The sequence below is a fragment of the Lonchura striata genome, chromosome 36 (genome assembly GCF_050655825.1).
Source record: "Lonchura striata isolate lonStrDom1 chromosome 36, ASM5065582v1, whole genome shotgun sequence".
NCBI lineage: Eukaryota > Metazoa > Chordata > Aves > Passeriformes > Estrildidae > Lonchura > Lonchura striata.
Window position 1 is genome coordinate 9,220,975 of NC_140738.1, and position 70,569 is coordinate 9,291,543.

Below are 70,569 nucleotides of genomic sequence, written 5' to 3' on the forward strand. Positions count from 1 at the left end.
AGCTGTCCTCAGAATAAGAACCAACCAGACAGCTCCAGCTCCTGACCTTCCTGCCGACCAAGCCACTGAAACGAGGAACACAACATTTCACCAGAGAATGGGATCAGATTATCTCTTAGCAGAAAAAGCAGGAGTTTGTGGAAAACTAAATGGCTCAAACTGCTGTTGGCAAAGAGATGACGAGAAAACTGCTAAAAAAGATAAGAAAGGAAATAGGAGAGCAGTTTATGTATTGGTCCAAACATGGAAAGGATGGGAATGGGACACGCTTTCCTGGCTCCCCAGCACACCAGGGGTTAAACGAATGCTGCTTCTCCTCTTCTGTGCTGCAGCAACTCTCATCTTTTTACCATGCTCCCCACCTTGGCAGTGCAGCTCATCCAGCAGCTGCGCCAGGGCATGCAGGTGGCAGCCAGGCCTCCTGATCCACAAACGGCTACAAAAGGACAGGGAATGAGGGCACCGAGAATAATCCCAAAACCAAAGAGGACCCGGGAAGGACAAAACAGAGTCAATGAGTGAATCTGCCTGGAGATAGGGCCAGGCACGTGTAGATAAGGGGAGAAACCATCACTTCCAATAAATGTTACAAGTTGACCCAGAGAGCTGCTCAAAGTCCCGCCACATTCCTGGACTTCTAGGAGAAGAACAAAGACTTAACAGAGCCATGAATATCGGCTGTTATACAAAAGGAGGGTGCACATTAACGAGGACAGGCTCCAGGCGCATCGGGAAGTCGGAACCTTCCAAGGAACTCAGCCGGTGGGCAAAGGCAGAGGGAGATGCGGCCGGGAAAATGAGGATAAAAAGGAGGCTGCGGACTACAAGCACGGCAGAGAGCGCACGGCAAATGCCCCACGGCCTCTGCCCCTGCTCGGCAATAAAGTCACTTTGACAGGACTCCTCGCTCTCCGCCGGGCACACGAACCTCCGGCGACGGGAATTTCCCCGCCCGCTCCCGGCCGCGGGGCAGCCCCTCTGTCCTACCCACAGCAGCCGGGCCGAGCCAGCGCTGCTCCGGCAGCGGCTCCTGCCCGGCCCCGGCGGGAAGGAGACCGCGGGCAGCCGCTCCCGCAGCGCCCTCAGCCCGGGGCCGGCACGGGCCGGACACGGCACCGGCGAGCCGCCGGAGCCCCCTGCCGCCCCCTCCGCCCGCAGCCGGCCCCGAGCCCCCGCAGAGCCCAGCGCGGCTCCCACCTGCGCCGGGGCCGCCTCCGAGCTCCGCCGCCGCCGCCTCACCGCGCTCCGGCCGCTGCCGCCGCTGCCGGGCCCGCACAGCCGCTCGGCCAATGGCGGCGCTGCGCGGCCACGGCCGCCCTCAGCCCGCCGCCGGGGCCGCGCCGCGCCCCGCTCCCACCAATCAGCGCGCCGCAACCGCGACTGACGGCACCGGCGGCCAATGGCAGCGAGCTCGGGGCGGGCTCTGCGCACGGCCCCGCCTCGCCCCGCGCTCTCGGCGCCCCCGGGCTGCGTGAGGGGAAAGCCGGAGATGAGGAACAGCCCCGGCACGGGCCCGGGCCGAGCCGGGATTGAGCTGCCCACACAAACAAACTTCTCCGCGCCTCCCGCCACGGCTTTCCCGGCCCTGCGCCTCCCGTGCCTCCGCCTCTGCGGGAAGCCCAGGAGCCTCACTTCTCCTGCCCCTCGTTAGCGCATCAGTGCTTCGCTTTGATTTCCCCCGAAAAGGGAAACCTGCCCGAAGCCCTGTGGGTGGGTGGGGCAGGGGAGAGATTTCTGGCAGAAAACTCCAAAGACGCGGAGCAGGAGCAGGAGAAGTCAGTGCAGAGCCTTAAATGCAGCTTTCCCCACGCCTCCCTGCTCCCAGCTGCACCTCCTCCCCCGGCAGGGCAGGAGACAGGGAATGGGGCCATGCTCAGCTCATCCCCCGGGGCTTCTCCCTCTGCTCAGGGACAGGAGTCGTTCCCTGCTGCACCCTGCGCTCTCTCCCGGCCGAGACTTCTCCAGGAACTTCTCGGAGCGGAGTCCATCCCCTGGGCACAGCCCCCTCCGAGTGCTGCAGCGTGGGTCACTGTGCCACGGGCTCAGTCCTGCCAGGACAGGCTGCTCCAGCGGGGCCCCTCTGCCCGCGGGCTCACAGCCTCCTTTCAGGCATCGCCGAGCTCCAGCCCGGCTCCTCCAGGGGCTGCAGGGGATCTCTGCATCCCCATGGACCTGCGGGGGATCTCTGCATCCCCATGGACCTGCAGCGGATCTCTGCATCCCCATGGACCTGCGGGGGATCTCTGCATCCCCATGGATCTGCGGGGGATCTCTGCATCCCCATGGACCTGCAGGGGATCCCTGCATCCCCATGGACCTGCGGGGGATCTCTGCATCCCCATGGACCTGCAGCGGATCTCTGCATCCCCATGGACCTGCGGGGGATCTCTGCCTCCCCATGGACCTGCAGGGGGATCTCTGCATCCCCATGGACCTGCAGGGGGATCTCTGCATCCCCATGGATCTGCAGGGGGATCTCCGCAGCCCCATTGTAATATACGTTATGGAACAATTTGTACTTATGAAAAATATACATCAAGTCAGTTGTGCTTGTAGAAAAAGATTCTTAAAGTTTTATATGACCAGTGGCTGCAGCCGGGGCTGGAGAAACCACAGTTGGCAGAGAAAGAAAGACCTAATTTACAAATGAAAAAAGGTAGATCGATGCAGAGATGGGCTCTTTCCGGGGACAATCCAGGAGACACCCAACGTTTAACCCCTGGTCTGCCGGGGAGCCAGGAAACCAGGCGCACGGGCACCCCGCCCTTGCAGCTGCTGAGGAGGCTGCTGGGCTGTGCTTCAGCAGAGGAGATGGAATGTGGCTTACCACTCTGCCCTTCTCTAAAAACGGAGAATGGGTCAGGAGGTTTGGGCTCTGAGCACACAGCAGCCTGGCCCAGGCACAGGCCGTGGTGGGACAGGGGCACAGGAGCCTTCTGTGACTGACCGTGGCTCTCTGGTTTCTCTCTGCAGGCTGCCAGCTCCTCATGCCATGGAAACGGCCCCACTCGGCCTGCCAGTCTGGGAGGGCTGGAGGGCTGTGGGTATTCATTTGCTGTCAAAAATAAATTGTGGTTTTTTGTCATTGTCATCATCAGAACATTTCTTTCATCCTTTTCCAAGTTTTTGGTCCCTCCAGGGTAATATTTTTGTGTCCTTCCTCAGACAGTTGATGGCATTTGGCAGGGGCGTTAAGCAATGTGAAAAGTTCAACAACAGCTCCAGTTGCCAACTGCAGCAGCCCCTTCAGGAGCCCTGAGCTACCAGCGAGGTCCACGTGTGCCTTGCAAAAGGGAGTGGTTTGCAGCGATGGGGTTGTTGCCCTGCTGCAAAAGCTGGGAGAAGATCAGAAGTGTCAAAATGCCATTTTGGCTCAACCCCCACCCAGGTTCTTTATCTTTTCCCTCTGCTCGGTGATAGGCAGACAGGGCTGGATCCAGCCAGGTTGAAGTTCTGGATGCTCCCTGGCATCAAAGGGATCAACTAAACTCTTGTATGCAGTGACTGCAATAGGGCTACTGAAGGAAAAAAGGGAATGTCATGAGATGGGGAACCCTTCTTGTCTCCTTTGTCTCCCCAGGAGCCCCTTGGAAAGGGAAATACCCACTGGGTTTATCTGACTCCCCAGCCAGCCCTTCCCTCGCTCCCGGGTCTCATTTGCTTCGCAGGATTCACCAGCTCGCTCAGCTCAGAGGAGCTCTCAGAGGAGAAAACGCTGCCTGGCGTGGGGCTGCCTGATCCTGTCTCACCTTGATTCCATTTGCCCCCTCCCTGCCCCATCCAAGAGACCGAAGGATCCCCCACAGCCCCACGGTCCTGCAGCAGATCCCGGCACGTTCCCTGCTCCGCTCCTTGGTGCCCTGGGAGGCTCCAGAGCCCTCCCTGTGTGCGGGACAGCGGCTGCAGCACCGCTGCGCCCGCGGGCGAGCAGCGCCCAGGAGCAGCTGCGCCAGCTCCGAGCCTGAAGGGAATCCTCAGCGCACACAAATGACAGCTGGCAGTTCAGGGGCTGGCAGGAGAAGCTCAACCCATCTGCTCGCTGCCCTTCCCAGCCATGGCCACGCTGGTGCAATTGGAAGAGTCGCCCCTGCCCAGGAAGCTCTCAGGTCGAAGAGAGGAGCAAAAGCCACGGGTTTCTGAGGTGTTAGCTGCCACTGCCTCTGGTTTTCCTTCCAATTCCTAAGGGGTTTTGACTGGTTTTACCATTTCAACACTTTCTGTGTAGAATGCTTATTTTATGATTGGCTTTTCTCAAATGTTACAATGAATATTATATGTGTAATGTTAGAAAGTTATGCTGTATTCATTCTCTTAAGTAGTGTGTTAAATAGAGTTTTAGGTAACAACATAATATTAAAATAGAAACTCTGCGATGTAGGATTTTTTTACTTGCCCAAGCAAGAGATGAGATAATCAATAAACTCTTCACACAGGGATGGCGGTGACTTGGGGCACATAAAGAGTTACAACCTCTTTATCAGAAAAGACAAACATTCTTCCATCTTGTCTCCATCTTTATGGAAGCACCAGGATTAAGGGAAAGAAGTTGACAAAATCCAGAAAAGTTCCTAATTTGCAAGGAATTTATGCATCATGTATGAGATACATGAATATGCAATAGGCTATTGCTTTTAAGGTTATTCCTTTGTTCACAAGGCATGCTTGTCCTGGCTTAAGAGTCCGAGAGCATCTGGACGTCTATAATTTTTTGCTTTTTATTGTCTTGTAATTGTCCTAACTCTAAATTGGATTAGTCTAATTGTGTTACTATTTTTATAACCATTTTATTATTATTAAACGTTTAAAATTTTAAAAACCAAGTGATTGGCGTTTTTCACAACGTTCCAGGCTCCCGGGGACCCCCTTATCGGTCTGTCCGACCCCGCAGGCTGCAGAGGGTCCCCCAGCTCCGGTGCCGCCCTTCTCCGCTCCCCAGCCCCGCCCCGCCGGTACCGGGCGATCCCCGGTGGCTCCGGGCTGACGATGCAGCGCCTGCCCCGGGCAGCCCAACCCCACTGCGGGAGGGTCCCACGCATCCCCGGCCCAGCGCCGGGGCTCTGCCGGCAGCCAGCACCGGGACCCCAAAATTCTGCTGTCCCGGGGCCACCGAGCGGGCACCCGGCCCTTGGCCCTGTTATAGATACATATTATAATATTGGCTTTTTGCAAATATTCCATTGGATTTTATATGTGTGGTGTTACAATAACTTTGTTATATAGTTTTTATTTCTGTTGTTCATTGATTACGCTCAGACATAGTAGTGCCATAGGTGATAGAAGCATGCTTGTGTTAAAATTCCTGCTTGGATGGGATAACATCCGGTGAGCACAGGATGAGGACACCTGTACAGATCTGCCAACCATCAGCACTCACCGTCTGAAGGCAGTGTGGGCCGGGGCCAAAACTGAAGATGATGATAAAAAAGGACCAAAACCACAACCAAGGAATACACATGCCCTAAAAAGGTGGAACCGAGGAGGAGCCATGCTGAACAGTTCTTGGAATATGTAAACTAGCTTGGGAAAAAGTTTACTATGCATAAGGGACTATGAATATGCAACCGGCTGGTGTAAGGGAAAAGGTATTCAAGGGGTATCTCCGGAGATAACCGTGTGCTCTTGGCTCAGTGCCGAGATGCACCCGGCCCTAACAACCTTTGCTCTATGGCCCTTGTCTCCTCTTGTCCTGTATTAAACTTTTTAAATGTTCCCAGGGCAGTGAAGGTGTTTTTCCCAGCCCCGAGCAGAGAGCTCTGCCCGGCGGCTCCCGGGAAAGGCGGCGGCGCTCGGCAGCGGCCCCGGCCCGCCCGGCCCGCGGGAATTCCCCGCAGCGGGACAAAATCCTGCCCCGAAGGAGCGCTCGGAACGCCGCCTGCGGCTCCTCCGTGCCCCGCAGGTGCCGCAGCTGCCCCGCTGCGGCAGGCGCGGCTCTGGAGCAGGGAGGCTCTGCGGGACCCCCGGGCTGTGCCCCCTCCCGGGCCGTGCCCCGGGGCTGATGCTCGGCCCGGGCTCTCTCGCTGTCCCGGCTCCCGCAGGCTCCCGGCGGGAGCGGCACCGCCCGCCCGGCGCCGCAGGGCCGAGCCCTGCCCAGCAAAGGCTCCGTGTCCACGGCCGGGCCCTGCCGGGGCTGCGGCCGCTGCCCGGCCCGGCACAACCCGCAGCGCCCGGCGCGGCTCCCTCCAGCCGGGCACTGCGGCTCCAACCAGGCGGAATATTCAGCGCACGGAATCTCTGTCAGCGCTGCTCGCATTGCAAAAACAGCTGCTGCCGAGGCAATCCCAGCTCCCACTGAAGCCTCCCACCCAAAATGCTGCCTTCAGCTTGGACACACCGGTAAGAAACCCAAGAGCAAACTGAAAGCTGATTAGAGAATCTTGCACAATCACACCCAAGAACATTTTGTTATAAAATCACAAATATTAACAGAAGCTGAGAAAGTCGACAATGTTAGAAAACAAGCTTCCAACAATGGGACTCAAAGAGCTAAGGGCATGCGTTTGAATGGAATGAGCTTTCTCTTTCTGACATGTGAGCAATGCCATGGAATTTCTCAAACCAGAGAAATAGGGAGGCCTGGCAGCAGCAGCTTCACACACAGACACAGCAATGACAGAGAACAGGGCAGGGCAAGAGGCTGACAAAACTCTAACTGCTACTTGCAATGAAGTACCTTTGTTTCCAGTTCTAATCTAGCCACTATTAATATAGAGTCCAAAAGACTAAAAATACTAGTAATAATAATAACAACTGTACCATTAATAGCAAAAAATTGAGAGAATAGAAATAATAAGAATTAATAGTGGTAATAAAAACCCTACCATACTTATACCAGGTTTGCATGGCCAGGTTTTGGTAAGGCAGGGGATCTAGGAGCAGCTTCTGTGAGAGCAGCTGTTCCTCCATGTCCCACAGAGTCAATTCCAGCTGGCTCCAGGACAGACTGGCTGCTGGACAAGGCTGGCCCAGTTAGAAATGGTGGTAACACCTTTGGAATAAGAGATTTAAGGAAATGGGTGATCCTGGAATTATGGCTGTGAGCAGGGAGGAACAGGGTGAGGACCTGTGAGGGGAACAGCTCTGCACACCCCCAGGGCAGGGCAGGGCAGGAGGGGCAGGAGCTGCTCCAGCTGCTGGAGCTGGTTGCCCTGAGATTCCCTGGTCAGTCCCTGGGGAGGCAGCTTGGCCCTGCAGCCTATGGAGGGCACGGAGGGCAGAGATGCACCTGCAGCGCCTGGAGGAGCCCGTGCTGGAGCAGGAGGATGCCTGAGAGGAGGCTGCGACCCCATGAGAAACCTGTGCTGGAGCAGGGACCTGGCAGGGACCTGCAAACCCCTGGAGAGGAGCCCACGCTGGAGCAGGGCCCTGCCAGGACTTGTGAGCCCATGGAGGAGCGAGCCACGCTGCAGCAGCTTGTGGAGAACTGCTGTCCGTGGGATGAACTCACCGTGGAGAAGTTCATGGAGAAGTGTCTCCAGGAGGGACCCCTGGCACAGCAGGGGAATGACTCCTCTCCCCAAGCAGCAGGAGAAACAACAGGGGATGAACTGACCAGAGCCCCCATTCCCTGTCTCCCTGCACCCACTGCGGGGGGAGGTAGAGATGGGAAGGAGGGAGGAAAGGGCAGAAGGTGTTTTTAAAGCTTTGTTTTACTTCTCACTATCCTGCCCTGATCCAGATAGCAATAAATTCCATTATTATCTCCAATTTTGAAAATGGTTTGCCCATGATGGCATTTGCTGAGTGATCTGTCGCAGTCCTTAGCTCAACCCATGAAGCCTTCATTCTGTTTTCTCCCTCCTGTCCATCTCTGGAGGGGAGTGAGAGAGCAGCTTTGGTGGGTGCCTGACATCCAGCCAGGGTGAACAGACAACACTTCCTTTCCTTCATTCATTCTTTCTTTCCAGAGGTCACTGTGAAGGGGTTGAGTGGGGCTTTGACAGAGGGAGTGAAGGTGGTGGGGAGTGGTGGGGACAGAAGCCACAGGGACGAGGGACAGGCATCAGAGGGGCCTGGGCAGCTGGCAGGGGGCACGGCCTGTTCCCTGGCCCAGCAGCAGGGGACAGGGGGCACGGCCTGTCCCCCTGGCCCAGCAGCAGGGGACAGGGGGCACGGCCTGTCCCCCTGGCCCAGCAGCAGCCCCATGCCCTGCCCAAGGCGCTCCCAGCAGGGGCTGGGCCCCAGAGGCAGGGAGAGACCCCAGTCCCGGGGCAGCGTTTCTGCCCCGTCCCCTGTCCAGCCCAGCCTGCCCCGTGTGCGCAGTGACCGCTGGCACGGGCTGCCCTGGACACTGTGACCTGCTGGGGACACTGAGAGCTGCCCCGCTGTGACACTGCCCTTGGGATTGCACAGGCACCAAACAAACCCCAGCCAGCACCGCCCCTTGTCATGTCCCAGGCACCAGGGCACATCCCAGCCCCGCTCCTGGTGATGTCCCAGGCACCAGGGCACATCTCAGCCCCGCTCCTGGTGATGTCCCAGGCACCAGGGCACATCCCAGCCCTGCTCCTGGTGATGTCCAGGCACCAGAGCATATCCCAGCCCTGCTCCTGGTGATGTCCCAGGCACCAGGGCACATCCCAGCCCCGTTCCTGGTGATAGATTTCAGGGGCACAAAAACAGTTGCAGACTTCCCATACTTTAGGGATCCATTAAGCACAGGAAAACGGCAAAGATTCATTTGTCACGTATGCATGGGAAAGGCAGAAAGGTCAGAATGAGGAAGACTTATTTTGCTTCTTCATTTTGGAGACCCCTCCCCAAAATGGACCCCCAACTCATTTCAGGGAACAGAACTACACATGCTTAATTGCCTTTTTGCCAATTAGCACATGAAGCGGAGCAGAGGAAGTGACAGGGATATGAATATGCATTCATATTTGTGTATTCAAGACTTCTGCAAATAAAAAAGCTTTGTAATACCTGTGATTTTTGAAGTGTGCATTAGGGAATTATCCCATGTACTGCCCGGCTGTCTCAATAAACATACACTTTCTAACTTTAAACCCTTAGAGAGTTTTTGTCCATCTCAGTTGGATATTGATATTAAATTGATACTCATATTTCAGTAAATCATTGTCTTAAAGATGTCCTAGTATGTGTATTTACATGTCTTTTCTTAATATTCTAGTAATTATTCTTGCATTGTTTCAAGATAAACTGGTATGATTCAAAGAATATCCACTGAGGTACACATAGAACATCGATTTATCATAAGCAAATTGCAGTTGCAAAGTTTTTTCACAGAAATTCTGCCACTTGTCATCATTTTAAAAGTCAGCTATTAAAGTCAACAACAAGATTTCTAACTTTGAACAAAGGGAAAAAAGTATATGGTTTGCACTAGAAAAAATAGAAATACAGAAAATGTCTCCTAACCAAGTTCCTTGCCCTGATCAAAACATCTCCCAATCAAGTTCTTCACCCTGAACCTGGCTGGTAAAGAAAAATATTATCAGTAAACGTGGATGAAATTTTGCATAAGTTAATAGTATTCAAAATCCATGTTCTAATCCTATTATTATTTCTTAGACAACGAAAAAAGGGGAAAGGGGTTGGATTGAGGGTACACCCTCCTCCCCTCTGAGTCTGTTCTCATGTTTTACAATAAATCCTACAACAGTACAATACAGCTGCCTAAAATATGGACACTGGAAACCACAGACAGCATTACAAATGATCACCTGCCTCATGGACAGTTCATATAAGGACTTGATTTGTTTACAAATTATTTCTCATGTTTACAAACAGTTTTTCTGTTTACAGATTGTTTTCTGGGAGTTCAGTTTTTCCCCAAGGGATCAAGTGCTTAAAGGTTGTTTTTTAAAATTGGGTTTTTCTCTAAGGGTTAAATGGGCTCAGGGTTAAATAGCTTTCTGCTTTTAGAGATAAGTTCAATTTGTAACCAAGAAGCATTATGCCTGTGGCCTGAGTTCTCCCCTAACAGTTCCTGGAGGGGAATGCTGCAGCTCCAGTGCAAATTAGATGCACGCTGTCCTCTGTCCCCATGTTTGCAAAGGGCCCTTGCAGATGGGTGACAGAGAACAATACACAGAATTTTATAAAGAAAAGAAGGGTGAGGTGTTACCATGATTGACAGGGGTCTTGACCAATCAAATATCTCCCAAAACTGCAGGCACCTCACGGGCCAGAACCTGAAGGGGCATGGAGCTCAAACCAATGAGAGCTTCCAGGCCTGGTCTTTCAAATGCCCTGTCTAAGGGGGGGCTTGGGAAATAAAATCTCTCTGTTGCCCCATGAACTCGGGAGGAGCAGTCTTTGTCTCCTGTGCCCTCGCTGCCCCATGAGACCAAAGAGATGTTCATCAGGGCCCTCCCTGTTTGTGGCCGTCCATTGCCCAGCTGAGCAGGCAGCCAGTTGTGTTTGCAGTGAGCTGCCACAGGAAGACACACAGCAGCTGGAGATTTGAATAGCAGGGCTTGGGCCAATTCTTTTTCTTTCAGAGTGCAAGAAAGACACAAAAGCACAAGGAAACATGGCAGTGTTTCGGTGGAGTCTCTTTGTCCTGTGAAGTTCAGTAGCTGTTGGTGTTTCTGTGCTGCTGCTAATCCCCTCCATGAAAAAATCATCCCAGGAAGGAGCAACAGCATCTGACACGCACCAAGTGTTGCCCCCAGTTGCTCCAGGTGCTGCTCCCAACAGCCCCTGCAGGACGGAGCACAGCCCCCAGTGCATACCAGCTTTGGCTGCCCTCTGGCAGAGAAGCCCTTTTGGGGCACAGGTTTCTGGGGCAGGAGACGGGCACCGGTGCTGCCAGGGCTCGGGGGAACTCTGCTTGGGCGGGGACTGTGCCTCACCTGCTGCTGTCAGCGCTGCCCGGGCCCCAGGGCTCAGAGCAGCATTCCTGCCCTGGCCCACACGTTCCCGGTCTGTGTCCCACGGCCGTGCTTATGATGGCCACCATGTGGGACGTGTCCCAAGGAGGCCGTGCCAGCTTCTGTGGACGCCCCGTGCCCTTCCCAGCGCGGCTGCGTCGGCAGCTGCGGGGGCTCCTGCTGCTCTGAGCCCGCAGAGCAGGGCAGCGTTTGCTGATGGGCTGAGCCCTTCCTAAAGATCCTGTTGGGCTGTCTGACACACCTGGGGCAAGGCATTCCTTCCAACCTGGGCCACTCTGGGGGGCTGGGGGTGGCCCCAGGGCAGGTGGCAGTGAGTGCAAGGGCCCTTGGTGACAGGGTGCAGCATGGTCACCATGGAATGGAACGGGACAGGGGATCCAAGGGCCCTTGGTGACACGGTGCAGCATGGTCACCGTGGAATGGAACGGGACAGGGATTCCAAGGGCCCTTGGTGACACGCTCTGGCAGAGGTGTTGGCAGTTACAAGTTACAGTTACACTCCACAGTGCTCGGTGCACACGACGAGAGAGGACGCGAGAGAGCAGTGCTGTGAGGAGCCCTCGCACAGACACTCGTTCCTTGCTGACCCAGAGCTTTCCAGAGGTATTACTCCTGCAGGTGACCTCGTGGGCAGACCAGAGCACTTGGTGACCCCTGGCCTTCCCGAGGCATCTCTTCTGCAGCTGCCCTCGAGGGCAGACCGTGGCATTTGCACCATCCTTGACAGGAGTCTCCTGTCCTTGTGGCTGGAGCCCCAAGAACAGAGTGCAGGACTTGCTGTCCTGTAGCCTTGCCAAGACTTCACTCTTGCAGGTGCCCTCAAGGCACGACTGCAGCACTTGCTGACTTGGACCTTTTCCTTTTCACCTTCTGCAAGCAGCCATGAATCCAGGCAGTGTCGTAGAGCTCAGACCTGCGAGCGTGCCCAAGCTGGCCTGGGGGAAGGAGGAGAAAGAAGTTCCTGGAGCTGCCCGAGCACAGCAGCCTGAAGAGGTGGAGCAGTTCCAGCCACGGCAGAAGGGTGAGTGGAAGAGCTGGGCCACAGGGATGGTGCCTGCAGCCAGCTTGGCCCCATGCCATGCCATGCCATGCCATGCCATGCCATGCCATGCCATGCCATGCCATGCCATCCCCTGGGGCCATGCCCATGGACAGGATGGAATAGGGGCCGGGCAGACACCCCACAGCCGTGCTCCATGCCCTGGGCCGTCACGGGGCTGTCCCTGCCTGGGCAGCGCAGGGCTGGGCTGTGTTCTCCGGCCTCTCCCGCAGCCCCTCAGCTCGGGCTGCGCTCGCTCTTTGCCAGGTGCAGCCGTGCAGCGCACACGAGAGCAGGAACGCACCCGTGGCCGCTTCCGCAGAACAGCGCAGGTACCTGCAGCCATCCCCACCTGGGCTGGGCCTGCTGGCACTGCTCAGCCCAGCAGCACGCCTGCAGCACTCCATGGCTTCTTGCCCTTCTCCTACAGCTCGTTTGCAAATTCATCAAGAGAATTCGGCAGGAAGAGACCGGCGCCATGGGCCCTGGGCTCAGAGCCTACTCAGAGCTCCTTGGACATGAGACCAGTGCCGCCCTGCTGGATTTGCTTGTGCAGAGGGGTGTTTCCAGAGCAGAGCAAGTAGGCAGCTGTGGCCAGGCTTGAATTCCCCCATGAGTCACACGGCTTCCCAAGCCACAGTGCTGGGCCCTGTGAGCCTTTGAGGCCATCACATTGTGGTGGGAAGGGAAGCACTTCTCTGGGGACACTGGGAACACTGCTCCCTCTGGCAGCTTCCCAAGTCTCCCTGTGCCTTCTCCAGGTGCCTGCCATGGTGAGGTACATCCACCAGTGGCTCATGGCCAATGATTCTGCAGAGCACAGGCTGGACAACGCCCTGCTGTATCTCACAGAAGCGCAGCCAAATGACGCAGTAATGACACTCCTGCGTGTGGCCCCATCCTGTGACAGGTATGGGGCCCACCTGCCCAGAGGGCTCAGGGCTCACCCCAACCCATCGCCCTGTACAGCATGTCCCAGGTGTCTGACCCACAGAGAGTCCCAGGGCCCTCTGCCTGCTCCCTTTCCCAGCCCTGGCATGTCAGCCCCCGAGCCTGCTGCCATTCTCCCTCGCTGCCCCACAGGGGCCTGTCCCCACAGGGCTGGGCTGCCTGGCTGCTGCTGGAGAGGGGCAGTGAGCAAAGGCAGAGCTGTCGGTCAACCCAGGCCCCTAGAGATGCCCAGGTCACGGTGCTGTGTCTGAGATCCCCTGAGACAGATCTCTAACCCCACAGAGCTGCCATGGCCATGTGGAAGACCATCATGTGCACGCCCTGGACTGCAGAGCTGGCACAGCAGATACTCCTGGATGTGCTGGGGAGCTGGCCAGAGCACAGCACGTGCACCTCCGATGGGGACAAAACGGGTGTCTTTGTCCTGGCTGTGAGTTTCTGCCAGTGGCCTTTGCTGGCCCCAAGGCCACCTGTCCAGCAGCTCTCCATCCTCCTTCCCCCACTGCATCTCCCTGCCTCAGGGCCTGAAAGCTGGCCTAGGGACAGCTGCAGGGCCACCAGGCCCGCTGCTCCCCCTGTGTCTCTCTGGGCCTCTCCCTGCCATGCTCGGGCCCTGTCACACGAACACCTCGGCACTGAGCGCTGTCTTGGGGGGCTTTGTCCTTTGCAGGCAACTGTGGTAATATGGAAGATCCTCCAGGAGCGCTGTGTCCCAGATATAGTGGATGAGCATTTCCCGCAGTTATTTGTGCATCTGCTCTTCCAAGTGTTCTTCAGCACCAAAGAGATGCCAGAGGAGGTCGATACCTTCTGGAAGGGATGCCAGGAAGAACACGGCCTTGCCACCAGCCCCAGCAGGTGCTCTATCCCAGTCCTTCTGTACCTGCCACATGGCCAGGGCAGGAGCCAGTGCTCCCAGTGTGACCTGGGCTTTGCTCTGCACTCAGGTTTGCAGTGAGGACCCTGAAGTCCCTGCTGTGCCGACTGCACTATGAGGATGTGGTGTTGTCAATGGAGCGCAAGCGTGGCTGGGACACGCTGCTCTGTGCTGACACCCACATTTATGCCGTGGGTCTGCTGGCCAGGTGAGACCCCCTTCTCCCCATTGCTCCCGGCATTTGTGCTCTGTGTCTGGGGTATTCCACTCAGACCCTGTGGCTGTGGGCCAGAGGCACGAGGGACGGCCAAGCAGACTGGGAAAGGCTGGGAGAGGAGGGTGCCCAGTAGCAGCCACATCTCAAAGGGCCCAGGTCCCCCTGCAGGGTGGGGGGTAAAGACAAGAACTGCATCAGTCTGTCCTGGGAGGGGCTTCCCCCCCCAGCTCAGGGTCTTAGTGTCATAGGAGCAGGCCCCCAGCTGGGTGATCATTATCACTGACTCCATATATTTCAGAGGTCCGATCAATAATAATTATTATTAAGAAACCCAGTGTTCTTATAGATAGTTATGATATAGATTGATTTAATGGGTTTTCAAGTCTAAACATTATCACCATTAGTTAATTAAAAAATCACGCTTAGGTAGACAAATCTCCGTAACATATTCAGATGTTCACAATACCAGGTGCAGCATGTTAAGATAAGAATGTTTTTTCATTCTTTCCTCTGATCTTCTCAGACTTTCTCAGGCGATGCCTGGGAAGGTTGTCTGTTTCTCTCTGAGGCCAGAGAGCTGCTGCCACATCTTAGTGCCATTTTCCGCCTTCCAGGGAGATGCACAATGAATCCATCGATTTGTGTAAAAGCATCTCAGGCTGTCTCCTTGAATTGCTCAGCACAGAGATGCCATACTGGAACTTCCCTGCCCTGGCATTCCTTGTGGGGGTGAGTCTGAAGGCCGGCACTGCCTCCCAGCTCTCTGCCCTCTCGTAGCCGCAGCTGCCTGGGACGGTGCCCACGCCCTGTGCTGCTGCCTGGTCCCCACCCTGTGCGGTTCTGGGCTCCTGCCAGCCGGGTCCCCTGTCACTGCCCTGTGCCTTTCAGGTCCTGCATTGCCTGGACTTGGGTGCATGTGGTGACAGCATCATGGATCTCTTGTCGAGGCACTTGCTGAGTGAGTGCACAGAGATGCCCCGCCAGGTTCTGAGGGCCCTCCTCTTGCTCAGGGATAATCCCTCGCTGGTAAGGAGGGGCAGCAGCTGAAGCCGTGCAGGCAGCGTGGGGCTGGGGAACGCAGTCGCTGGAACTTGGCTGGGCTTCAGGCACTGGGGCAGCCGCTCCCAGCTCTCCTGCCTCCCACTTCTGCTGCCCGAGGGCTGCGGGACAGGCCTTTGGCCTCTGGGCACTGTGGCAGCAGGGTGGCCTTTCACACACCTTTGCTCCGCACAGGCCAAAAGAATGTGGAGCCTGACCGAAAGCCTCGGGGAGCTCCTGCAGGAAAATGACAGTGATGTGGTCAGGATGGCCATTGTTCTAGTTAGTGATTTGTTCCTGGATAATGACGCCCCAATACCCAGCCCCATCGCCCTGCAGCTGGCTAAGGTGCTCCTGCCACTCTTTGAACACGTAAGGCTCTGTGCCCTCAGCCACGGCCACTGGCTGCTGCCCAGACACTTGGTGCCCTGTGGAGATGCAGGCCTGCACCAACGTGGGCCAGAATCAGCTGATGCCAAGGTCTTGTTTCCTTCCTGTTCCACAGGATGACAGGCATGTGCAGTGGATCTCCATGTTTGTATTTCGAACCTTGCTGTCTACTGCAGAAGAGGAAGGAAAAAAGCTCCTGATGACACAAGTGTGTCACAGCCTGCTCCCACTCTTCTTCCACTGCCATGATGAGAATCAGAGTGTGGCAGAGGTGAGGACTCGCGGGCTGCTGCTGTTCCCCTGGGAGAGGGCTTGGCTGCCTCCTACCCTGGCACCTAGTAGGCTGGATCCTCCTCCTGGCCCTGGCACAGGGATGCTGATCCTGGGCTGTAGGGCGATTTCCGTGTCTCTACTGCTCTCCAGGCTTCTCAGGAAACCCTCCTTTGTGTGGCCAAATTCCTGAACAGGAGACATCTTGAAAAATCTGTAAAGAAGGAGAAACTGTGGAAGTTCATTGAGATCCTGGTAAGGAGGGCCAGGAAGCCACAGCCCCAGCCTGGAGCAGCCCCTGAGCGCGGTGCTCGGTGTGCGGGCTGGCAGCTGTGCCCCTGCCCGCTGCTGCAGCCCGAGGCCACGCGGGCTCTGCTCCAGGCTCCTGCGGCCCCAGCCGGGTGCCCATGGAACCCCAGCCCGGGGGGCTGCGGGGCCAACCCTTCCCTCCTGCCGCTCTCTCCAGCTGGCAGAGGACAGCAGCAGCGTGGCCGAGCACCTGCGCCGGGCCCTGCCCTACCTGCAGAGCCCACAGGAGCCCCTGCGAGAGGCGGCCGTCAGGTTCATGGGTGAGCCACGAGCTGGGCCAGGAGGGCGTGTGGGCACAGGGCTGGCGGCGCCGCTGGCAGGGAGCTGTGCCCTGGGCCTGACAGGCTCTGTGTTCCCAGGGACGGCCGGGCGGCACCTGAGGGGGAGGAAGGAAGAGCTCCAGCTCCTCTCTGAGGGTGAGTGAGGGCAGCGGGCTGCCAGCGGGGGCTGCCGGGGGAGCTGCGAGCCCTGCCCCGGCTGCGGAGGGCTCTGCTCCCTGTGCGGACCAGGGCCGGCGTGGGCAGAGCACACAGAGCTTTCAGGGCACCTGGGGGATTAGTGGCCAGCAGCTTCGGGCTGATCCAGCTGGTCCCTGCTCCCTGCTGGCCATGGCCAGAGCCGGCTGGGATGGCCCTGGCACAGAGTCCCCTCGGGTCCCCTCAGATGTGGGAACTGACCATGGCTCTGTTCCTCTCTCTTTCAGCCCTTGAAGGCCTGACCAATGACATCAGTGACGCCGTCGGAAGCCTGGCAGTTCAGACACTGTACATCCTCCAGGAAGCAGAGAGAGCTCCATATTCCATCTTCAATAACCTGTGTGATCGGCTCTGCAGGGCATGGAGGAGACGGTCTCGTCTGTCGGGGCTCGGCTGGCTGCGCTGCTGGAGCTCTGCAGAGAGCTGATTCCAGAGGCTCTGTCTGCTGGGGCCACCTGAGCCAGCAGGAATGTTTTATTTCTTTAACATTGTTCTTTTCTTCTTTTGTTTCTCTTTAGCATGTTAATATAGGATGTGTTGTAATAGACAGACTCCCAGCATCTTTCTTTTGCTGCCCAGGCTCTGCAGGGCCTAGGGGAAGAGGGAGAAAAGGGTTCCTGGGCTCAGCAAGCTGCCCAGGCTTGCAGGGTTGCAGGGAAAATGGCCAGAAGCCCCTTGGCCTTTGGTGGTTCTGCTGAAGCCTCTGTGCTGCCCACAGAGCAGATGGGCAGGGGCTGGAGCTGTGGGGATCTCTGTGAGAGCAGTGCCTGGAGATGGCCACAAGCCCTGTCCCAGGCAGGAAGCGCCATCCGTGTCCTCCTGCCCGTGTGTTCCTGGCTGGATTGCTGAGGGCTCCTAGGTGCCTCTTGGTGGGGCTCCTCTGGAGCTCCTGTGGGGCTGCGGCGCTGCTGCCGGGCAGGCTGGCCGGGCTGGGGAGAACCTGAGGAGACGGGGCCACAAAGGGATGAGGGGCTGCGGAAGCCCTGACAGGACAAGGCAGTGGGAAGGCACGGGGGGGACGTGTGAGGGAGTGGGTAACGTTGGCTCGGGGAGGAAAGTGGGTTGGAGCCAAAGAGACCACTCACCTCGATGTTCGTGTGGCAAACAGAGCACATTTATTCTCAAGCCCTTCCTTCTGAAAACCCAGTCTGGATGATTTCACTGGTCTGATCTCTGTGCCCCTTCAGATTCTGGCCTGGGCAATGCCTGCAGCCTTGGGACAGCTGCAAACAGGGAGCATTCCCTGCCACAAAGAGCCAAGGTGGGGCTGCAGGGCAGCTGCTCCAGCCCCGACTGCACTGCTGAATGCTGTGCTCTGGGGCTGGGGCTGCCTGCACAGGGGACTGCACTGGTGTGCCAGAGGAGACAGAGAAGCTGCAGCTTCAGCCTTACCGAGGTGGGTTTGTGGGCTGGGATGAGTGAGGAGGCTCCAGGAGATTCACAGAGCTCATCCTGCTGCAAGGACGAGGAAAAGGGAGCGGGAACTCAGCAGTGAGGAGAGCTGGGGGCTGGAGAGCAGCTCTGAATGACACTAAAATCCCACCAGACCTCTGAGACATTGCTGCTCCTCAGCAGTGAGAGGATGAGTCCCTAAGCCTGGGGGCTCGGCCTTCCTCATGGTGAGGGGCACCAGGGAAGGCAACAGTGTTATGGAGACTGGAATGGGCTGGGAACTCACTGGGGGAAAAGAGGGAACAGTTGGGAAGTAAAAGGCAGGTGGGGGAGAGAACTGGTCAGAGAAGTGCTGAGCTACTGCTTGAGCAAGCTGCAAAAAGTCATTTGGGGTCATCCCAGATTGATTCAATTTCAGAAGTTATTGAACAAGCTTATTTTTTGGGTGGTGGCATGTTTTCTCTTGGAGGTGTACACTCTGCAAACTTGAGCTGTGTTGCTGAAATGCTCAAGCCAGTCTGTGCTGCAGGGCACCCCATTTCTCCTTTGGCTGATTGCAGCCCGGTGCTGAGCTCCAGCAGGGCCCTGGCAGAGCCCAGAGCAGCCTCAGCACCCGCACAGCCCGGCTGCAAGGAGAGAAACCAGAAAGCCCCATCAGCTGAAGGCTCCTGTCCCCTTGTCCCAGCCGCCCGCGGTGCCCAGGCCATGCTGGCCGTGCCAGAGCTGTGCCCAGAGCTGCCCATCACTGCTGCCTTTGGGAGCAGAGCAGGAGGGCAGGACATGTGCCCAGCCTGCAGCCAGCCATGGCACCTCCAGCCCTCAGCAGCTGCCCAGAGCAGGATGCTCCTGTGCTCGCTGCCATCTCCCCAGAGCTCTGATCCCACCATCCCCAGCAGACAGGACCCACCTCACGCCATCCCCCGCTGGAAGAAAAGATGCTCCCAAATGATGCCCTCAGCCTTCTCCAAGGGCACAGCCCATCCACACCACAGCTGCTCCCAAGCACTTCCTGATCCAGACTGGACTCCACCTGAAACACTTCCTCTAGAAAGACAAACATCAAATTATGGAAAATAGGTTACAGAGAAAAAGGGGAACAAGAAAAAAGGTCAAAAATCTTATCTCTGTCAGGGCCCTAAGGAAGGCCCAACCCCTGCATGCCAGGGAAAAACCCACCATGGGTGAGGGAATCCCAGGCTTTCTCCCTTCCCCTGCACTGCCCCCATGGTGATCCCAAAGCAAACAAGGGCAGTGGAGCAGCCCAAGTCCTTCCTTGCCTGCAAAGCAAAGCAGCCCCTGCACAGGGTCTGGAGTCCCACCTCTTCTCCCACCATGGGGGTTTGTTTGTGTCAGGCTGGCTGCCCCAGCCCAGCCCCAGCCTGGGGCACGGTGGGTGCTGGGGGCTGTTGGCAGGGCCAGGAGCCCACTCCCATTTCGTACCCACCCCAGCCCATGCCCCCAGCCCTGCCAAAAGCAGCCTGGCAGCCGACTGAAGGATCAGCTGCATCCGCCCCAGCAAAGGGGGAACCTTTGGTTCCCAGCCAGGCTGAGCAATGCCGAAATCTGGGAGCATCCCCCTGCGTGTGGACTCATCTGCAAATTCCCTGTGGAACCTGGCTTTCAAGGAGATGTCAGAATCAAAGTCCACCATCTTCAGCCTGCCAGAGACCAGGTGGAGCAAGAGGTTGTCATCCTTGACGTCATCCTCGCTGTCCCCAGCAGCAGCAGCCCCACCTGGGACAGCTTCTCCAGGGGCTCCTTCTTCCCTGGGCCAGACCAGGCTGTCAGGGCTCTGCCCAGGGCCCCAGCATCCATGAACCATGGCAAGCAAAATCAGGGGGATGGTGGCCCCCTGTGCTTGCCACACCAGGTCTCCAGCTCAGCTCCAGCCCATGAGCTGTGTTCCCTTCTGCTGACCCCTGCTCAGAGCTACAGGCAGGACAAAACCTGTCTGGTTGGCTTTGCCACTGAGTGCCAAGCGATGTGTGCAGCTGTTACCTGCCAGGCCCCTGGATCCAACTGTGCACGTGGATCTCTCCCATCTTCTAGGGCAGAGGAACTCCCTTCACCCAAGGATCACGGAAAAGCTCTTCTAAGGATGGCCTGTTCAAGGGCTGCATGGACAAACACCTCTTAATGACATCCAGGCACTCTGGGGAGAGAAACCAGCAATCACCAGTCAGCTGGAGAAGTTGCCCCCTGTTCCCATGCCCAGGCCATGCTGAGTGTGCCCAGAGATGGGCCTAAACTTCCCCATGGATTCTCTGTTTGGAGGAGAGCAGGAGAACAGGACATGTGCCACCTCCTCAGCAGCTGCCAGAGCAGAATGCCCATGAGCTGCTGCTGTCTCCCAGCACTGGTATTCCCCCTGTGCCCACAGATGAGGATCCACCTTGAGAGAGCCATGGTGGGAACAAGATCTTTCCCCAGATATCTCCTGGCCCCTCCTGAATGGGAGCTTCCCCATGACCAGGTGGTGCAGCAGGAGGCCCAGGGACCAGATCGTCTCTGCCTCACCATGGTAGCGTTGCTGGTGGATCCCCTCTGGTGGGCTGTAGGACAGGGTTCCTGTGGAACACAGACACAGTTCATCAGGGGGATGCTGCAGCCTCCAGCACCTGGAGGAGCAGCCCCCGCGCCTCCTCCTCCGGCAGGAACCCCCGCTCCGCCAGGAAACCCGACAGGTCCTGGCACCGCTCAGGATGCTCCAGCACCAGCACAAAGCTGTCGGGGAGCTGAAGCCACTCCAGGAGCTGAATGACACCAGCACAGCCAGAGGAGACCTTGTCCAGCAGCGCGATCTCCAGGGCTGCGCTGGTGCCGTGGGGCTGCGGGAGGAGCACGATGCCGTCAGTGGGGCTGATGCCGTGCCGGGGGTCGGGAACCCCTCAGCCAGCCCGGGATGCTCTGCGCCCTGCGCTGGCCCCACGCCCGCTCTCCCTCCAGGCGTCCTGGCAGCTCCCACCCTGCCGGGCCCCGGCTCAGCCCCGCCCGGCACGGCCCGGCTTCTGCCGCTCACTCACCAGCTCACCCTAGTGCTGCTTGCTTTCGCTGCTTTCGCTGCTTTTGCTGCCACTGCAGCCGCTGCAGCTGAAATTCCATGTCCGTGTGTCCCCGTTTCCATGTGTCCCCGTGTCTGTGTGTCCCTGTATCCATCTGTCCTGTGTCCGTGTGTCCCCGTGTCCATGTGTCCCCGTGTCCGTGTGTCGAGTGTCCGTGTGTCCCCGTGTCCGTGTGTCCATATCCATGTGTCCCTGTGTCCGTGTGTCCCGTGTCCATGTGTCCGCTGCCCGCTCGCCCCCGTGCCCAGCCCCGCGCTCCCCGGGGCAGCCCCTGAGCCTGTCCAAACACGGGAACTTTGCCGTGTCCAGCCCAGACCCAGAGCCTGGACTCCTGCCCAGGGGCACAGGAATCCCCTCGGTCGCTGCTGTTCATTGTCCCTGCTGAGGGTCAAACACTCTTGGAGCACATTCCCTCAGTGCTGAATTTGTACCTGACCCAAGAACTGCACTTAGTCCCCAGCACTGATCTCCAAAAAGAAAACACCAAAAAACAAAACAAAACAGGGGAAGGCAAACTGTGTGTAGCTCATGATATTTTACACTGTCTAAAACTTGCCACGTCGTGGATCATAAAAGTGAGATCCACTTGCAATTAGTGAGAAGGAGAAGTAGTGAAAGATAGAAAAGGGTAGCATAAAAATAAACAGAGAAATACATCTTGGATTGTTTCTTTCCATTTTCATTTCATTTCTTAAAAGCTGTTTCAGTTTTCCAAGAACCTTTGCTGGAAGACGAGGAAGCTTTGAGCAGCTTTTGTCACAAGATGTGCCACCAGCTGCAGCTTTTCTTGCCTTTCCACACCATGTGTGCAGCTTGACTCTTGCAGAAAAGTGGGACAAATAGTTGAAGAACTTTACAATTTGTTCTTTCTTTATCTTGTGGGCTGGGCAGTTGGGCCATTGGTGAGATTTTCACTGTTATTGTTCTACCCTAAGAAACCATGATGGGCTACCAGGAATTGTCAGGGAATGCAAGCCTGACTGAATGCAGAGAAAGAATCTCCAGAGCCTGCAGCCAGAAATGGAGAGCTGTGTGATAATAATTCCAACATCCCCATGGACAGCTGAAAGTGATGTAGAAGATGGAAATGGGCTGACAGAGGGAGTTTGTTTCTGTGTTCATTTTAGAAGCTTCCACATCTCATGCACTGATATCTATCAAGAGTTCAATCAGTTCATGAAAAGCACCAGAACAATCTGGACCTTTCAGGAGATGACTGTAAGAACCTGAAAAGGAGAAATGCAGGCAATGACTTGGTGAACTTTGTTTGGAAGAAGGGTCACTTTTTCCAAATAATTTCTAATCCATCTCCTCTGCATTTGTCTTTCTGAAAAAGGCCATTTTCATCCCAGATTCCCCATGAAATGGGAACCCTGAGCTTGTGGAAGTGCCTGAAAAATGCCCTGTTCCTCTGCAGGGACACTCGGGCTGAGACAGGTGCCGGAGCCCTCTCTGGGGAAGCCTCCTCCGAGCTGGAATTTGTGCTCTGCTTGGAGAGGAGGAGGGCCGCAGGACATTCCATCTGCGCCGCTGCCCCGCAATGGGCGGGAACGCTGTGGGGAAGGCTGGGGGACACTGGAGCGGGATATGGATGGCACTGGGGGGACTGAGAGGGCCTGGGAATGAACTCAGGTGTATCGGGAGGGACTGGGCTGTACTGGGAGGGACTGGAGGGGCACTGGGGCTGTACTGGGCTGTACTGGGGATGAACTGGGCTGTACTGGGAGGGACTGGAGGGGCTGAATGGGCTGTTCCCGCCCTCCACTGCCTCCCATTGGCCGAGGCTCCTGCCTATCACGGCTCCAACCAATCAGCGTCAGGAATCATGGCTTTGGGAGCGGTGCCTGGAGTCTGCGCCATCTTTTCTTTTGCCTACAACTCCCGTCATGCTCTGCGGCCCCATAGAGCCCCAGTAAAGCCGGGACTACAACGCCCGTCATGCCCCGCGCTCCACAGAATCCCGGTACCGCCCCCATCTGTCCCATCAGTGTCCCCCAGACCCTCCGGGACCCCCAAGTGCCCCTCAGCGCCCATTCGGGACCACCAAAATATTACTGGCAAAGTACAAAAGAACAAGAAACTTTGGAAAAGCGTTTAATACAAATCCAATCCAACTTAAATCACTTGTCACAGCTGTAACTTCATTCCGTCAGCCCATTTAGCCTGGAAAGCCCTAAACACTGAAGTTGTTCAGGTACCCACAAATGTTCCATATAAAGAGCATTAGAAGGGGAGGAAAGAGAGAGAGAGACAGGAAGACAGAAGCTCCACAGAAAGACACACATGTGGCTCCCAGCTCCTGGGGCTCCAGTGCTGGCGAGACACAAACCCCAGGAGAAGGCAGAGTCCATAAGAGAGGCTGACATTGTGCTCCTTGGTTTTAAGCCCCTGGGCCTTCGTGGGCCTCCCCCCAGTTGGGACTTCTGATATCTCAGGTGTTCAGAGCTGGGTGAGCGCTGTCCCATCTGTGTGACTGATTGACAGCTCAGCCCAAGGTGTCTGGGGACATTGATCTCATCCAGCCTCTGACAGAGACCACGGTGACACTGGGGAACCTCATGGAGCCTCATGGAGCCATGGGTCAGTTGTGACAAGGCAGGTCCAAGGACACCCTGGTGACACTGGGGAACCTCATGGAGCCATGGGTCAGTTGTGACACTTTGGGGACCTCGTGGAATCAGAGGGGACCATTGGGAAGCTCCCATGGATCCAAGGGCCCAGGGTGACACTGTGGAGCCCAGAGTGTCACAGAGGAGCCATTGTGACACTGTGGGTCCCCATGGAACCAAGGGAACATGGGACAGGCTGATGCCTTAAGTTTTAGCTTCCATATTTTCCCAATTCTGTCCTGTATCTGTAACTCTAAACTTCATGCAGAGTGTCAGCAAGTTTTCTTACAGTGTAGTCAGACAAAACAATCCTTTTCCTGCCCGAGAACCAAAGACACCGCTGCAGCTTTGGGCCCAAAAAGTGAAAACAACAGCAAATTGAGGAGAGCAGACTGGGAGGGTGGGGCTGCATAATCTGAAGGTGTAATTGGACAATTAACCTCAATATGGAAATGAACCAAATCTTACAAAAGTGTGAAAATGCGTGACCTGGCATCCATCCTGGATGTACCCTCAGCCAGGCCCTTGTGCTGCCCAGGTGAATCCTTTGAAGGCCTTTTTAATAAATCCCCACTTTACTCCTGTAACACTGTCCAGCCTCTGCTCTAGGTGGCCTCTCAAGGCATCAAGGCCTGGCTGGCTGGGCCACCTGGGGGCCACCTGACAGGTCCAGCTGACCTTGGCATGTCCAGGGCTGCTGCTCATCTGCCCCTGGAGCACTGGGGCTCGGTGCTCTCCTTCCTGTGGAAAGAACTGTCCTTCTCCTCCAGGTGCCCATGGCCAGCATTTGGATTCCTCTTCTTAGTTTGCTTCTATGCAAAGATTGTTCCCAGATGAAATCTGCCAGGACAGACAGGTCTGGCTGGCTTGGCCACCCAGGGGCCACCTCTCATCTTCCTGTGAAACACTGGGACCCTGTGCTTTTCTTTCTTATGGGAAAAAAGCACCTTTCACATCCAGGCACCCATGGCCAAAGTTGGGAATCCACCTCCAGGATTCCCTATATCCAAGGATTTCTCCCAGGTGAAAGCTTCCAGGAGAGACAAGTCTGGCTGGCCTTGGTTTCCAAGGAGCTGATTCTTATCTGCCTTTGAAACACTGGGGCTTTGTGCTTTCCTTTATGATGAAAAGAACTCTTCTTCCTGCCCAGGTGCCCATGGCCAGAACTGAGATTCCACCTTCAAAATTCTGAATATCCAAGGATTTCCCCCAGATGAAAGGTGCCAGGAGAGACAGGTCTGGCTCTCTTGGCCTATGGTGACCACCTCTCATCTTCTTCCAAAACACCTGGGCTCCACGCTTCTCTTTCCTGTGGGAAAAACCATCCATCTTGACCAGATGCCTGTGGCCAAAGTTTGGAATCCTCCTCCAGAATTCCCTAGGTCCAAGGATTTCTCAGTGACAAAAGCTGCCAGGACAAACAGGTCTGGATGGCTTGGCCTCCCAGGAGCCTTCTCTCTCTGCTTCTGCCCCTGCAACAGTGGGGCTCTGGGCTTTCCTTCCTATGGAAAAGAACCATCCTTCCTAACAATGCAGAAATGGCCAAAACCGGGGTTCCACCTCCCAGATTCCCTAAATCCAAGGGTTGCTTTCAGACAAAAAAATACCAGAACAGAGAGGTCTGGCTGCCCTTGGCCTCTGATGGTCACCTTTCATCTGCCCCTGAAACACCGGTGTTCTGTGCTTGCCTTCCTATGGAAAAGAACTGTCCTTCTCCTCCAGGCAGCCAGGTCTGAAACTGGCATTCCACCTCTAAAATTCCCTATATCCAAGGACAAAATCTGCCAGCACCATCTGATCTGGCTGCCCTTGGCCTCTGGTGGCTGTGGCTCATCTGCCCCTGCAGCACTGGGGCTGGGTTGTTCCCTTCCTGTGGAGACCATGGTGGCACGGTGAGGACCTGGTGGAACCATGGAGTCCATTGTGACACTTTGGGGCCACGGTGACACCACGGAGCTCCATGGAACCCAGAGACCACCATGACTCTGTGGGGCCTTGTGGAACCGTGGAGACCATCCCAACCCTTCAGGGCCTCGTGTCACCAAGGGGGCATTGTGACACCTCAGGGCCTCCTGGAAGCAAGAGACCATTGGGACACTGTGGGGATCCATGGAATGAGGGGAACAGGCAACAGGTCTGGCAGGCTTGGCCTCCCAGGGACCACCTGACAGGTCTGGCTGATCTTGGAATGTCAAGGACTGCTTCTCATCTGCCCATGAACCACTGGGGCTCCGTGCTTTCCTTGCTATGGAAAATAACTGTCCCTCTTTTCAGACATCCATGGACAAAATTGGTACTTCCCCTCAAAAATTTCCTGTATGCAAGGGTATCTGCCAGAAAAAGACCTGCCAGCTCTGGCTGGCCTTGGCCTCTGATGGTCGCATCTCAGTTGCCTCAGAAGCACTGGGGCTCTGTGCCTTCCTTCCTGCAGAAAAGAACTGACCCTCTTGTCCAGGGGCCATGGCAGGAGCTGGAATGTGGCCGCCAAAATTCCATCTATCCTAGGATTGCTCCCAGACAAAAGCTGCCAGGACAGACAGTTCTGCCTGGCCTTGGCCTCTGGTGATATGAGCAGAATGTTTTCCTTTGCAAACACCTTGGACAGGGCCCAGAGATCTCCCGAGCTGGGTTTTGCAGGCCTCAAGAACATAACCCACGTATGGAGGCTGATGTGCCTGGGCTCAGCTGTGAAGAGACTGAGGACAGATCAGGAGTGGCCTGGCAGGGCTTGAAAGGTGGATTCTGAAATGGTGGAGCTTTTCTCCATAGTGGGAATCAGGCAGGGAGAGAAATTATGCCCCAAATGCAGCTGGGGAAGTCCAGACTGGACACAGGAGGAGAAAGGAATTTCCCTCCCAGGGCAGGGCTGTGGTGCAGCACATCCCCAGCAGGAGCCTGGAGCAGCCCAAGGCTTTGTGTGGCCAGGCAGGGGCAGCAGGAGGCAGAGCTGCCAGCAAAGGAAGGGCCAGCGAGGTGGGGCAGCCGGGGGTGACGACAGCCTGCAGGGACAGAGGCGCAGGGCAGGGACACCGTGGGACAGCCTGGGCTGCAGAGGGCTCAGGGATGTGCAGCAGCTGCAAGGCCCTGACAGAGCCAACCTGTGCAGCCCTTTGGCCATGGCTGCTGGCCCTGGGCCTGAGGCCACCAGGGGACAAGTGACCCTTGCAGCCCTGGGGCCTCAGTGCCTCCTTGTCCCTGCTCAGCAGCCTGGCAGGGGCCGCCCCATGGTCCTGCCCTTGGCACTGCACATCCCCACATGCCAGTGCCCATCCCGGGAAGAGCCCTGAGCAATGAGGGAGGGACAGGATCTGCCTTGCCAGGGGCTGGGGCTCAGGCCTGTGCCCTTTGCATTCCTGAAACACATCCAGGTTTGCTCAGCACCAGAGACACCTTTCCCTTGCTTGTGCCCAGCTGTCATCACTGACTCCAGTGTTCTGCTCTGACGGGAACCTGGGGAAACTTTCTCAGTCCTGTTCCTCAGTGGGACCCATTAAAACTTCAAGAAACTTTGGAGTTTTAATTTAACTTTGAGTTCTTTAGAAGTTTTTTGAAGACACTCTCAGGGACTGAGTCTGATGTAAACAACACCAAAGCCCTGAGAGGGTCATTAAAGTTTTCCTATTCCAGTTGTGAAGAAAGATTTCAATCTGCTTGTAAGAAATACACATTCCTGTTTTAAAGCGTGTAATTTATTACATTTCTCTTTAGATCAGAGGCTATTCAGCATTCTATGATTGATATTGACCCAGGGTCTCCCCTCAGGAGCTCTGGCCTGCTCAGAGAAGCTGTGCCCTGAGCTCTGGCCCAGCGTGGACAACCTTGCTCCACATTGCCCCAGCCCATCCTGTCTGTCCTCACTCACCTGGGACCTGCTGTGCCTGCAGAGCTGGCTGCACCCAGCCTAAGAGGGGCTTTCCCTTTTTCTATGTTTGGAACAATCTAAAACCCCTGAGTTTCCCCATGAAAACAGACACCCTCCTCAGGTGTGTGCCAGCCCAAGGTGCCACCAAAACTCCTCCAGACCGGCCCAGGGCCAGCTGTGAGGGTGGATCATCAGCCCCAGCTGCACTGGGCACTGCAAGGGGCTGTGGCCATGGGCACTGCACTGACCCCACTGCTGGGTTTGGCTGCCACGGCAGCCCTGAGAAATTAAACTGTCCTTGGAAACACTGGGGAGGACTGGGACATACTGGGGAACACTGGGAATGCTGTGGGAGACACTGGGACATACTGGGAGTGATCCTGTGGGGCACTGGGACAGCCTGGGAACATGAGGAATGCTGAGGGGGAATCTGGGTGGGCTGGGACACACTGGGACATACTGGGAGTGAAACTGTGAGTGAAACTGGGGGATACTGGGACAAACTAGGGACATTGTGGGGAAGACTGGGCAATACTGGGGCATACTGTGGATGACATTGGGATGAACTGGGAGGGCCTGGGAATGAACTCAGGTGTATTGGGAGGGACTGGGCTGTACTGGGAAAGATTGGAGGGGAACTCGGTTTCTACTGGGCTGTACTGGGGATGAACTGGGCTGTGCTGGGACGCCCTGGAGGGGCACTGGAGCTGTACTGGAATGGGCTGTTCCCGTCCCCGCCACCTCCCATTGGCGGAGGGTCCCGCCCATCACTGCTTCCAACCAATAAGCGTCAGGGATCATGGCTTTGGGGGCGGTGCCTGGGGGTCTGCGCCATCTTTTCTTTTGCCTACAACTCCCGTCATGCCCCGCAGCCCCATAGAGCCCCGTTAAAGCCGGGACTACAACGCCCGTCATGCCCCGCGCTCCACAGAACCCCGGTACCGCCCCCATCTCTCCCGTCAGTGTCCCCCAGACCCTCCGGGATCCCCAAGTCCCCTCAGCGCCCATTCGGGACCCCCCAAAAGCGTCCCCGGATCCCCTGAGTGCTCCCAGCCCCACAGGTGCCCGGTACAGCCACTTCTGGGAATTCCTCTCCTCTCATCCCCCGCGGCCCCAGAGCCCCTCAGAACACAGTTCCGCGCCTAAAATTCCTGCCGCGCCCTGCGCCCTGAGGAACCCGGTTAAATCTCCCCAAGCTCCCCCGAGTGCTCCCCGGACCCCGAAGGGCCCCAAATTCCCCTCGCTGACCTCCAGGGCCCCGGACCCCCGAGTGCTCCCCCGGACCCCGAACTGCCCCTCAGGATCCCTGAGTGCCCCTCCAAGCGCCCGCCCGGCTCCCCCAGGGGTCCCCAGACCCTCAAGTTCTCTCTGAATTCCCTCCCCAGACACAAAACTGCCCCAAATGTGCCCAGAAATGTCTCCGTGGGCCCCAAAGTGGCCGCTTTCACCCTGTCTGTGAAAATGATAAAAATGATGATAAAAATAATACAAATAAAGGAAAATACAATAAAGGGGGTAAAATCAATAGCCAATAGTGGTCAATGAATTAATGAAGGGAATTGTGTTACTTAGAACCAATGACCAATCCGTTTTTGGTTGCAAAAAACATACAGAGATTTTTTTATAGAAGCATTAAGATGAAATGTTAAAATATAGAATAATATTTTTATGCATAAGCAAAATAAAATTTTAATTATTATTATCAAAAATCAATCAGTTTAATTAATTTAATTAAAAATTCACTTAATTTTAATTATGAAGAAAAATGCACAATTTTTAAAAAATGTTTTGGGATGTCAGTCCCAGGTGGGCAATATCAGGGGGTAAGGGGATGTGGTAAATGGATGTGATTCATGCTGAATAAGTTGTGTCCTAGATTGCAAGGCAAGATGTATTCAATTGCCATCTGTTAGAGGTTGGTTCACTGCATTGTTTATTTTATCTTTTTATTTTCTTCCCTAATAAAGAACTGTTATTCCTGCTCCCATATTTTTGCCTGAGAGTCGCCCTTAACTTCAAATTTATAGCAATTTACAGGGAGGGGTCTGCATTTATTTTTTTCCCCATTTCAGGGAGGGTCCTGCCTTCCTTAGCAGACTCCTGTCTTTGCAAACCAAGACAGATTTTGGCACCCAACGTGCAGCTCGAGGGCACAGAAACAAAAAAGAGAATAACAGTTCTTGAGTAATCCAATTTCTGTGTGCTGCTACAGAAACCTCGTTCAGCGGCACCCTGTGCTCCAGCCTGCCCTGGTTTGGGTGACACGGAACCGTGGCTGCATTTCTCCATTTGCAGGCCCTGATCTAAACACGGCTCCTACAGCCAAGGCTGCTGTGGCTGTTCTCCGGTTTGTTTTATGGGTGAATAAGGGGAAGAATTCATGGATCTTTAACTTCCTCTGGGAAGCAGGCACATGGATTCACAGCTGTCACACACTGACTGTGTGCTTTTGGGGTTACTTTAATAGTGGCACCTACTGTGAGGAAATGACACCAGGGGAAATTTTCTCCCAACCCTTTAACCATCTCTTTGGGTTTGCCCCACCAGTTTGTGAAGGGCTCAGATCCACTCCAAATACCAATGATCTCATACAGGGGCTGTGTTGCTGTTAGCCCTGTTCTATTTGGCACTGAGAGACAAGGGAAGATTAACCTGGATAACCACCCTGACACCCAGCCCAGAACCTGACACGGCCCCAGAGACCAGGGATGCTGCTGCCCCAGAGCCTGACCCTGCCCCACAGCCACCCCAGATATGAACCACCCAGACTGGGTGGGGGTCTGGTGAGGGAGATGCAGGAGATGCTGAAGGAGTGCATTCCCCAGCTGGTGAGAAGCCCTCCCCCTGCCCCAAAAAAGGAGAGTCTGATGGGGCAGCAGTGGAACCCACAGATGTTACAACTGTCCAGGTTCAGCTGAGCCACAAAGGCAGCCACAGCCAGCAGCAGTCGCCCCTGTAGAAACAAGGAGGTCTAAGATGGAATCAGAGCACCCAGATAAGGGAAGGCCCTCACAACCCACAGGGGAGCCAGAGGTTGCGATCATCACGAGTCCCTGACGTACAAAAGTCTCTGTAACAAGGACATTGAACGACGGAGACGTGAGGCTTATACAACCTGACTGCTTCAAGACTGAGACCTCATGGGTACAGGTGTCCAGCTAGATGGTGGTGAGGCAAGGAATTTGGGACCCATGACCCAAGGCTCAGGTATGAATCAGATTTTTGTAAGGGAGCCAGGGTCCCTTTCCCTCTGGGAGCGGATTTTAATGAGTGTCAGAGAGAGGTTTGTCCACGGGGAGAGAATGCAGGAGCACCAGCATAGAACGTGCTGGAAAACCCTTGAGGAAGGGATCCAACAGCTGAGGGAAGTGGCAGCATTGGAGGTACTCTTTGGGAGGGATGGACAGCATGATAATGACCCCAACAAGGTCAGGGGCACAGGGCAAATGCTGTGGAGTCTGGCAAGGCTGGGGCCATCTCAGTACACCACCTTCACTGCCACGATCAATGCTGATAACAGCCGAGAGACAGTGGGCTCTGCTGCCAACAGCTGAGAAATTGTGAGAGTATGATCCATGGCCCAGTGCAGGCTCATGGCTCTGCTGTGGGCAAGGAACTCAAAGAGGAGATGAGGGAGATGAGGGTGGAGGTGAGGAGGAACAGTTCCCACATTGCCCCAGTGCGAGTCACAGGCCCCAAAGTCAGAGCCCAACGTTCCCCAGCCAGAGAGAGAGGGTACGCCCCACGGGCTGGCCTGGGGTTCTTTCTGCGTGACCATGGGGAAGACATGGGAAGGTGGGATGGGAAACCCATTTCTGTCCTGGCAGCGTGGGTGTGTCAGCTCAAGGAGGGAAGCACTGACTGAGGGAATTCCAGTAAAGTGAAGGCAGCCTCAACCTCCCATGACCGTGCTTCCGAGTATGATTTGTCAGATCACCTTTAAAGTACCTCTACCATGTATGCCTAGGAAAAAAATTTTATCCAGGGCTAGAGGGGCCCTGCCTCTATCCAGGGAGAGGCACGGGAAAACTGGATCTTTTGGTCAGTGTGGATCCGATGGCCTGGCACATCAGAGCCACAAAAATATAAAGCCTTAGCTGATACTGGTGCACAGTGTACCCCAATGCCATCGGGACATGTGGGGCAGAACCTGTTTCCATTGCCGGGGTGACAGGGGGATCGCAGCAATTGACCCTGGTGGGAGCCGAGGTGAGCCTGACTGGGAATGAGCAGCAGAAACATCCATTGTGACCGGCCCAGAGGCCCCGTGTGTTCTGGGCATAGACTTCCTCCAGAACGGCTGTTACAGAGACCCAAAGGGACTCAGGTGGGCTTTTGGCATAGCTGCTGCAGAGGCAGAGGACATTAAGCAATTGAACACCTTGCCTGGACTGTCAGAGAACCCATCTGCAGTAGGACTCCTGAGGGTGGAAGAGCAACGAGTGCCAATTGCCACCTCGACAGTGCAGGGCCAGCAGTATTGAACGAATCGGGATGTTGTGATCCCCATCCACAGAATGATCCGTGAGCTGGAGAGCCAAGGGGTGGTCAGTAAGGCCCACTCACCCTTCCACGTCTGGTCTGTGCACATGTCTAATGGAGAATGGAGATTGACTGTAGACTATTGTGGCTTGAATGAAGTGACTCCACTGCTGAGCGCTGCTGTGCTGGACATGCTGGAACTCCAGCACAAGCTAGAGTGCAAGGCAGCAAAGTGGTACGCCCCTGCTGACATTGCTAACGCGTTTTTCTCCATTCCTCTGGCAGCAGAATGCAGGCCTCAGTTTGTTTTCACCTGGATGGGCGTGCAGTACACCTGGAACTGACTGCCCCAGGGGTGGAAACACAGCCCCACCATCTGCCATGGACTGATCCAGGCTGCACTGGAAAAGGGTGAGGCTCCAGAACACTTGCAATACATCAACGGCATCATTGTGTGGGGGAACACGGCAATGGAAGTGTTTGAGAAAGAAGAGAGGATTGTCCAAATTCTGCTGGAAGCTTTGCCATCAAGAAGAGCAAAGTCAAGGGACCTGCCTGAGAGATCCAATTCCTTGGGTAAAGTGGCAAGATGGACAGAGTCAGATTCCAACTGAGGTCATCAATAAGATCACCGTGATGTCTACCCAGCACCAAGAAGGAAACACAAGCTTTCCTAGGTGCCATAGGTTTTTGGAGAATGCCCATTCTCAAGTACGGCCAGATTTTGAGCCCTCCCTACCTGGTCGCCCGCAAAAAAAAAACAATTTCCACTGGGGCCCTGAGCAGCAACAAGCTTTCACCCAGATCAAGCAGGAGATCGCTCATGCTGAAGCCCTTGGCCCAGTCAGGACAGGACCAGATTTCAGAAGTGTCTTCAAAGTGGATAGACTATATTGAAAACAATGCAGAGATAATTGTTTTGTCCTTTTAACTTTTCTTACTTATATCTTGATATCAGCAATATCCAATTGATATTGACCCCCAGCACCTTGTTATACAATCTGAATACATATGAAAATCATGATCCTTCATGGCTGACAATCAATAACACTTTGTCCCTACCCACCCCCCACCATTTCCCTCATCCAACCCCTGGCACTCCTATGGATCAGGAATGTTGTGGCCAGAAGGACCAGGGCAGTGATTCTTCACCTGCGAGACAGAGTGAAAATTTAACAGGGTAGAAATCCATTTGGATTTCGGTGAAATGTGCTCCTTTGAGCTTGCTAACATGAGTGAAATATTCTGTTTAGTCTGGTAACTGCAGCACTAGCAAAGTTGCCCCAGCTAAAGAGAAAGAATGCAAATTTCCACACTAAAAAGAGATAAGAAAGACTCCTTGGGCCTTTAAACAGACCACGCAGAGTGACCCAGGAGTTCTTTCTGTACTTTCTGACAAAAACAAGTGTAACTAGCTCTAAGTGTAACATTAAATCATCAGAATGAATATGCATGAACCTATTGTGAAATTCAATGCCTATGGAAATTAATTAAGGGTAATAAAAAAGTTTTGGGACTTCTTAGGGGTGTGCATGTCCATTGAAGGGCGATGAGTCCCTACATGTGTCCAGCGCTGCAAATAAACATACCATTCCCTACAAATCTTTATTGGAATTGTGGGGTTTTTATTTTTCATCCATGTTTCACCTGTGCTGGGCACTGGTTGGGCAGCACCTTGAGTGCTGGGTCCAGTTCTGGGGTCCCCAATTTAGGAAGTGTCGGAGTCCAGGACACTGCAGCACCAAGGGAATCAACAGGGCACTCTGAGGCCTCATGGAACCAAGAGGCCACTGTGACCCTGCAGGCCCTTGTGGAACCATGCAGAGCTTTGTGACAGAGCAGGACCTCGTGTCATGATGGGGCCACTGTGACCCTGCAGGGCTCCAGTGACCCAAGAGGCCTGAGCTACTCCTCAGGGACTCATGGAATGAAGGAAACATGTTTGACACCGTGGTGGCCCTTGGGACCAAGAGGCCATTGTGGCACTGTGGAAGCAAGGAGAGCATTGTCGCCCTGCCAGACCTCATGGAACCAAGAATCCACTGTGACACTGCAGGGCCTTGGGGACCACGGTGACATTGTGACACTGCAGGGCCCAAGGATCCAAGGGACTTTGTGACACCAAGGGATCCCATGGAACCAAAGGGACATTGTGACACTGGGAGGCCTCATGGAATCATGGAGACCACTGGGACACTCTGGGGCCTCATGGAACCCTGGTGATACGAGGTTGTCTGGGAGTGTTGATCTGCTGGAGGGTAGGAGGGCTCTGCACAGAGCCCTGAACAGCCTGGATCCAGGGCCCAAATCCAACAAGGTGAGGTTTAACAAGTCCCAGTGCTGGGTCCTGCACTTTGGCCACAACAACCCCTGCAGCGCTACAGGCTGGGGACAGAGTGGCTGGACAGCAGCCAGGCAGAAAGGGACCTGCAGGGACTGATGGACAGCAGGCTGGACATGAGCCAGCAGAGTGCCTAGGTGGCCAAGACGGCCAATGGCTCCTGGCCTGGATCAGGAATGGTGTGGCCAGCAGGAGCAGGGCAGTGATTCTTCCCCTGTGCTGGGCACTGGTTAGGCAGCACCTTGAGTGCTGTGTCCAGTTCTGGGCCCCCAATTAAGGAAGGACATGAAGGGGATGGAGCATGTCCAGAGAAGGGCAACAAGGCTGGTGAGGGGTCTGGAGCACAAGTCCTGTGAGGAGCGGCTGAGGGAGCTGGGTTTGTTGATATTGGAGAAGAGGAGGCTCAGGGAAGAAATGGTGGTGTCAGGGCACACGTTGGACTTGATGATATCCAGGGTCTTTTCCAACCTTGCTGATGCTGGGATTCTCTGAAACCACCCTTGGAGCAGTTGCAGGAGGAGCCCTGGGCCTCCTCTTCAGAAGCTCCAGCAGCCCAGGTCCCTCAGCTTCTCCTCACAGCCCCAAAGCCCATCCTGTCAGTCCTGCAGAGCCTCTGCAGCTCCTCCTCACTGCCCAGAACAGGGAGCCCCAGAGCCAGACACAGAAGCCCAGATGTGCCCCCCTGGCCTGGGGTGCCTCTGGCAAGGGAGCAGCACCAGGCACTGCAGGAGCCTGCAGACAATTCCTGCAGCACTTGTGGGATGATCCTGCTCCCCAAGGGATGTTCCCATGGTGCCAAGTCAGGAACTGCAATGGGGAGTGGGGCCAGAGAGGAAAGGGCAAACAGGGATGGGCTGTGTGCAGGGGAGGGAACAGGGGTGCGCAAGAGGAAGGAATCTGGACCAGGGAAGAGTAAAGAAAGCAAAGGGGAAGCCAAGGAAATGCTCAGGGCAGTTTGGGGGTGGCTGCCAGCCAGCCCTGGCTCTGAGCAGCAGCGTCTGCAGTGGGACAGGAAACTCCCAGCTGATGGGAACAAACTTTCTGGCTGACTGCAGAGGCCAGGACAAAGCTGAGTGGTTTCCCTGGCGTCCCCCAGCCCTTCCTGGCCCCAGGGGCTGATGGCATTTGTGCTGCCTCAGGTCCATGTCCCCACAGCACCAGCATGGGGGTGCTCCCGCCTGCTGTGTGCAATGCAAACAGGGGCTGCTGAGCCAGGGCTGCCGTGTCTGTGCCTGCAAGGATGTGGCACCTCTGTGAGCTGGGGGAGAGGCCAGGGCTGCAGAGGGGGGATGTTGTTGGCAGCTCCATGAGGACGCTCTGGGACGCTGCCCTGGGCTGTGCAGTGCACTGGGGATGGATCAGCCCCTGCTCTGCTGCTCCTTCCCGTCTCCCCCAGGGCCCTTGCAGAGCACAAGCCGTGCTGTTTGCCCCCAGCCTGCCCACGGCCAGCCTGGGGCTGCTCACGGGGGTTTTCTGTGCTGAGCATTGGCCTGGCCGTGTTCCTGAGAGAGCCTGGGCAAGGAGCCTGGAGCCCCCAGGCCCTGGCCTGAGGCGTCAGCGCTGCCCCAGCAGTGCCCATGGCCTGTCCCTGCTGCAGCCCCGGCACTGCCACCCCCAGGACTGTGCCCGGCCCCGAGAGCTCTCAGGCCCTGCAGCAACACCAGGGCCACCAGGGCAGCGGGGCAGGGCCACGGGAGCAGCACTGGCAGCACCAAGTGCTGCTGCTCCTGGGCACAGCTGCTGTGCCAGCACTGATCTGCCCCAGCTCTGCACACAGACATTGCTGCTGCAGCTCCAGAGAAGGTAATAAAAGGGCATCTCTGAAGAACAATCTACTGGGAAATCCTTTAACTCCTTTAAAGCTGCTGAGAGTGCAACCCCTCATTGACACAATCTGTGGCCACAGGGAAGATGGAGAGAAACAAAATGAGAAATGGCACAAACAATTATATTTCTTTGTGGAAAATATGAAAAAAGTAAAACGAAGAAAAAGAACCTCCGCATGAAACCAACAATAAGTATCAAATTTGACTTTTAATACAAGTGATTTAAAGCAATTGGCTAGCAGTTTAATGTTCCTGAAAGCATCCAGTCATCAGTCTCCCCACTGCAGCCTTGAGCTCCTTGTTCCTCAGGCTGTAGATGAGGGGGTTCAGGGCTGGAGGCACCACCGAGTACAGAACTGACAAGGCCAGATCCAGGAATGGGGAGGAGATGGAGGGCAGCTTCAGGTAGGCAAATATTACAGTGCAGAGGAACAGAGCAACCACGGCCAGGTGAGGGAGGCAGGTGGAAAAGGCTTTGTGCCGTCCCTGCTCAGAGGGGATCCTCAGCACAGCCCTGAAGATCTGTACATAGGAGAAAACAATGAACAGAAAACATCCAAATGCCAAACAAGCACTAACAGCAATAAGCCCAAGTTCCCTGAGATAGGATTTGGAGCAGGAGAGCTTGAGGATCTGTGGTATTTCACAGAAGAACTGGCCCAGGTCATTGCCATGGCACAGGGGGAGGGAAAATGTATTGGCTGTGTGCAGCAGTGAATAGAGAAAGGCACTGGCCCAGGCAGCTGCTGCCATGTGGGCACAAGCTCTGCTGCCCAGGAGGGTCCCGTAGTGCAGGGGTTTGCAGATGGACACATAGCGGTCGTAGCACATGATGGTCAGCAGGAAATACTCTGTTGCACCACAGAAAACAAAAAAGAAGACCTGAGCAGCACATCCTGTGTAGGAGATGTTCCTGGTGTCCCAGAGGGAATTGTGCATGGCTTTGGGGACAGTGGTGCAGATGGAGCCCAGGTCGCTGAGGGCCAGGTTGAGCAGGAAGAAGAACATGGGCGTGTGCAGGTGGTGGCCGCAGGCTACGGCGCTGATGATGAGGCCGTTGCCCAGGAGGGCAGCCAGGGAGATGCCCAGGAAGAGGCAGAAGTGCAGGAGCTGCAGCTGCCGCGTGTCTGCCAGTGCCAGCAGGAGGAAGTGGCTGATGGAGCTGCTGTTGGACATTTGTGCTGCCTTGGCATGGGGATCTGTAAGAAAAGTAATCATAGAATAGTTAGGTTTAGAGAGGACTTTAAATATCCCAGCACAGCTTGGGGGCACTTTCCCCGACTGCCTGCCCAGGGCTCTGCTGCCTGGAGCTGTCTCTACCAGGAGCTGCTTCCCTGTGCCTAGGTTTGGGTCCTGACAGTGTTGCCAGAAATCAGCCCAGCACTGGGGACTCAGCTCTGCACTTCAGACCCCTCCCAGCTCAAGCAGTGCCCAGGGGCAGCTCTTGCTCTTCAGGCTCTGCTGGCAATGTCAGAGCAATCCTGAGGAGTCTGGAAAAGCAACACTGATGTTGCCTCTAAGGGGGCCTGTGCTGATTAATGTTACTCCCTGGCTTATTCACATTTGAGAGAATTTTTTTTTAATTTTGTAAACCTAAACTGAGAGATGAATATCTATGTGCAATTTCCCATCCAGGCAACCCAGAGCAGTCGATTAAAAGGCAGGATTTTCCCCTTTATGCATCCCCTGCCTTGCTGTGCTCCCATTATGATCTGCTTGGAAATGTTCTGCAGTTTAATGTCATGCTGGACACAGGTTCGAAAAATCCAGCAACGTCACCACACAAGGAGAATATTTCCAAGCCTTACCAGCTGTCTCCATCCACCCACACCTTGTCCCCCAGCACTGGGAGCAGCTCCAGGGCTGGCTGAGAGCTGTCCCTGGCAGGCAGCAGAGTCCCTGGCCCAGCACAGCGCCCTGGGCTGCAGGACCCTGCTCTGCAGGACAGCCCTGGGCACCCCTGGCTGCTCTGCACAGGAGATGAGCAGAGAACGCACTCACAGGGGCTGTGGGCATTGGCATGTTCCAGCTTTAGGAGATCTCTCCAGGAGCTGCAGCTGCATTGTCCTGCAGCCAGAGGTTCCTGTGCCAAGGGCTGGCAGTGATTCTGCCCCAGGCACTTCTCAGCCCCTTCCCAGCCCTGACTGATTGAAGCTCTCTGTGCCTCTGTGCTGTGCCCAGGCTGGCTGCAGGCAGTGCCCCAGCCCTGCTGGGCTGGGAGAAGAGCTGCTCAGCAAGAGAAATGTGATTTTGAAGCTCTGCTTGGTTACCAGGCTCACCCTCTGTGCCAGGAGCCCGGCCCAGCTCAGCAGCACAGACACAGCACAAGGACTTTAATGACCCTCTGGGGCTTTGTGCTCAGGCCCTGAACATCAGGCCCTGAGAGGGAGCTGCAGAAACCTCTCCAGAACTCCAAGTCCGAATCCAACTCCAAAGTTTCTTGGACTTTTAATGGGTCCCACTGAGAGACACGACTGAGAAAGTGTCCCCAGGCCCCAGGCAGAGCAGAGAACTGGAGGCACTGATGGCAGGTGGGGACAAAGAGAAGCCAAGTCTTGGTGCCCTGGGGCACAGCAGGGTCTGTGCCACCAAGGGCTGTGAGGAGACTCCTTGTCCTGAGGCCCTGGGGCCTCCTGGCACAGCCCCAGCCAGGCTGGGCACTGTCAGCCCCTGCTCCTGCCTTCAGCATCCCCCCCTAGCCCACATCCCAGTGGCCTCAAGGATCTGCTGGAAGGAGTCCCTGGGGAGCCTTGGTCAGGAATGGCCCTGGGGGCTCCTTCATGCTCCCAGGGACTGCAGGTTTTTCAAAGGACTTTGGCTTTTGCTTTTGCCTTGGAGTCTCTGAGAGCTTTGTGCAATCATGGCCTCCAATATTCTGCATTAATTAGTCCCTGGAGAGGCTTTGTCCAGAACAACACTCAGTGGGGCCCATTAATGCTTCAAGGTACTTCAGTTATTTTAAGGTACTTGGTGTTTCCCTTTTGCTACAGACTCTGTCAGAGGTTTGTGCAATCATGGCCCCAATTATCTGCTTTAATGAGTCCCTTGGGAGCTTTGTACTGACACTCAGTGGGGCTCATGAATACTTTGAGATTCTTAACTTTTGTAAGGTACTTTGGATTTTCCTTTCCACATTGAGATTTCTTTGTGCCATTTTCAGTCTCTGAGAGGTTTTTGTGCTATCCTGGCCTCCAGTTCTCTTCTCCAAGGACTCCATGAAGAGCCTGTGGTATAGATGGACCTTTGTGGGTCCCATTAATGCTTTAGACTCCAACCACTTTGGGGTTTTCCTCTGACTTTGACTCCTGGAAAGGTTTGTGCAATTTCCTCTCAGGCCCTGAGGTTCCAAGTCTCAGCTCCAAATGCACCACAGGGCTCATTAGGAGCAAGCAAGTCCTGACAAACCATGGGTCTGCCTCAGTTTCTCCCTGCTCTAGTGCAGTTCATCAGGAAGTTTCTGTAGTGCTTTTGGTTCACCAATTTGAGATTTCTTGGCCAATGCATCAATTAGTGTGGTGGGTTCAGTGTTGGCTAATTACCAATGCACTCACTAGAATCTACTTACTAATTTCCTGCTGTGAGATAGGATTAGGAGAAAGGCAAAGTGGGCTCAAAACTTTAAAAGAGTGTCAAGAAAAGTTTATTAACAGTAACTAAATGAAAGAGTAATAAGAATCTGAACAAAATTTTCAGAAAACTTCCCCTCTCCATAAAACCTGGCAATGTAGAGGCAAAACCTGAAATTTTCAGTCAGTTTACCACCTCTACAATATTCTAATCTTTCTTCAGTTCACATCAGGAGAGAAGTACCTCTTGTTAATGTTATGGAGACTTCTCCACAGGAAAATAGTTATCTCATGGCTTTTCATTTCCACAAATAGCAGCTGCCTGGAGAAATATGCAATTGTGAACTCCCTCGCATATTTTCCCACCTTTTCCCACAGCTGTGCTTATGGGCCATGCCAAGTTACGGGGTATTAGTTTTGAGATGAGCTGTTTAAGAGCAAAGGTTCCCTTCATCTCTTTCTGAAATCATCTTCATCTCTGGGAACAGAGGTCTTCTTCTCTCCCTGAAGGCACAGGGTCTCATCACTTTTCTCCCTTTCTCTGTTCAAACCTCTCATTGGGGATCACAGCTACTGCAAGATTTACTTACTTTAGCACAGAGGCCTTTGCTGAAACAAGTCATCTCCCCATACTTTTCAATGCCTTATAGAGAAAAAGAGTCTGATGTATCAATGACATCCTTCTCCATAGCTTCAGCAGAGGATTCCAGCCCCAAGATCAAGGCATCTCCTCATCCCTCCCATCTGGGACTCAACTTCCTCTTCCCTGCCCTCGGTGTGTCCATGTTGCTCCTCTGTGTGCCTGCCCTGTGTCCTTTTCTCTCACTGGAGGGAGGATGGCAGCACTGGCAGAGTCAATATCTCCCGGGGCTGCAGATGGTTCCGTGAGCCCGGCCGGGCTCGGTGCTTGCGGCCGGAGCTGTTTTGCCATGGAGGTTTCTGCAGCGGCTGCGCTGGGGCTGTGTCAGGCTGGGCCGCGCTGGGGCAGGGCCAGGATCTCAGCAGCCAGGCCAGAGCCCAGCAGCAGCACGGCCGGGGCCGATGGCTTCTCCTGCCCTGCCCGCCGGCTGCGGGCGAAGCCCAAGGGCGGCAGAGCCTTGGCCGAGCCGGCCCGGCCCGGGGCTGCTCCTGGGGCCCGGCGGATCCTGGCCGGGCCCGGGCTGGCGGCGGGGCAGGGCTCGGCAGGGCCAGATGTCAGCACCCGCAGCCACGGCCCGGCCTCGGCCCCGCGGCCTCCCCTGCCCTGCCCGGCAGCCGATGGCGCCTGGCGGCTCCCTGGGAAGGGGCCCGGCCCCACGGCAGGAGCCGCCCGGCCCCACGGCCGAGACGGGGCTGGGCCGGCCTCGGCACCTCTGTGGGGCCAGAAGGGAGAGAGACCCAGCCAGGCTTTCTCATCTGTAACTTGTGTCTGCACAGAGGCGTCTGCAGCTTCCTTAGTGCTTTAACAGACTGTCAGCTCTCAAAGCTAATTACTGATTGGTTTTTGTCAGACACAGAGGAAACTGCTAGCAGCTTCTCTCAGGACATCACTTGCGTGATGCAAAAGCACCACAGCAGCACAGAGCACAGAGCTCCTTTGTCCATATGTAGTGGTCCTGTGCCCGAGACCTCAGAACCCATCCTTGGGAGATCTCTGGGTCCTCTCCAAGGTGTTTTCTAATGAAAACATTCAGCTCATAATCTAAGAAAATCACCAGAAGACAGGGCCAGCCTGACCTGTCTGTCCTGGCTACTTTTGTCTGGGAGAAATCCTTGGATATATGGAAATTGGGAAGCCAGATTCTAATTTTGGCCATGGTCCCTGGACATGAATGCTGGTTCTTTTCCACAGGAATGAAGGAACAGTGTGGCAATGTTTCCTGGGGGGATTAGAGGTGACCACCAGAGGCCAACCAGAGCTGCCAGATTTTCTTCTGAGTGATACCCTTGCATATAGGAAATGTTTTAGGGAGGATACCAATTTTGGCAATTGGCATCTGAAAAGACAGACGGTTCTTTTCCACAGCAAGGAAAGCATGGAGCCCCAGTGCTCCGGAAGTTGATGAGAGACAGCCCTTGGAATTCCAACATCAGCCAGACCTGTCAGGTGGCACCTGGGAGGCCAAGCCAGCCAGACCTGGTCCATGTTTCCCTCGCTTCCATGGGGCCCCACAGTGTCCCAATGGTCCCTTGCTTCCAGGAGACCCTGAGGTGTCACAATGCCCCCTTGGTGACACAAGGCCCTGAAGGGTTGGAATGGTCTCCATGGTTCCATCAGGCCCCACAGAGTCATAATGGTCTCTGGGCCCATGAAGCCCCACGGTGTCACCATGGCCCCTTGGTTCCATGGGCTCCAGTGGTGCCACAAGGATCCCCTTGGTTCCATGAGATGCCCACAGTGTCACAGGGATCTCTATGGGAAGGGAAGAACCGAGCCCCAGTGTGGCAGGGCAGCCATCAGAAGCCAAGGCCAGACAGACTTGATGGTACTGGCAGATTTTGGCTGGGAGCAACCCTTGGATATAGGGAAATTGGGAGTGGGATCCCAGTGTCAGACATGGACCCAGAGGAGAAAAACAATTCTTTTCCATATGAAGAAAAGCACAGAACTGTTTTGTGAGGGGCAGATGAAAGGCAGCCACCAGAAGCCAAGGCCAGCCAGGCCTCTCTGTCCTGATAGCTTTTGTCTGAAAGCAACCCTTGGACATAGGGAATGTGGGAGGTGGAACCGTGATTTCTACCATTTCTGTGTACATAAGAAGGGTGGTTCATTTCCATAGGAAGGAAAGCACAGAACCCCAGTGTTTCAAAGGCAGAAGAAGAAAGAGGTGGCTCCTGGGAGGCTGAGACAGCCAGACCTGTTCTTCCTGGAACCTTTTGTCATGGAGGAATCCTTGGATATATGGAATGTGGGAGGTTGAATCTCAATTTAGACCACAGACACCTTGAGAAGAAGGACAATTCTTTTCACTGGAAGGAAAGCACCAAGCCCCAGTGTTTCAAAAGCAGATGAGAGGCAGCTCTCAAGAGGTCAAGGGCAGCCAGACCTGTCTGTCCTGGCAGCTTTCACTTGGGAGCAATCCTTGGATGTACAGAGTTTTGGAGGAGGAATCCCAGTTTTGGCCATGGCACATGGAGGAGAAGGAGAGTTCTCTCCCATAGGAAGGAAAGCCCAGAGCCCCAGGGCTTCAGGGCAGGTGAGAAGCAGCCCGACATGCCAAGGTGGCCAGGTGGTCCCCAGGAGGCCCAGCCAGCCAGACCTGGTCCGTGTTCCCTTAGTTTGGTGGTGATGCCTTGAGAGGCTGCCTAGAACAGAGCTAGGCAGTGTTAAAGGAATAAAGCAGGTATTTATTAAAAGGCCTTCAAGGGATACACCTTGGGCAGTACAAGAGCCTGGCCCTGGCTCCATCCTAGATGGAGCCCAGGTCATGAGTTTTCACTGGGGCAAACAGGGGGATTTGGTCTGGCAGGATGTGTAAAACAATCTCCTGTAATATCTACTTGTTCTCACACAGAGCACTTGGCTACAGGGACACATTCCCATCGTTCCTGCCCAGGTTTCAGGATTCAAACACTGCTGTCCTTCCCAGGAGCTGTTCTTCAGCTGCCTCGGGAGGCCTTTTGGCCTCTGGACCCACACTCTGGCTCCATTATTAGCACTGCTGGATCCAAACCCTTTTTCTCCACCAACAGCAGTGTTTTGAAGTGGATCTCCTTTTTTCCCAATTGTTTTAAACACTGACAATGTCAATAATTGTGCTACCCTGTCATGGGTTTGAATAATCCAATCTTGTTTACTATCCTTTAACCAAATTACTTCATATCCCCTTGATAATCTGCATCAGTTCCTCCTCCCATGGCATGAGCACTTTGCAAGGCCAAGCTCCAGTGAGCAGTTACCAAACCAAAGTGTCCTGGAGGAATCTGGATTCCTGTTCCTGCATTGTTAACTCTCATTTGCTTCTGATTTATCCTGACTAATTCCAGTGGATGAAGGTCCAGCCCTGCAGCCTCTGGGCTGGCCCTGGCAGGGCCATCACACCCAGAACAATTTCCCAGGCAGTCCCAGTCTCACTGCCCAGGGCTGTATTTGCACACTGGGAGCAGCCATGCACAGCCAGGGGGTTTCCATTTCCCCAGGAGCCATTGTTAAGGGCATGGAGCGCATCTGGAGATGGGTTCTCCATGGGGACAGGTTCCCAGCACTCATTCTTTAAATGCTCTTTTAACAACACCTTCACCCATTCAACCAATCCTGCAGCTTGTGGATTGTCTGGTACATGAAAACCCCAGCACTCCTAATCACTGTATTTCTCATGTAACCCACAAAGCATTCCACACCACAGTATCAGCAAGCCCTATAAAAATAGCCAATTTCATCCCTTCCTCCTTTATTCATTGTATACAGTCTTGCAGAATTTACCACTGACATTTGCGTCTTGTCCAGTCCTTTTCTGTAGGGGATTCAGTGTCACAGCGAGGAGCCAAAGCTGACAAATTAGTATTGTCAGCATTATTTCACATTATCAATTTTTTATTATGTCAAAAAATATATATGATCACATTATATTTTTATATAACTGCTATTAATAATAATAATTATATTTCCCTTGCACAAATGAACCTGATTCATTATTTAAACCTTTCTCTGTCCCTCCATGTGGGAGCATTCCAAAAACAATTCTTCCTTCTGCTGGTGCTGTTTCAAATTTGCTGTTAACAAAATTCACCCTCATCTTCCCAAACCCACAAGTTTTTTTCTTTCTTCCATATGCAATTTTTGGATGCATTTTAAGGCATCCAGGGGTTCAGCCTCTTTTAACCGACTGTCCCACTGCTCACATGGTGCTCCCACCTCAGCCCACTCCAGAGTTAGGGAACTCCAGGGAAGGGCTTCCCATCTGGGAATTTCTGATGGGACTGATTCCTCACATTTACATATAAAAAGTGACATTTTGTTGTGATCTGGCCAGACTGTGCCAGTTTTGTTTTACCCCTGGGCAGGGTCAGCACCAAAGGCACAGACACCAGCTGAAGGAACCAGTGCCATTGAGTGTAGCTCAAAGCACAAAGGATCACAGCAGGAGCAGCTCAGCAATGCACCCAACCATCACCACCAAAGGTTGCAGCAGTGGCTAAGAAAGATCCAGCACCAGTTACCCTCAGGCTTTGCCATCCCCCAGATCCACACAGCAGCTGGGGAAGCTGTCACAGCCAAGGGCTGCAGAGCCACTCCTGGAAACTGGGAATTCCTGCAGGTGCCTCCAGCCACAGGTGAGGCTCCAGCCTCGCTGGGAGAGGGCCCAGCTCTGACAGTGCTGAATGAACAGACTGACAGCACTTCTGCTGCGAGAGCATCTGGAGCCCCAGAAACCCCAAAACCGCTCCAGGACCCCCAGACCCCTCCCGAAACTCCCCCCGGATCCCTCCCCAAAGGCCCCGATCCCCCCAGCCCCTCCCCAGCCCCCAGCCCCAGCCTCTGTGCGGACCCCCCTCCCCAGCGGCGCCGCCCCAGCCGCTCCCGCAGCTCCGGCCTCTCCCAGCGCCTCCCCCGCTCTGGCAGCGCCGCCCGCAGGGCCCGCCCGAGCCCGCTCCCGGCTCCCTCTGATTGGCTGCCGCGGCGCGGGGAGGCGGGCGCTGCTGAGGGGAGCCGCACGCTGATTGGTCGGTTCGGCACGGGGCGCGCCTCTATTGGCTGGGGAGCCCGCGCGCGTGGAGGAGGCGGGAAACTGTGAGGGGAGCGCGGCTGAGGAGGAGCTGAGGGGGGGCCGGGGGGAGCTGGGGGGGTTTGGGGCGGGTCTGGGGAGAAATTGGGGATTTTGGGGGGATTGACGGGAAATAGGGGGTGTGCGGTGGGTTTGGGGGGAATGAGGGGGTCTGAGGGGGCTTTGGTGGGTCTGAGGGGGTTTAGGGAGCTTAGGGGGGAGCTTGAGAGCGTCTGGAGCGTTCTCAGGTGGGTTTAGGAAGATCTGAGGGGCATTGGAGGATCTGAGGGGATTTTTGGGGGGTTGTAAGAGGAATTGGGGGGATCTGAGGGAATTTGGGGGGGTCTGAGGGGATTTCATAGGGTTTAGGTAGGATTCAGGGGTGTAAGGGGGATTTGGGGGGGTCTGATAGGATTTGGGCGGTCTCAGGTGGGTCTGGGGTCAATTTTGGGGTAAAGTGGGGGGATCTGAGGGTACCTGGGGGGTTTAGGTGGGTCTGGGTGGATTTGGGGCTCTGGGGGCACCTAAAGGGGTGCCAGGGGGTGAAGGGGTCGCAGCCCCCAGACGCCCCTGAAGCCCCCCTGTCCCCACAGAGGGGTCCCGGCCCTGGCGGTGCAGTGATACAGGGACCTGACCTGTTCAGAACTACTTAAGGGTTAAATGACTAGAAAAGAATTAAATGAAGAAAACGTTATGTGCTATGTATATGCACCAGTATCCTGTTATTCTAGACATTAGCAAACAGATGTAGAAACTTTGTCCTTGGCTATGTATTTTACTCTGATAAGCTTCCTTTACTCTGATAAGCTTCCTGATGATATGTAAAGAATGCATACTCAGCAGATGGACTGTGGTCAGTTGAATAGGCCATATATCATGAAAGGAGGAAAAGATGGGGCCCAGAGCACAGAAAAACTACCACGCATGCTTGAAATAAAAGTTCAACTAGCGGACAGAGTGATGAAGACTATGGACGACCACCAGAGGACCCCTGACGACCACCGAAGACCACCCAAAAATGCAACTACGCTTGCGCATCCTTACCTCGGAATAATCATGAATATGTAAATAATTTTCAGGACTTGTAATGAATATGCATGTTTTAGTAAGATAAATCACAGCTTTCTTAGCTGCACGGTGCACATGTTAGGAGGAGAGATCCCCCATGTGCCCAGCGCTGCAATAAAGAATACCTGCTGCCCGGATTGCTTCCGTCTTTGATTCAATTTGGCGAGCCAGGCAGGAGGACTCTCTGCTCGGCCGCGGGACCCGCTGGGAACAGGACTCCCTAGGGTACCCCCGGGATCTTCCCGGAGGGGCTCCTCGCCTCATTCGGATCACCGCGGGAGCAGACAAGAACTCCGTTCGCCCCGGCGGCACAGGTATCCTTTATTTTTATTTGTTTGGGACCGGTCATTTGGTTAAGCTCCCCGCAGGGGGTAGCGTTTGTTATACGATCGTATTTGGTTTTGGTTAAGCTCCCCGCAGGGGGTAGCGTTTGTTATACGATCGTATTTGGTTTTGGATAAGCTCCCCGCAGGGGGTAGCGTTTGTTATATGATCGTATTTGGTTTTGAATAAGCTCCCCGCGGAGTTTGTGTTTGTTATACGATCGTATTTGGTTTTGGTCTACTACTTTGGTATATTAAGACATACGCTTCTGAGTTAATGGTTTGGGAACTGTTTAACACGTACTGGGTTTGGTTGCTCATTTTTGGAACTATTCTGATTGTTGTTGGAATTTTGTGTTGCTGTAAAAAGTGTCCTGTTTGGTGCATAGTATAATGGGTGGACGACAGAGCGGGGAATCGTGAAGAAGAGCCCTTTGGGTTGTATTTTAATGCATTGGAAAGAAGTAGGTGGGACTCCTGGAGGGACAGTGAATAAGAAAACATTAATTAAATATTGTAACCAGTGGTGGCCTTTGTATAAGTTAGAAGAGGGTGAGAAGTGGCCGTTCAATGGAACTTTGCAATATAATACCTTGTTGCAGTTAATGTTGTTTTTAAGGCGGGAAGGAAAGTGGGATGAAGTGGGATATGCGGATATGTTTTTCACTTTGCGGAATCACCCTGAATGGCAGAAGGAATGTGGGATAAACGTAGCACCCCAGGATCCTTTGGTGTTAGCTATGGAAAAGGAACAGAGAAAGAATGGGACTAGGTTAAAACGGTGTTGTTCGGCTTGCAGTATAGGGCAAAGGTGTGTAAAACTTAAAGAAACAGAGGAAAGAATAGAAGATTATAGTTCTCCACCCCAACCCCCTTCTCCCCCGGAAACCCCTCCCCCCCCTAGATCCCGACCTTCTACCTCATCAGATGAATCAGATAAAAGTAATCGCATAGAAAAATCTGGTGAGGCTGTCCCTGGAAAAATGAACTTTTCTCCCATCACAGCTCGAACTCGGAGTAAAATGGGGCCGATAATTCAAGCCCCGTTAAGGCAAGCGATGGGAGCAACAGGACCCACCAGAATTAAGATTCCCTTTTCTATGAATGACTTGGATGTTTGGCGAGAAGTAGTAAAGGGATACCGGGATGATCCGGAAGGGGTGGCAAAACGATTTGAATTAATAGTTAAAAATCAGGATCCAGATTGGAAAGATATAGATTTGATGTTGGATGCCTTAACTGAAACAGAAAAACAATTAATAATTAAAAGTGCTCGTACACAAGTACAAATTCAAATCACGGCAGGAACCCTTCAGGGTACGGTCGAAACCCACGTCCCTAGAGATGACCCTAATTGGGACCCAAATGACGACCAAGATTACAGGCTACTTAAAAGATACCAAGAATGGATTAAGATTGGTATCGGGACGGCCGTACCGAAGGCAGTAAATTGGTCAAATTTATATGAAATCAAGCAAAACTCGGCAGAAACTCCTACGGAGTTTCTTGACAAATTACGGACTGCTATGAGAAAATATACCACCCTAGATCCCGCTTCTGATACAGGCAGACAACAGCTAGTTTCCTTATTTTTGGGACAGTCATCAGAAGACATAAGGAGAAAACTCCAAAAGCTGAAAGAACCTGATATTAGGGATTTAGAAAAGCTGCTAGAAGAAGCCTGGAGGATATATAGAAACCGAGAAGAGCAGGGCAAGTATAAAATGGGACAGGTAATTGCGGAAGCCACGGTGGCTGCATTGGAAAAGCAGAAAAGTGGAACTCAAAATAATAAAGAAAAGAGGCAGCGCCCAACCTTACAGTCAAATCAGTGTGCATACTGTAAGGAGATAGGGCACTGGAAAGGGGAATGTCCTAAGTTGACAAGAAAGCCCCCTTTGTTAGCCCAGATGGGCTCAGACCAGTGAAGGGGACCGGGGGAAACCACCCTAGCGGATCCCCTGGTTAAAATTGAGCTAGGGAAAGAAAAAAAAGAAATAGATTTCCTTGTTGATACCGGGGCTTCCTATTCGGTACTGAACCAACAATTAATGCCGAAAGACAAAGATTTTATCACTGTAATTGGAGCTACAGGACAAAAAGAAAAAGCTTATTTCCTTAAACCACTTAATTATCGGCTTGGAAAACAAATTGGAATTCACAGGTTTCTATATTTACCAAATTCCCCAAAGCCCTTGCTAGGGCGAGATTTGCTAGAACAACTTGAGGCAAAAATTGTTTTTCAAAAAGGGAAAATTGAATTTCAAATTCAAGAAGAACAATTAGTGGAAGTTTTGAGTCTAGCCTTAATACAAACTCAAAGCCATTCTGAAATACCTAGAGAGGTTTTGGACCCGGTATATCCAGGGGTTTGGGCTAGTGAAGTTCCGGGGAAAGCCAAAAATGCAAGCCCTGTCGTAATCAAGTTGAAACCAGGAGTAAAGCCGGTAAGAATTAAACAATATCCCTTAAGGCTAGAAGACAGGGAAGGAATCAAAAATATTATTAATCGATTTCTGCAATACAAATTGCTAACGGAATGCGAATCAGAATACAACACTCCGATTTTACCCGTTAAAAAGGCAGATGGAAAAAGTTATAGATTAGTACAAGACCTAAGGGCAATTAATAAAATAGTTGAAGACATCCACCCGGTTGTAGCCAACCCATACACACTATTAACTAAATTGAGAGATACCTTACATTGGTTTACTGTACTGGATCTCAAAGATGCCTTCTTCTGTTTGCCGCTGGCCTCAGAAAGTCAGAAGCTATTTGCTTTTGAATGGGAAAATCCGGATTCAGGAAGAAAAACACAATTAACTTGGGCAGTACTACCACAAGGATTTAAAAACAGCCCTACGATTTTTGGAAATCAGTTAGCTAAAGATTTGGAAAATTGGACTCCCCCAGATGGTAAAAGAATCCTCGTGCAATATGTTGATGATCTTTTAATAGCCACTGAGAACAGGGAAGAGTGTCTCTCATGGACTGTAGAACTTCTCAATTTCCTAGGAATGAATGGATACAGAGTATCCCAACAAAAAGCTCAAATAGTGCAACAGCGAGTAACTTATTTAGGATTAGAAATTTCCAGAGGACAAAGAGAATTGGGAACTGAGCGAAAAGAGGCAATTTGTCGCACCCCGGAGCCTCAAACAGCCAAGGAATTGCGGACATTCTTGGGAATGGCAGGTTGGTGCCGCTTATGGATATACAACTATGGTGTAATAGTTAAACCTCTATATGAACTGCTAAAGAAAACCCGACTTAAAATAGAATGGACAGCAGAGGCTCGAGCCGCCTTCAAGAAACTTAAAAAGGAACTGATGAAGGCTCCGGCCCTCGGCTTACCAGATGTCTCTAAACCCTTTTTATTATTCTCACATGAAAGACAGGGGATGGCACTTGGAGTATTAGCCCAAGAACTTGGCCCTTACAAGCGGGCAGTGGCGTACTTCTCCAAGCAGCTGGACGAGGTAAGCAAAGGATGGCCAGGATGCCTACGTGCAGTGGCGGCGGTTGTAATAAACATTCAAGAAGCACGCAAATTCACATTAGGGCAGAAGATAACGGTGATGGTTTCCCATACTGTCTCAGCTGTGTTAGAACAAAAAGGGAACCATTGGCTCTCCCCACAGAGATTTCTGAAATACCAAGCCATCATAGTCGAACAAGATGATATAGAAATAATTGTTACTAACATTATAAATCCAGCTTCTTTTCTCAGCGGTGCCCAAAGAGAACCACTGTCCCACGACTGCATAGAGACCATCGAAGCCACCTATTCGAGCCGTCCAGATCTCCAAGACACCCCTCTAGAAGACGCTGAAGACTCCTGGTACACAGATGGAAGCAGCTTCGTGAAACTGGGACAGCGGAGAGCGGGATATGCGATAACCACTACTCAAAAGGTAATCGAAGCCAACCCTCTTCCTGCAGGAACCTCGGCCCAGAAAGCAGAAATAGTGGCCCTTATAAGGGCACTAGAACTTGCAAAAGAAAAGAAGATAAATATTTAGACTGATTCAAAATATGCTTTCGGGGTGGTGCATGCGCATGGAGCAATTTGGAAAGAACGAGGACTGTTGAACACCCAGAAGAAACAGATCAAACATGCAGAAGAAATATTGAAATTATTAGAAGTGATTCAACTACCGGAAAAAGTAGCTATAATGCATTGCCGAGGACACCAAAAAGGTAACTCTGACCAAGAAATAGGAAATCGATTGGCTGATAGTGAAGCCAAGCGAGTGGCAGAGGAAGTTAAGGTATGTGCTTTGATACCAGACAGTAAACCAATTGATTTAGAACAGTCACCTAGATACTCAAAAGAAGACTTGAAATTGGCTAATGATCTAGGAGGTGAGCCCGGAACAAAGGGCTGGATACAGTTGAAAGAAGGTCACATATTAGTTCCTTCTAATATTTTGTGGCCCTTAATACAAGCAGAACATAGAAAAACCCACTGGGGAGCAGATGCATTATACAAAGAAGTGACCAAAAGAATAGTAGGGCGAAATTTGTATACCACAGTAAAACAGGTAACGCAGCAATGTGAAATATGTCAACGAAATAATCCAGACACAACTAGCAAAATAAAATTGGGGATGATAGGTAAAGGAAACTGCCCTGGGCAACAATGGCAAATTGATTTTTCTGAGCTCCCCAGAAAAGGGGGGTATAGATATCTTTTAGTCCTGACAGACACTTTCACAGGATGGCCAGAAGCATATCCCTGCAGGACTAACAAAGCGCGAGAAGTGACTAAAGCGCTACTGAATGAAATAATTCCTCGTTTCGGAGTTCCATCGACAATATCCTCCGATCAAGGACCACATTTTAATGCTAAAATTGTTCAACAAGTGGGAAAAGCATTAGGAATAGACTGGCAGTTACATACCCCGTACAGACCTCAAGCAAGTGGCCAAGTTGAAAAGATGAATCATATGCTCAAACAACAGATAGCAAAGATTAGTCAGGAGGCAAATTTAACTTGGCCCCAAGCTTTACCATTGGCATTATTGAGAATAAGAGTTAAACCTCGGACAAAGGAAAATTTAAGCCCTTTTGAGATATTATATGAGCGACCCTATCAACTTCAATTTAAGGGTGAAGAATTGGCACAAATTGGGGAAGGATATTTACTGGAATACATGAAAGCATTGCAGAAACAATTATCAGAAATACATAAAAATGTTTTGGGTACTAGAGTAAGGGAATTAGATCACCCCCTCCATGCCTTTGAACCTGGTGATTATGTATATGTTAAGAATTTTTCAGGACAACCCTTGGAAGAAAAGTGGAAAAGTCCATATCAAGTGCTGCTGACAACATTCACTGCGGTGAAGATTAAAGAACACCCAGCTTGGATTCACTACTCGAAAATAAAGAAGGCCCCTACGAAACCATGGACTGCTACTCCCGTAGGACCTACCAGATTGCGATTTTCCAGATTATCTTGACCTATGGGGGAGCCTGGGCACGGTGGGATTTGAATCTTCATCTTTCGCTGACGGAAGGTATATCTCGAACTCTGAATAGAACTAATTGTTGGATATGTACACATATGCCTGAATACAGTGGAAAACAGATCTTGTTAATAGGCATCCCCATACCTGGTAATAATCCGTGGACGAGATATTGGGAGAATACCACCTGGGTAAATTATACATATAGAGCTCAGCCATTAAAAATTCATAACCCTCCAATTAAAAAATCTTACTATAAATGTGTGCAGAGGTGTAACCCACCTAAAGGATTAGATAAAGTTGGGAGTTGTAATAACGTCCAATATGTAGGAAATCAAACGGGTTGTAATAAAATAAAATATATCGGGTCCCCCACCTCTATTAATAGTACCCTCTGGCCAGTTCCAGAAGGAAAAGGATGGTATTGGCTGTGCAATGATACTGCATGGAAAGTGTTACCTGAAAATTGGGTGGGAACATGCACCCTGGGAGCCGTAGTCCCAAACATAACTATACATAATCATTTATCCGAAGGTTGGCTTCAAACACATATTCGAAGAATTAGACGGGAAGTAGAAAATCCCCTAATAAAAAGGCAGAATGCATTTCATTCCTTTGCTAGATGGTTTCTCCCTTGGCTAGGGGTAAGTGAATTAGAAAAAGCTATAATAAATATTTCAGCAGTAGTAGAAGACATTGAAAATAAAACAATAGATGCAATTCAAGCACAGCAAATTGAGATAAATAGCCTTGCACAAGTAGTGCAGCAAAATAGAATGGCTTTAGATTTATTATTGGCTTCACGAGGGGGGGTTTGTACCATTATAAATACAAGTTGCTGTATATATGTAGATCAGAATAATCGAATTGCTACAGATTTAAGTGAAATCTGGAAACAGACTAAGATACTCCATGAGGTAACCAAGGATGACACCTCGTGGGGATTTGAAGAATTGTGGAAAGTCCTAACATCCTGGTTACCTAATTTGAATTGGTTAAAACAACTTTTTATTTCCGTAATACTTGTAATATTGTTAATTATCATAGTCTGGATTTTAATTAAGTGTGTCTTACTTTGTAACAAAGAAGCAACTAATGTTGAAAGATATAGATATGGAGGCGTAATATGATTGCAAAAGAATTTGCAATGGTTATAGAAAAGGGGGGACTTGATACAGGGACCTGACCTGTTCAGAACTACTTAAGGGTTAAATGACTAGAAAAGAATTAAGTGAAGAAAACGTTATGTGCTATGTATATGCACCAGTATCCTGTTATTCTAGACATTAGCAAACAGATGTAGAAACTTTGTCCTTGGCTATGTATTTTACTCTGATAAGCTTCCTTTACTCTGATAAGCTTCCTGATGATATGTAAAGAATGCATACTCAGCAGATGGACTGTGGTCAGTTGAATAGGCCATATATCATGAAAGGAGGAAAAGATGGGGCCCAGAGCACAGAAAAACTACCACGCATGCTTGAAATAAAAGTTCAACTAGCGGACAGAGTGATGAAGACTATGGACGACCACCAGAGGACCCCTGACGACCACCGAAGACCACCCAAAAATGCAACTACGCTTGCGCATCCTTACCTCGGAATAATCATGAATATGTAAATAATTTTCAGGACTTGTAATGAATATGCATGTTTTAGTAAGATAAATCACAGCTTTCTTAGCTGCACGGTGCACATGTTAGGAGGAGAGATCCCCCATGTGCCCAGCGCTGCAATAAAGAATACCTGCTGCCCGGATTGCTTCCGTCTTTGATTCAGCAGGACCCCCGGCCCCAGCCCAGCATCTCCATCAACCACCTGAACCGGGACACCAAGGAGGACGGGGATGGCTGGGGGGTCCTGGGGGCTCTGAGAGTGTCCGTGCCTGTCCCCAGGGGCTCAGGCTGTCCCCTGGGTGTCCCCGAGCTGGAGAAGTCCCTCTGCACCGTTTCCTCGCCGTTTGGGCAGATTTTGGACATTTTGGTGCGGCGCAGTCTCGGCCTGCGGGGCCAGGCCTTCCTCCCCTTCAGGGAGATGAGCAGCGCCACCAACGCCCTGCGCTCCCTGCAGGGCTTCCCCTCCTGCGGCCAACCCGTGGGGAGACAGCGACTGGGGGAGTTCTGGCACTGGGGAAAGAACTGCAATGCTGGGGAAAAACCGCCAAACTCTGGCCTCAGCTATCCCCAAAATCCAACTTGGAATCCCTCCAAATGCACCCTGGGCATCCCGGAGCTTCCCCTTCTATGACAAGCCCGTGGTGAGACAGAAATGCTGGGGGAAAATCCTGGAATTCTCAGGGAAAAAACCCAAAATCCTGAGGGAAAAAAACCAAACCCAACCAGGATTCCCCCCAAAATCCCATCAAGAATCCCTGAAGTCAAATTGGAAACACCCCCTAAATCCAACCAGGAACCTCCTAAAGTTTCCCCTTCTATGACAAGTCCATGGTGAGATCCAAATCCTTGGGAAAATCCTGACATTTTGGGAAAAAATACTGAAATTCTGGGAGAAATCCTGAATTCCTGGAGGAAAAACTCAAAATGCAGCCTCAAATATCCCCATAGTCCAACCAGGAGCCCCCCAAAGCTTCCCCTTCTACCACAAGCCCATGGTGAGAGAGAAATCAGAGTAGAAGTCCTGTGATTTTGGGAACAATTCTGAAATCCTTGGGAAAACTCCAAAATCCTTGGAAAAAACCCAAATCCAGCCTCTATTATCCCTAAAATCCACCCTAAAGCTCCCCAGAGCTTCCCCTTCTGGGACAAACCCGTGGTAACATCAGAATCTTCAGAAAAATACACCAATTTTGGGAACAATCCTGAAATTCTGGGAAAAAAATTCAATTGGGAACCCACCCAAAATCCCATGGGAAACACCCAAATCCAGCCAGGAACCCCCCCAGAATTCACCCTGAATCTCCCAAGCCTTCCCCTTCTACCCCACAGTGAGATCCAAATCCAAGGGAAAATTCACAGATCCTTGGGAAAACAGGAAATTTTGGGAAAAAGCCTGAAATCCGAGGAAGAAACAGAAATCCAGCCAGAAATCCACCCCCAATCCCCTGGGAAGGACCCCAGACCCCTGTTGGAACCTCCTCAATTCCTCTAAATTCCCCAAAAAACCTGCTGAAATTCCCCAAATTCCTTCTAGGACTTGCCAAAATCCCTCAAAAACCTCCCTGATTGCTCTTGGAACTGCCCCAGATCCCTTCTGGAGCCTCCCCAAATCCCTCAGAACTCTTGAAAATCCCTTGGAAAACCCCAAAATCCCTCTTGGAACTGCCCCAAATCCCTGGGAATTCCCCCAGATCCCTCACAAAGCCCCAAATCCTCCCCAGATCCCCTCTGAATTCCCTCAGACCCCTCAGAAAGCCCCAGATCCCCTCTGGAACCTCTCCCAGATGCCCCCAAAATCCTCGGGAACAACCCCAAACCCCCCGAGCCGTCCCCAGCTCCCCCCGGAGTGATCCCAAATCCCCCCGGAGCCAGCCCAGGTCCCCTCTGGAAGCTCCCCGAGTCCCTCGGGAAGCCGCAGATCCCCGGGAGCCGCCGGGCAGCGCCGGGAAAGCCCAAAGCCCCGCGGCAGTGCCGCATCCCGGCCGGAGCTGCCCCGGGAGCCCCGCGGGGCCGGGGCCGGGGCCGGGATGCGCCGTCCCAGCGGATCCAGCGCGCCCGGCCGGGCTCGGCCAGCGCGGCCCAGGGCAGGGAGCGCTGGTGGGGCGGGAGCGGGAGCGGAGCGCGAACGGGACCAGCGCAGAGCCAAGGGGGGAGAGGCCCCGGCCCCACAGAGAGCGGGGCCGGAGCGCGGGGCCGGGCGGGGATGGCTCGGGGATTGTTCCGGGCGATTCGGGCACTCGCAGCGATCTCTGCGGGATTCTTGGGCTGCTCCTGGGAGGTTTGGCTGGGATTTTGAGGGAAGTTTCTGTGGGGATTTTTTGGGTGCATTTCCTCGGGCTTTGGGTGGGATGTGAAGGGACTTGGGGGCATTTTTGGGGAATTTGAGAGGGGTTTGGTGGGATTTTGGTGCGAATTTTTTGAGTGGATTTGGTGTGGATTTTGGGGGGGGTTTGGGGAAATTTTGGTGGGATATTTTGGGTGATTTGGTGGGATTTTTTTGTGTGGATTTTGTGTGATTGGGGAACTTTTGGGGGCATTTTTGTACAGTTTTTTTCTGTGTGGATTCTGTGGGATTTTCATGGGAATTTAGTGGGACTTTTTGAGGGATTTTTCTGTGGGATTTCTGGGGATTTTGAGGGCAATTTTTTATGGGGATTTTGAGGGATTTCTATGAGCCTTGGGGTGATTTTTGTGAGGAGTTTTGGGGTGAGTTTTGTGGGCTTTTGGGTGGAATTTTTGTGGAGATTTTCCTGGGATTTTGTGTGGATTTTCTGGCATTTTCGAGGATTCTATGGTGGAATTTTTATGTGATTTTAATGGTATTTTTCGTGGGATTTTTTGTGAGGATTTTGAGTGATTTTTATTGGATTTTGGTGGGGTTTTGGGAGTATTTTTTGGGAGATTTTTGCTGGATTTTGGGTAGTTTTTTTGGGGATTTTATGGGATTTTGGTGATATTTTTGTGGGGGATTTTGGGGAGATTTTTGTGAGTTTTTTTTAATTATTAATATTTCAGTGGGGTATTTTTTTGTGGTTTTTTTCAGGATTTTGTTGGGATTTTGGTGTTTTCTCTTGGGATTTTGGCAGATTTTGTGTTGCGTATCCAGAGTGACTTTGGGCAACTCTGGGGCAGCTTTTGGGGTTTGTCTCCCGGTTCCCCCAGCTGTGGCAAAGCCCCGAAGCACATCCTGTTCCTGCCCAGCTCCCTGAGCAGCCCCAGGAGCTGATGCTCCCCCTGCTCCTCAGCCAGGGAGATCTGGGGCAATCCCGGCATTCCGGCATTCCGGCCGGGCTTTGGGCACTGCGGGATTTTGGGGCTTGGGGGGTGAGAGGCTGAGGGGGCTTGGGGCTGGATTTTTTTTGGACAATATTGGAATTTTGGGGGGGAATGTCTGGATTTTTAGGAGGAAATTTCTGAGTTTTTTGAGGAAAATAACATATTTGAATGGGAGGAAATTCTGGACTTCTTAGGGAGGAAATGTTTGGAGTTTTGGTGGGAAATTTCTGGATTTTTGGGGATGAATTTCTGGATTTTTTAGGGGGGAATTTCTGAATTTTTTTGGTGGGGGAGTTTCTGGTTTTTTGGGGAGGGATTTTTGGATTTTTTTGAGGGGGAATTTCTGGATTTTTTGGGAATGTTTCTGTATTGTTTGGAAATTATTCCGGATGGGGAACAGGGTTGGGTTTGGATTTGGGGAGAAATGTTTCTGGATTTTCTGGGTAAATTTCCTAGTTTTTTGAGAATATTTCAGGAGTTTTTTGAGGAACATTTCTGGATTTCTTTGGGGAACATTTCTGAATTTCTGGGGGAAATGTTTAGGATTTTTTTTTTTTTTTGAGCATTTCTTGATTTTGGGGGATATTCCCGGGTGTCTGGGGAACATTCCTGGGTGTCTGGGGAACATTCCCGGGGTGTCTGGGGAACATTCCCGGGGTGTATGGGGGAGGTTCCCGGGGTGTCTGGGGGAGGTTCCCAGGTGTCTGGGGAACATTCCCGGGTGTCTGGGGAACGTTCCCGGGTGTCTGGGGAACATTCCTGGGTGTCTGGGGAAGGTTCCCGGGTGTCTGGGGAACATTCCCGGGTGTCTGGGGAACATTCCTGGGTGTCTGGGGAACATTCCCGGGTGTCTGGGGAAGGTTCCCGGGTGTCTGGGGAACATTCCTGGGTGTCTGGGGAACATTCCCGGGTGTCTGGGGAACATTCCCGGGTGTCTGGGGAAGGTTCCCGGGTGTCTGGGGAAGGCTCCCGGGTGTTCCGGGCTCTCCTGGCCCCGTTCCCATCCCAGGTTCCCGGGGTTCCAGGAGCTGCGCTGGTGCCCGGGCGCCGCGACATCGCCTCGCTGCAGTTGGACACCGAGGTGCAGGCGGGCGCCGCCCGCGAGGCCCTGCAGGGCTCCAGCATCACCCAGAGCCACGCCATGGAGATCTCCTTCACCAAAAGTGACCCAGAACACCCCAAACCCCACCAAAATAACCCCAAACCCCCCAAAATGGGCCTGAAATACCCCTCAAAAACTGCCTCAAACCCACCACTAAATAACCAAAATCTGCCCCCAAACACCCCAAATCCCTCCAAACCACCCTGTAATCTCAGAGGAATGCCTTGAAATCCCTCCAAACCACCCTGAAATTCTTCAAAGCTGCACCTGAATGCCATAAATCTGCCCCAAAACACCTCAAATGCCTTCAAGCTGCCCCAAAATCCCATGGAAACACCCTGCAGTCCCTCCAGACCACATAAAAATCCCATAGAAATACCCTGAAATCCCTCAAAGCACCCCAAAATCCCATAGAAACCCCTGAAATCCCATAAAAGTGCTCCCAAATCCCATAGAAACACCCAAAAATCCCTCAAAACCACCCCTAAACACCCTAAATCCCATAAACCTGCACCCAAATCCCATAGACCTCCCGCCAAATCCCAAGAAAATACTCCAAAATCTCAGAAAACTACCCCAAAAATGGTCCTGACCCTGCCCCAAACCCCCTGCATGCCCCCACTCCCCCAGGTAAGTTCAGCTCAGCCCAGCCCAAATCCTCCCTTTTTTATCCTAAATCCTTTTTTGTCCTACATCCTCCTTTTCTATCCCAAATCCTCATTTTTTTATTCCAAATCCTCCTTTTTTAACCCCAAAATCACTTTTAATCCCTAATGTCTTTTTGACCCTAAATCCTTCTTTTCCCAACCTAAATCCTCCTTTTCCCATGACAAATTCTCCTTTTTTCTCCCCACATCCTTTGTCTGTCCCCAAATCCCTTTTCCAATACCAAAATCTCTCTTTTCCACCCCAATTCCCCGCCTTGTTCCCCTTTCCCCATCCCAAATCCCCTTTTCCCATCCCAAATCCTTCCCTGTCCACCATAAATCCCCTTTTCCCACGCAGGATCTTTCCCCATCCTGAATCCCCCAATTCCCACCCATTCCCCTTTTTTTCCCGGTGTTGTACCCAGGGTCTTTCTGCAGACATTGCACCTGGAGCTGCCCCAAATAACCCCAAACAAACCCCAAAAAACCCCAAACAAACCCCAAATAACCCCAAACAAACCCCAAATAACCCCAAACAAACCCCAAATGACCCCAAACAAACCCCACTGTGTCCCCCAGGGCTGGAGTGGATTTGGGGGGGGTCATGACCCCAAACTTTGGGGACTGGGAGGATTGATCCTAAAATTTGGGGTTTAGGGGGGTTTGACACCTCGGGCTTTGGGAGTTTTTGACCCCAAACTTTGGGAACTGGGGGAGTTTGACACCCCAGGGTTTGGGATTTTGGTTTTTTTCCCCAAGATTTGGGGATCAGGGGGTTTCACTCCCAAACGTTGGGATCGGGGTGGTTGGACAACCCAGGTGTTTCAACCTCCAGGATTTGGGGTTTGGGGGGTTAGACCCAAAAATTTGGAAACTGGGGGGATTGACCAACTGATTTGGGGGGATTTAACCCCAAAGTGGGGGAGATCAGGGGGATTTGACACCCCAGGGTTTGGGATTGGGGGGGGTTGACCCCAAAGTTTGGGAATTGAGGGGTTTGACCCCAACCTTTGGAGAAGAGGAGGATTGAACAACCCAGATATTTCAATCCCCAGGAGTCGGGGATTGAGGGTTTTAACCCCAAACTTTGGGGGCTGGGGGTGTTTGACACATCAGGATTTGGGATTTGGGGGTATTTGACCCCAGACTTTGGGAATTGGGGGTGTTGGACACCCCAAATGTTTTGAACCCCAGGATTTCAGGTCAGGAGGGTTTAATGCCAACGTTTGGGAATTGGGGAGGGTTTGACACCCCAGGATCTGGGATTTGGGGGGTTTGATCCTAAAATTTGGGGTTTGGGGCAGGGGGGAGGTTGACATCCCAGAGTTTGGGTTTGGGGATTTTTGACCTCTCCCCTCCCAGTGTTGGGATTTGGGGTGTTTGACCCCAGTGTTTGACCCCCCGGTTTGGGGTCGGGGTTGGGATAGGAGCCATTCCCTGGAAACAGCGGTGGGATCGGGATCGAGAACAGGAACGGGAATGGGATCGGGATCGGGAATGGGAGTGTAATGGGGTTGGGAATGAGATCGGGAACTGGCCCGGGAACGGGAACAGAAATGGGAATGGGATTGGGATCGGGAACAGGATCAGGGAACGGGATTGGGATCGGGAAGGGAGAGACCCTGACTCAATAATGGAGCCCACCCCCAGGGAGCGATCCTGCCCCAGTCCCGGAATGGACCCATCCCCTCAATCCCGGACCCCTCCCCAATCCCAGCCCCTCCGCAGCCGCTGACCGGACCCTCCCTCAATCCCAGCCCGCCCCAATCCGGATCGGAGCCATTCCCGGACCGGACCCTTCAATCCCTTCTTGGGGCGGCTCCTGCCGCTTCCAGCCCATTTTTGGGGCTTCCAAGCGGCTCCGCGGACCCTCCCCATTTTGGGGTGTTGGGGTGGCCCCAAGGCCGCCCCGGGGGCCGAGGGGGGATGGAAACCCCCAAACCCGGGGGGCTCCTGGGGGTCCCCAGTTCCTCCCGGCCCCGCCCCGAAGCAGATCCTGGCCAATCAGAGCGCGCGGCGTTGATGACGATTCAGTTCCCAGGCAGGAACTCGGCGCTGGTCCCGCCTGGCGATTTTCAGCCAATCAGCGCCCGGGACGGCTCTGACTCATCAGTTGCCAGGCAGAGCCCAGCGCCTCTCGCAGCACCGGCCAATCTAAACATACAATCGAACACACCTTAGTGAAACAATTCATACTACAAATATACTAAACACGAAACCAAACACCACTGTAATGTCTCATACAATTTAACCAAACAATTAAAATTTAATAACACCCTTAAGTACTCTAAAAAATTAAAATTATTTATAAAAATATAATCGCAGATGGGTGGTTTTATATGGATATTGGTTTTTGGATTGTTTGGGTTAGACGATTTTTAAAAAAGGATTTTTATAAGAATTTAAACAGCTGAGAAGGAGCCACTCTGGAAATAGAACTGACTGAAAATGAATGGGAGAAACATCATTAACTCTGAAAGTTTTATTTGCTATCAGATACATCCCAGCCACCCAGCCCCACACAATCCCCATCCCACCACTCCAAAATGGAATCCCACTTCTTTCAATCTCCTCCCAACCCCATCTCACCCTGGCAGCTTTGGAATCGAGTGAGCTTTGTGTGGGATTGAGGTTTTTTTTGAGGGGGAACAAGCAATTTGAGGTGGGATTGTGCCTTTATAGTTTAAAATCCAGTTATTTTCAGTGGGATTGAGTGGTTTTGTGGTGACAAATTCATCCCTCTTGGCTTTTGAAATGCAAAGAGATGGAGAACACTGCCCAAAATCACCCCAGAACCCACAAATCCTCCAGAAGTTGAGTTCATGGTGTCCAGGGTGAGTGCAGCTGCCGGCGGCAGGAACAAATGAGATGTATCTTGGTTTCAAAAAACTCCAAAATCCATTTCTTATCACCGAAAGACAGGGCAAAGGCAGAGCCATGGGATTTGTATAGGGTATCCCAGGGGTGGAGTTTGGGTTTGGGTCAAGGGAGGAATTATTGGCAACACAAGAAGGGTGAGATCAAACTCCTGCCTCTCAGCAACAGGGGCACTCCACACAGAATGCGTCCCCAAATCCTAAATTCCCCCTAAAACTCCTGTGAAATGGTGACACTTCAGATATTTTTGATCAGTTTCTTTAATTTAACCCTGTTTTGGCTGTGTTTAAAGAATAAAGATGAATCAGAGGAAAATTAGGGCCAAACCAAAAGGATAACCAGTCAGGTGTGTTCCCAACATTGATCACAGGGAATGTGGGTCACCAGACCTGTGCCCAATGTGGGTCCTGCAGTGGGGGATGGAGCTGGAGCAGAGCACAAAGCTCTTCCTGCAGGCGGGACACTCTTGGGGCTTCCGTTACTGGTGCCTCTGTTGGTGTCTGGTCAAGTGAGAGCTCTGGGTGAAGCTCTTCCCACACTGGGGACACCCGTAGGGCCTCTCCCCGGTGTGGATGCGCCGGTGCCTTACAAGGTTGGAGTTGTGCTTGAATCCCTTTCCACAGTCAGGGCAGCAGAAGGGCCTCTCATCTGTATGAGCTCGATAGTGCAAGAGGAGATAGGAGCGAGTCTGAAACCCCTTCCCACACTTGGAACACTCATAGGGTCGCTCCCCAGTGTGGATCTTCTGGTGGACAATCAGGGCACCACACTGCCTGAAGCTCTTCCCACACTCCCTACACTCATAGGGCCTTTCCCCAGTGTGGATCCTCTTGTGGCTGCTCAGGTGGGAGATCTTCCTGAAGCTCTTCCCACATTCCCCACACTGGTAGGGCCTCTCTCCAGTGTGGATCCTCTTGTGCTGGATCACACTGGAATTTGACCAAAAGCTCTTTCCACATTCCTCACACTCATAGGGCTTCTCCCCAGTGTGGATCATCTGGTGCTGGATCAGGTTGGAGTTTGACCTGAAGCTCTTCCCACACTCTGAGCACTTATGGGGCTTCTCCTCATCATGAAGCTGCTCAGGGACCACCAGCCCTGAGCTCTGGCTGAAGCTCTGTCCACCTTCCTGGACCAGAGTGCATCTTTCCTCCTCAGATCCCCTCGATCTGTGTTTGCAGCCCCTCCTCGTGCAGCTCCCATTGGGTTCCTGCACCATGGAGCTGCTCAAAACAGCCTCTTCTATAAGGTTCTGCCATTGGGATTTGTCCTCTCTGCTCTCCACCCTCAGCACCTCATCTGCGGGAGGAAGGACAAGGAGAGGATGGGATTTGCCTCCTTGCCACAGGGAAGGGCAAGGAGATCCCCCCAGTGCGTCTCCAGCAGGAGGGCACCGGCAGTGGGGCTGTCCTGCAGCTGGGGGCCGTGCTAGGCTGGGAGATGGAGCAGGGGAGAGGGGGAAAGGGGCACTGACTTCCTCCTCACCTGCCTCAGTGCCCTGGGTCATCTTCCTCGCAGCCTCCTCCTCCATCCAACCAAAGTCTAGGAATGGGAAATCCTGTTTTGGAAGGAAAACAAAGGATGAGCACATTGAGTTTTGTACTGGTTTGAAGGCAAACCAGGGAGAGAGTCTAAGGCAGAATGACAATTGAATAAGAAAATTAAGATCAAGGCAATGACACAGAAACCCCGGCTTAACCTGACAGAGTCAGGATATAACCTGGCACCCCGTTGCTCAGGGTGGTGGTAGCAGTCTGATGAAATGGTGGCTGCAGTCCGGCTGGAGTGATGAACGTGATTCTGTCAAAGCAGTGATCCTGTAGAAGGGTCTGGTCTTCCTCTGAAGGTCCAGTGGTGCTTATGGAGCTCTTGTCCTCTGGGAATCCAGTAGGCAAGGTGGTTGTGATATTGCAAATGGTGAGATTATATCCAGGCAGGAATGCTTGGTTCCTCCCCCTGGGCGGAGCATCCCACAATGGGATGATGTAATTTTATCAGTCCTGCAGTGACACTCAATGGCCCATTAAGAGAAGATGGCCCTGAAGGGCGTTATCAGGGCTGAGCCATGGAAGAGATAAAGAACACTGCCCCACCTGTTGATAACAGTTTATGGAGATGGGGACTGAAAACACTTTTGGTTACATCTGACACTGTAACCTGAAACAGTGAGGCAATCCCTGCTCGGGGTGGGGGGTGAACACCACCCCCCTTACCCAAACTGGCTCCGGTGTAAAACCCCCACCCTGGGAAGGCCACGCACACAGGGGACAATGTCACACTTGCCCTGCCCCAGGGGAGATCTCTGTCCCTGTCACTCCCTTGCTCTCTTCTCTTTTTTTTTTCTTTCCATCTCTCTCTACCTCACATTTACTGGTCAATAAAATCCACTTTGGATTTGGTCTTGTTAGCACCTTAATTGGGGCAGAGGCATCTCTCTAACAATTTCATTATCCAGATTGCAACATTATTTTGCACAGTGAGTTCAGGGCACTGTTGACTGACCCCAGGTGCCTTTGACAACAGCATGTTTCTCTCCTCTGAGGAGTTTGTGGCTCTTTCTGGAGGATCTCTTGGAAGCTTGGATGCAGCTTCCTCTGAGTGACTTTTGGGAGAACTTACGAGGAAAATGGCTCTTGTGGGTGGCCAGTGTAAAGAAAATATTTTGTTGTCCTTCTTTGAAAAGTCTGTTAAAATCACTGGAGGAAAGGAACCAAATGATACCAGCAAGACTGACAAGGATCATTCACCACCCGGTGAGGAACACAAGGCTACTTAAATCCTACAAGAAGCCCAGCTCAAGTAGCTAAATTCCCAAATAACTCCTGAATTCATGGGCTTTGAAGGAAGAAGCATTATTTTCTTGGTCCCTGTCACCTTTGTGAAAGTTACACAGACCTTTCCCTTCCTTTTAATAATCTGTATTGGGACAAATTTCCGTGTTTGTTTTTTTTTTTTTGGAACCTGCCAGCATCTGAGCTGGAGCTGTGCTGGAACTGATGAAATTTGGAATTGCTAGAGAATTCCTTCTGTTGTTGGTTTATTCATGTTTGGGATTTATTTGTGTTTCCATCAGAAATGACTTGTGGGAAGAGCAAATCTTCCTCAAGGCATTTTATGTAGGGTTAAATTTGATTTCTCCTGACTTTGTTTTGTCCAGTGTCCAGGCGATGCTCAAGGGGTCTCTGGTTTTGGTTTGGCTCTAATTTACTTCTGATTTGTCTTTATCACTTAAAAACACCTGGAAAATGACTAAAAAGAGTATTGACCAGAGATGTCAAAAGTCCCATCATTTTAGAGGTATTTGTGGTGGAATTTACTGTTTGGGAACATATTCTGGAGGATTTGTGGCTTCTTGGGGGATATCTGGTAGTGTTCTCCATATCTTTGCACTCCAAAACCCAAGGTGGATTGGTCTGTCACCTCAAAGTGACTCAATCCTGTTATAAACGAGCACAATAGGCTGTTAAATCCAATTAAAAGGATTTATTAATAACAGAAAGCGAAAGCAAACCAGCGCGCGCTGGGCGGCAGTCGGTTCAACTACCGCGCCTAGTTCCCCGTTTCCCCCCCACTTATTGGGTTGTCTCTTCCGGGTGTGTGACGCTCTGGTGACGCTCCAGTGTCTCTTCTGCGCAGGCGCACCCTGTTGTTAGGTGGTCGTTCTCTGCCTCTTGATGGCGCCAGTGGTCTTCTTTACGATTGTCTCTGCGACCTGGAAATTCCCTCAAAAACAAGAAATGTTATCTCGAGGCACGTTTACATGTTTTGCCAAGTCTGTAACGGAACTATCCTTGAAACATATCTATTTGCGTAGGTGTTTGGGTGTCTAGTAGCAGCCTTTTCAAAACAGTTCTAACTCCCTAAAAACTTCGTAACGAAGTCAACCTTGAAAGATAGTCACTGGAGTGCATGAGATAGACACTGGAATGCCTGACAAGATGAGAACATGTTCAGACAAGTACAAGCTCTAATTAAAACTCTATTCTGTGAATATGAGAGACTCTATATGAACAAAAAGGCCTTATTTTCCTAACAAATCCTACCTCAAAATGGCTGGTTCCCACCTCAGCCCCATGCCAAAATTGCTCAATTCCTCAGCCTCCAGGATGAGATGGGGTTGGAAGGAGATCGGGAGAAGTGAGATCCAAATTTGAGGGTGTGGGGTCAGGATTGTGTGGGGCTGGGTGGGTGTGATTTATTTTGATAATAAGTAAAACTATCAGAATTATTGATTTTAGTCCCATTCATTTTCTGTCAGTTCTGGTTTGCTTTTCAGAGTGCTGCCTTCTCAGCTGATTTTGTTTATGTCCTCCTGCCCCAGACTGAAAAGCAAGATGTGTTCTATTTGCCATCTGTATGGCAGTTGTCCTGTGTTAAGTGGGCAGTTTTTCCTTATCTCTTCCACAGTCAATCCTCCCTCGGGGGAGACATCTGCTGATAATGGGCTATTGAATGTCACTGCATGACTGATAAGAACTGTTGTGAGATGCTCCACCCAGAGGGAGGAGCCAAGCATTCCTACCTGCATCTAGTCTTGAGATTCTGGTGCACCAACACAGCTTTTTCTGCGCTGGATTTCCCAGAGGAACAGCTGCCTCTTCCACTGCCTCTTCAGAAGAAGATTCCCATTCCTACAGGATCACTTCTCCAACAGAACCACACCTGACACTCCTGGAGGACTGCACCCACAAGTCCAATTGGACTGTGTTGGACAGGGTGTCAGGTTGTATTCTGACTCTGTCAGTGTTGTTTTAGTTTACTGCATTCTTTATTTTATCTTTTTGTTTTTTTCGCTAATAAAAAGCTGTTATTCCTGCTCCCATATTTTTACCTGACAGGCCCCCATAATTTCAAATTTATAACAATTCAGAAGAGTCTACATTTTTTCATTTCAGGGGAGGCTCCTGCTTTCCATAGAAGACACCTGTCTTTCCAAACCAAAACACCTCCTTTCTCTCCTGCCTTCCTTTGCCTGCTCTGTTTCTCTCTCAGTGCCTCCTTTGACCAGGGCAGCTCTCACCAAAGACCCTGCCCTGATTTCATTCCCAATCCATATGCTACAATGACTATGGGTGAAGTTATGAAGGCTGGCAGTCAAATGTCACTGTAGGATCTTGCTCCACTTGGCTTTTGGTCCCTTCTTAAGAGCTTTGCCTTCAAGGGCAGGAACATCTTTTCCTGGCTGGGAATTGGAATTCCAGCCCCTGAGAGCGTGTGCCATGGATCCCAGAGGGGCATTCCTGAGGCTCCCAGGGTGCTGCTCCTGCTGTGCCTCCCAAGGAGCTGTGCAGGACAGGGGACAAGGTGCAGCAGCTGTGTTGGTGCTGCAGTGCCACAACAGCCCCTGGTTCCAGGAGTTTCCACACTGCCAACAGCAGTTCCTGGGTTCCATGATGCCCTGCTGTGTCCCCATGGATATTTGGTGTCATGAAGTTCTTCAGTGTCACAATTACTTACCTCGCTCCATGAGCTTCCACAGTATCCAAATGGCCTCCTTGGATGGGCAGTGTCACCATGGACCATTGGCTCCATGCAGCCCCGCTGGGTCACCTTGGACTCCTTGGTTCCATGAGGTTCTGGGGGTGTCTCCATGGTCTCCTTGGATCCACAGTGTCACAATGGACCACTGGATCCACGTGGCCCTGCTGTGTCACCATGGCCCTTTGGTTCCATGGGACCCCAGGGTCACAATTGACTCCTTGCTTCCATGTCACCCCCTCAGTGCCAAAATGGCCCCTTCATTCCATGGGGAACACAAAAGATTTATAGAAACATTGAGCAAATCCTGCTTAACACAGCTGGGAACATCTGTTTGCATTCCAAAGAGAGGTTAAAGGTGAGGCTGGCACCAGCAGCTTCCATCTGCAACAGAGATCCAGGGAAAGGGCTGGGATAGAGAATTCAGCTGGGAGACTCAGAGAATTCTGCTTCCAGTGATCATTTCTGGTCACACTGTCCCTTGTAGAAAGGTGACACCATTCCAGGCAGCCTGTACTGAGCAGGTGGCTCCTGAGTGGGGTTTGTTGTTCAGGAAACCTGCTCAGGCTTTTCCATTCTTTCCTTCCCAACAGGAAAACTTCTCTTGGGTCTGTGTGCAGGCAGAGCCCTGAGGAGAGCAGGTAGGACACGGTGCAATGGGCTGGGACATGGAGCTGCAGAGCTCAGGGATAAGGTTCCGCTGCAGGGCACAGGGATGTCAGTGCCAGGTGGGCAATGTCAGACATGGTGAGGCTGGGGGTGAGGAGCAGCTTGTCCAAACAGAGTCAGCCCTCAGGGGGCTCATTCTGGTACATGCCCAGACCTCCTCTGGAGAAGTTCAGTGTCAGGATCACCTGGGAAATGCTTCTATCAGCTCTTCTCCAAACTGGGAAATAAAAAAATACTCACTTGATTGAAGAAAAAAAAAATCATGATGTGTACTTTGAAATCTTCCTCCTTAACAGAACTGCAGACTGACTCCAATCAGCTGCACAAGGCCTGGAGCACTGAAGACGATTGAAGGAAGAAAAAGAGCCTCCAAGGGCTTTCTGTATTTTTATGATCCCCACAGTTGATTTGGGCCCCTGTCCAGGATCATGAGGCACTGAGAGAAGGCTGAAGAAGCTGCTCAAGGAGTCAGAAGCAAAACTCCAAGTCCCTTGGAGCATCACTCGGCCCCACTGAGGGCAGGGACTGCCAAAGGCTCCCCAGGGACTGGAGAGAGCAGATCCTTGAGGCCAGGATTGCAGGGATCCAAAGGCTCAGAGCAGGGAACTGCAATGCTGAGCAAGGCCTGGGCTGGTTGGGGGAAGCAGAAAGGCCAAGCCCTGAGCCCAGACAGGCACAGCAGGGCCTGTCCCTCACGGGTGGCTCAGGGCTGTTTGTGGGGCAGGGGGATGTGAGGGGCAGCAGGGACAAATGTCACAAACCTGTGTGACCCTGCAGATCCTCATGGAACCAAGGGTCCGATGTGACACTGTGGGAAGTTGTGGAACCAAGGGGATCATTGTGACACTGTTGGGGCCCATGGATCAAAGGGGCCATTGTGACATTGTGGGGCCTCATGGACACAAGAGGCCATTGTGAGTCTGCAGGGCTGTAACACCCCAGAACACTGAAATGCTGGGGGTCACCAAAGGTTCCTTTACTTGATTTGGTGCACAGGAGAAACACCAACCAGATATTCTCACAATAGCCAGATGCAAAAAATATTCTTGGTAGGAAGGGACCCACGAGGATCGTCAAGTCCAGGTCTTAAGCGAATTGCCCACACAGGGATTGAACCCACAGCCCCAGTGATACCACCACCATGCTCCAACCAACAGAGCTAAGAGGCCAAAATAACACAAAATTTTTCTGGCAAAATATAGACAATCAAGGGACTTCGGCAAAGAGTTTAATACAACATCCACTTCAACATAAAACTCTTATCATAGCATTAACTTCATTAACTTAGTTGATTTAACCTAAAAACCTTTAATCCTTAATACGCTAAATTACCCAAAATAGTTCCAAGTAATTAGGATTAGAAAGAGGAGAAATAGAGAACATCAGAAAGACAGAAGATCTATAGAAAGACGCACAGAGGCACCAACTGCTCAGGTTCCAGCATTGCTAACAGAGGAACCCCAGGAGAAGGCAGGATCCAGACCATGGGCTGGCCTCGTGCTCCGGCTTTTAACCCCCTGGGCCTCCATGGGCCCGCCCCTGGGGTGGGACTGCCAGGTGATTGACCAATCAGAGTCAGGGTAGGCACCAGCTGCTGGTGTGTGATTGGTTGACAGCTCAGCCAATCAGCACTGTCCCTGCTGTGTGATTGACAGCTCTGCCAGGCCAGGCTGGGGGCGGGGCTCTGTCCCACCACAAACCAAGGCCTGACCCGGCCCCGGCCCCACACGGGCATTCCGAGCATCCCAAGGTGTCTCGGGACATGGATCTCATCCAGCCTCTGACAGCGACCACGGTGACACTGGGGAACCTCATGGAACCAAGGGTCCATGGTGACCCTGTGCAGCTGCAGTGTCACAGAGGAGCCGTTGTGACACAGCGAGGACACACGGAGCCGAGGGGCCATTGTGACACATCAGGGCTTTGTGGAACCACAAAGCCATTGTGACATTGCAAGGCCTCATGGAAGCATGGGACCATTGTGACACTGTGGGGTCCCACAGAACCAAGGGAACATGGAACAGGTCTGGCTGGCTGGGGCTCCTGGGGACCACCTAACAGGTCCGGCTGACCTTGGCATGTCGAGGGCTGCTTCTCATCTGCCCCTGAAGCACTGGGTCTCTGGGCTTTCCTTTCTATTGGAGAGGACTCTTCTTCTCCTTCAGGGACCCAGGGACAAAACCAGGATTCCTTCTCCAAATTTCCTTATATTGCAAGGATTGTTCCCACATGAAATCTGCCAGGAGAAACAACTCTGGCTGCCTTGGCCACCCAGGGGCCACCTCTTATCTGCCTTTGAAACTCTTGGACCATGTGCTTTTCCATCTTATGGGAAGAAATCATCCATCTCAACTATGCACCCATGGCCAAAATTTGGCATCTGCCTCCAGAATTCCCTATATCCAAGTGTGAGAACCCCGGCCTTGCTTTGGGGCCTCATGTGGTGGTGAAATTCCTCCTCCAACCCATACTTCCAAAGAAAAACTCTGCAGGCTTAGCTGTTCGGTCTCAAGGCAGTTTATTGCTAGTTATCTAACAGATTATGTTCTTGGACTGCAGCTATTTGATCAGCGGCCTGGGTAGAGGCACACACACACACTGACATCCTCTCTATCTGCTGTCTTCTTCGTCTCTCTCTCCACCCAGGGCTGCTGCTATCTTTTATAAGATATATTACGTATAACATGTTTACAATTATTCCCCAATACCTACTACCTACGTTGCCAAGTGTTTTTCTACTCTAAACCAATCTGTGAGTGCCAACATCACCAAGAACATGGAGGTAAGCAAAAAGAAGGA

General features: G+C 52.6%; 3 protein-coding genes across 3 annotated transcripts in view; 1 reads left to right on the forward strand and 2 right to left on the reverse strand.

Annotated features, from left to right (window-relative positions):
• LOC146764125 (uncharacterized) overlaps window positions 1-1,264 on the reverse strand; it is a 10,919-nt gene extending 9,655 nt beyond the window's left edge. Inside the window, exon 1 of the mRNA XM_085565625.1 lies at window positions 1,198-1,264. The gene's annotated coding sequence lies outside the window, so the exon portion shown is untranslated. The remainder of the gene's footprint in view (window positions 1-1,197) is intronic.
• Window positions 1,265-36,034: 34,770 nt separating this feature from the next.
• Window positions 36,035-37,320, reverse strand: LOC146764126 (olfactory receptor 14J1-like). The gene has a single exon (XM_085565571.1). It carries the CDS (start codon window positions 37,210-37,212, stop codon window positions 36,238-36,240), a length of 975 nt encoding a protein of 324 aa, XP_085421697.1. The 5' UTR covers window positions 37,213-37,320; the 3' UTR covers window positions 36,035-36,237.
• Window positions 37,321-46,383: 9,063 nt separating this feature from the next.
• Window positions 46,384-53,863, forward strand: LOC146764127 (syncytin-1-like). Its single transcript, XM_085565546.1, has 2 exons — window positions 46,384-46,626; window positions 51,909-53,863. Exon 2 carries the CDS (start codon window positions 52,046-52,048, stop codon window positions 53,234-53,236), a length of 1,191 nt encoding a protein of 396 aa, XP_085421672.1. The 5' UTR covers window positions 46,384-46,626; window positions 51,909-52,045; the 3' UTR covers window positions 53,237-53,863.
• Window positions 53,864-70,569: the final 16,706 nt, after the last annotated feature.

Excerpts from the sequence above, each read along its gene's own strand:
- LOC146764127 (XM_085565546.1), top strand. The coding sequence starts at position 52,046 with ATGGACTGCTACTCCCGTAGGACCTACCAGATTGCGATTTTCCAGATT.
- LOC146764126 (XM_085565571.1), bottom strand. The coding sequence starts at position 37,212 with ATGATTACTTTTCTTACAGATCCCCATGCCAAGGCAGCACAAATGTCC.